General features: G+C 37.5%; 2 protein-coding genes across 4 annotated transcripts; both read left to right on the top strand.

The window, feature by feature from the left end:
• The first annotated feature begins 2,123 nt into the window (after positions 1–2,123).
• On the top strand, positions 2,124–27,182 carry LOC112575835. 3 transcript variants are annotated; one of them, XM_025257893.1, is made up of 10 exons: positions 2,124–2,495; positions 21,161–21,553; positions 22,795–22,905; positions 23,473–23,518; positions 23,935–23,958; positions 24,621–24,650; positions 25,226–25,255; positions 25,689–25,718; positions 26,185–26,211; positions 26,767–27,182. In XM_025257893.1, the coding sequence occupies exons 1-9, from the start codon at positions 2,405–2,407 to the stop codon at positions 26,192–26,194; spliced, it is 765 nt and encodes a 254-aa protein (XP_025113678.1). In that variant the 5' UTR covers positions 2,124–2,404; the 3' UTR covers positions 26,195–26,211; positions 26,767–27,182. The 3 variants fall into 3 exon arrangements, with proteins under 3 accessions (XP_025113678.1, XP_025113677.1, XP_025113680.1); XM_025257892.1 differs by lacking the exon at positions 2,124–2,495 and adding an exon at positions 20,041–20,413; XM_025257895.1 differs by lacking the exon at positions 2,124–2,495 and adding an exon at positions 20,277–20,408.
• Positions 27,183–28,394: 1,212 nt separating this feature from the next.
• Positions 28,395–37,622, top strand: LOC112576339. Its single transcript, XM_025258706.1, has 11 exons — positions 28,395–29,553; positions 30,099–30,492; positions 31,122–31,226; positions 32,472–32,517; positions 32,867–32,890; positions 33,241–33,264; positions 33,876–33,911; positions 34,455–34,478; positions 35,119–35,145; positions 35,888–35,914; positions 36,477–37,622. Exons 2-11 carry the CDS (start codon positions 30,318–30,320, stop codon positions 36,478–36,480), a joined length of 492 nt encoding a protein of 163 aa, XP_025114491.1. The 5' UTR covers positions 28,395–29,553; positions 30,099–30,317; the 3' UTR covers positions 36,481–37,622.
• The last annotated feature ends 21,817 nt before the right edge of the window (positions 37,623–59,439 follow it).

The raw sequence follows: 59,439 nt of genomic DNA, 5'->3' as shown, positions 1-59,439 counted from the left end.
AGTCTTTGTATTTTGTAATCTTAATTCTATTGTAATAGTGGTTATTACAATTTGATAACTTTATAAAAGTTAAAAGAAGTGCATGAGATTGTAATATTTTGTCACAAAAATAATAAACAGCATGAAACCAAAAAGGCAGCTACTCGTGATTTAGTCTGAATTGTTTAGCCAGGTCTAGGTGACAAAGTCTCTGTTGTTTAGCTAGTATTTTTTGCTTGTAGTTCAAGTTATTTAAACCACTAACAATTTTGTGATCAAGTTACGACCGCTCTTGTTACGAATACCGACACGAACACAAATACTAATGGTTTATTTTGTTAGGTCTTTGGGTTTGAATAAAACATTAAAGAGGAATTATATACACAATAGATAAAAAAATATCTTTAAAGTAGCATTTCTTTTCTTTGTCGCTAAATATGAAAAGTTGCTAAGGTTAGATAGTATTATTTTAGTTTGGCAAAAATACATTTTCGAAATAAAACTTTTTGTTAGATCTATCAGACATGGACAGCATAAGATAAAGTTGAACTCATCCTCTTCATTGATGTGACACATAGAGAACATCTTACTTATATTATTGACAGAATATCTTAAAGCATGTGACTTAAGGTCTGAAAATCCAAATCGAAGTCACACTAATGCATTTCTAGTAAGTATCTTAATATTTTTCATGTGTGTCACAGATTTAACTGATATAAAAACTAAATCTGTCACTATTATATAATTCCATTTTTTCCAGTGACAATCAATTATTCATTGTTTAAAAACATTTAATAAAACTGTTTACTGCTTCCACTCCTTGATTTAACAAAATGGTCTAAGGCCACACCTAAATACAAGTAGCCTGATCTCAGACACCCATTAAAACATTGGTCTGACTTACATATCAGGTAACCTGGTAACTACGTTCACAGACTGGTACTCTATCTTGTATAATGTAAATAATAATGCAAAATACTGCTTTCTTGATCATGGCAATTTTCTCTTTCTAGAGACAGATAAAAGTCAAATACTTATCTGTTTGACTATATATATATTAACCACATTCTTTTGCAAATAAAAGGATAAATATTTCCATAAAATCATATGAAAAAGTTGCCTATGTTTTCCATTCTTCATAATTTCTAAAGATAGTTTATTAATAAAAGCGAACAAAGAATAAGGCTACACACAGCTGTTTTCATGGTTCAGGGTGGTCAGGATTTCACGCCTGTCGGAATATTTGAAATTTTGAGCTAACTTCACTTTGTCATAGATTGTGAATTATTGAAGGTTAATGGATGCGAAGATTAAATTTCAGACCAAAATGTGGACAGTTTTTGCCGATTTTGAGCTATTTTATGGACAAGCTGGCGAGGTCAAAGACCGCCCTGTACTTTAGAAAATTGGGTACGTGTTGCTTTAGATACGGACTACAAACCGGGCTTTCAAAGAAAACGACGTTTCACACTGGAGGGTTAACGTGTTGTCTTTTTCCGGAAATGATGGTTACTCGCGGGGATTCCCACTTCGGTCCCTTCAAAGGGCATCTCTTCCAAAACCCGCCGGGTTCCAAAACTGGTTTTCCGAAAGGGTCCCAGCTCTTGTATTACAAGAGTCCCTTAAGGGACCAATGAGTGCTTTAAGGTTGGGTCATGAGTGAGTATAGTGATCTCAATCTTTTTATATATATATATAATTAAGGAAGACCGCTCGGTCAAAATTCGTAGCTGTCGTATCCTAGAGAAATGACTATTTTATAGAGAGTCTAGGCAGAAGACCTTGACCCTGTGTGAGTGGGGAGATAGAAACTTAGAAACAGAGAGACGAAAGGTTTCATGCCAATGGTAAGTGTATTTAAAGAAACACAGACGCACACACACATAAACACAGACGCACACTGTAAAAAGATCTCTGTTTTGGTTGTCACTGTGCAGAAGAAAGTTCTCCAGTCAGAACTCATAATGGTCTACACAGTATAATCGGCACAGTCATAGTGGAATCAAATGTTTAATTCAAATGAACTACAACACGATAGGATCTGTGAAAATATTTTTTGACATGTTTCTCAGATCTATGTGAGAAAAATAGCATCGCGCAGTGATCTGACATAGGGCAAAGTTCACATCCGTTAGTTGTCGCTTTTGGGAGAATATCTGAGTCATATTTGCGTAGAATGAATTTAAATACTGTACATTTGCACCTGACTGACAATAACTTTATATTTAAACAGTAATCGTAACATTGTTCTCCCTTTTAGATTTTGATTTTCTACGAAAATGTGGGATCTACTGCAAGTACGAGCGGTCACTACACTTCCGCCGTGATAACAGAAAAGATCGACAACAGACAAGTCTGTGAATTTAACCTCTCAAATGGAAGATTCGAATCCGAATTCATTTTAGCCTGTAAGCAAGTCACTGAGATGGAAGCTACAGCAACATCCAGCCCCTCATCTTTCAAACTTGCGCTGGTCAGCTGCTTGATATTCCTTGGTCTGCTCGCTTGCTGCTCTGGTATGGTCACAAGGCTTTGCATGGTCTGACTTGGTGTAATTATTATGTATACAGAAGTTGTACAACTGTAGGCGTCTTGCTACTCATGTTGACATTTCTTTTATTGCAGTGTCGTTTGAATCCTAGTATTAATACTATGATTATTATGTGTGACTGGTTTTGGTTTTAGATCTAAATCTAACGGTTTTGATCTCAAATTATCAGGTTTTCCTAATTTACAAGATTTTGTTACTCAAGACAATTTATTATTTTTACTTACTGTGTTACTGAAGATATAATATATTGTTTATTTTCCTGTATCACAACATCACTAAATGTATTTTGTAGCCTTCCAAGCTTATTCACGACACTAGACCTCAAATATAAACAGAAAAACGTTAGTCTGCTCCTCTTAACACCTCCCGGGACAGAGCGGAGAACCCCAAACAATTTAAACATTTTGATTTGAGTCCTGCAATGCTGGACATGCAGCCGTTGCGTCCGTTATACTTTAACATTCAAATGTTGGCTGCCCTTCTTGACCTTCATTACCAACTTTTCACTCTCCTGCCTTCTCGTCAATTTTTTTTCCTCCAAGCTTCCCTCAGTCGCATTGGCTATTGTCTGGTAAAAATTGCCCTTTCTTTCTCTTGTTTTATATTTTCTAATACTAGACTTTCTTTCCTTTTCTCTCTTCTAGCTTTTCTTTCATCTCTCCCTCCTTTTCATCTTCTTCTCTCTCCTACTGCTATAGCAATTTTGTCTGTAGCTTCTCTCTTCCTACCTTTCCTCATTAGCTAACCAAATGACTAATTCTTCCTTTACGAACTTCTCTAGGATCTTACCTTTTTTACCTGACTCAGTTCCTACTTTTCTGAGTTCTCTACTCTTCACCCTAGGAATCGTCTTCGCCATTTACCGCAGCCATCGAGGTCTTCCTTACGACTACAGTGGTCCTCCTTGTCATTACAAACATGACAACAATGGCGCCATCACCATGTACACCTACCAAGCTCTTACACAATCACCATGACACTTCAGTAACTCGATGAAACAACATGCATCATTAAAAATAAAGTTTTGAAAGCAAACATTATCAAGCGTGATAATGCTGCTTCAGAAAGCAGCGTCCTCAAAACAACTCAGTTATGTAGATGCTTTTCGTGAGTTTTCTGTTTTCTGTATGTTTTTGTAACAGTTAGTTTTGGGTTCAATCACAGATCCAGCGGGCCATAGATTGATTGAGATCTCTTTGAAATCCATAAAAATGTCGTTGCTTGCCTAGGTATTCCTTTATCTTTGGTATGGCACGTGCCCCTAAAGTATGCAATTTCAAATGAATGGGGAGATTCGGGCAAAGAATAGATTAATTTCAAAAAACCTTGCCCTCATTTGTGAGATTTAGCCTAAATATTCAGTAGAGTTTAAGGTTTACTGTGAATATAGTAAGTTAACATACCATTTGTATGATGTTGAACTTGAACATGAAAAAGTTGCAGATAATGTTTTGATTTAAAAATCACGTGATTCTTAAAGCGTTGGAATGACGAATGAAGAAATCCCTTACAAAAACAGAAACCAATAAAACAGCAAATAAAGAATCCGCCACTTCAATACACTCATAAAGCATTCTATTTTTTAATGTTAGAATTTTTAATGGCTCTTCAGGTCAATGTTGACAAGAAGTGTTGAAGTGTTAATACCTACTAATAAGTAAATACATAGCACGTTATGTTTGCTCATTGTAGCTTTTTTATTTGGAAATATATGAGATATAAACTGTTCTTACTGATGATGATGATGATGATGATGATGATGATGATGATGATGATGATGATGATGATGATTTCAGGTCAAATGAAAAACAAGGAATTTAAAGTCTCATGTCAGAGCTCTTATGTAAAAGACACATTAGGAGCTATAACATGTGAGGTGAACTGGGATAAATTAAAATACCAGTGCCAACATACTACCCAACGTCTTCTTCAAGCTAAAGTAACTAATGACTTCATCAGTAAATGCTACAAGACATCTTTGGGTGACGTAGATGAATGCAAAGGAAAGGAACCAGCAAACGCAGTTTTCAACTGTGAAGTAAAGGGAAACGTAGTGAAATATCACTGCCATTTTACTCCAACTGAAAGAGACGAAGAAAAAAATGCAAGCTGTGTCCTTGAATGCCACAATAGTAGCACGGGAATATTCTATAAAAGTCTCATTACCGAGAACTGCCTTTTGAAGTTTGGTAAGTTCATTTTACTATTTCATTATTTTTTTGTGCGTTTTCACTCTTGCCCAATGTGTCAGAGATCACTACATTGTTTGGCTGTCGTCAGTAAATGTCGGATACTAAGCATGATGTTTACTGTCAGCGACTGTCACTGTGCATCGTGTCTTATGGCAGCAACAGCTCGACAGTACACATTGTCCTGATTAAGTTTTCAGCTGGAAAGATGTTGAGCATTTCACGAAAATGTAGAGATCTTCTGTCGTAGGAAAAAAAACCTTCAAACATTCCACCATTTAACTTCCATCCTCTTGTATCCATCCTATGAGACGCGATCAGACAAAACCTATTTACTCCCCGCCATCAGCTCTTATTGTTTATGGACTTGTTGCCTTTGATCCACTTCTTGCACAACTGATTGCAGTCTGTCCTCTCGTCCTACGTTCTGCCTATTATGACTTGTGTGCGGTTGATGTTCACTGATGATTAAGTTTCTTTCCTTCATATTTACTGTGTGCATGCATTTCAGGACCAGAAACCTTATATCTGTAGATAGCTTTCTTGTTGTTTCGGAAACATTGGGTTAGTGGTATGTTGGGTCACCTACATTTTACGCGCTTTGCCGGTCACGTGATCTAGTAAAGGATGGAGAGCTGTGGAGAAAAGAAAATGTGAGCACTTGAGTTTAATACTTTACGAAAAGAGTTTAGACACTTTACAAAAATCTTACAATTGTAAATGGGTGACCTGAATGTTTTCTCGTGTTCTCGTAGACGCGGAACGAGACATCACAGACACGGAACTAAGTATCTTCTTGATATCATAGACACGGACGTATCTATCCGGTCCAGGGATTTTGGTGTTTCATTGCTTTCATTCATAGGCCCTGGAATCAATAGTAAATTGTCTTTAGAATGGCTTTAGCTATGTCACCTTCACACAGGCGGTGAATAAAGAGCTATATAGAGGTAGAGTCGCGATATACAGCTTCAGTATGATGATAAGCTACGTCTGATGTTTAATGTAGAAAAAATATAGCTGCATGTATAAAAAAAATGTAAAAGATTAAGATTTTGTAAATAAAGGTGGAGAGAATACTACACGTTAAATTTAAAATGAAAATCTTAATATCTAGAAAATAAAAGTGTACCGAATGGTTAATAGAACTTAAATATCAATATTTTCTTAGAAAAAAATTTGACGGAAATCATTAAGCTCGAAAATGCGAATGTACGGAATATTATTTAATGAAGTTGATTAAAGCTCAATCTTTAAAGGGACACCACCAAAAAAAGAACCACAACCAACTCTAAAACCACCAGTACCACCATCGCAACCAACTGAAGCACCCCCAGGACCACCATCACAACCAACTGAAGCACCACCAGGACCACCATCACAACCAACTAAAGCACCACCAGGTCCATCAACTCGACGACCACCGAAAAAACGACCATCACCGCAAAAACGGAAAAAATTTCCAGTAATGTCATTCATTATAGCTTGTGCCATTGCTGGTGTCATTGGTGAGTAATATCATGCATGTTTAATATCGCTTGAACATCAGAGGGAATGTAACAACGTGCTGTCTTTGAAATATTTATGTGTGTGTTTAAATGAACGTAAGTAATTAATATAAAACTCTTGAGGAAAGTGTATCCACCGCCACCAAGTTCTTCTTGTCTGGGTTTTCTTAAAACTGTGGACGGGATGCCATAGAACTCACACACACGCACGTACGAGGTCGTTGGAGAGAACAGAAAGATCTCGGGGTTGGAAATTGTAATGGTAAAATCTCAAGGATGCTATTGGATTACCAAATGAGATATTTCTTTCACATTTGCATGACAGATGGTGTCAGTCTATAAGTGCAACCCTAGCAATCTAGTGTCTGGTGAGCTAGACTGTACCCTATAGTTATGAATTCAGTTTTTATATGTATTAGTTGTGGGTTAAAAATTACTAGGATGAACAATGATAGACATTTACTATTTGTAACATTTTGTGTCATGGCTTTGTTCTCTCCACTTCATTAGGGCAATGAAATACACAACTCAAACAACATCAGTCGTGATAGATTGTTCTTTTACTGTACATTTCGCTTTTAACAAAGTGTTCACATATATTGTTCCATGTACTTAGATTTTCATTGGTAGAGTGTAATGAAAGAATGGTTTACTTTGAATTTTGCTGTGAAGCTTATCTGCGTCTTAAAGACAGATAAATAGAAATGTGTATACTTTGTCAGACTTATTTAAACAGTAAGCTTGTCATCAGTAGATAGTGATAGTCATTATTCTATAGTGAAGTCATTGTTATTATGTTTTTACTCACTGAAACTTTGTAAAAGGATTGTTAGCTTTGACTGATTAAATTTTTTTCCTTATCAGTGTATATCGAAAGCTTGAATTATAATATTGCCATAGTTGTTGTCTCTCCCGTTTCTCTGACGACAATAACACTGAAATAAATAACAACAGCAGCCCCCCATACAACTGGCTACATTGCATATTTAAGACAAGCAATTGCTAAACACTGTTGACGGTTTGTGTAGGGTAGAACAGGTTTGTGAGATTGAAATATCTCTAACAATCAGTATAGACTGGGGGTAGGAGCGGGGCTGTACTAAATAGTAGGACTGTGTGGTAGTTGTTTACCCAGCGATTGTGTTCACTGACATCACGTACAGACTGGACTGAGTATTCTCTATTGCCATGTTAATATTGGAGAAATATAATGATGAAAATGATGAGAGCGTATCAAACTACTTTGTAGATTTCAGCTGAATGTCAGCAGGTCAAGACATACTACAACGACACTTATTATCAGACATCAAGTGTCATCGCCCAGGTCAACAAACGTAGTGCTGCCCTTTGTCCACAGTGTAATGAAAGTCATTAGTGATCTTACAACTAAAATAATATTATAATTGTAAATGTATTCGCCCTTTCAAGACTTTATGACCAGAGAGAAGAAATGTTAACTAAGATGGATTCCGTGACATCGAAAAATCTCCAGGCTGTACGAAGACAATACTGCAGGCACAGATCTACATAGATATTTTGTAAATAGCTGTTTGTAGGTAAGAAAACAACAAAAAGAGAGGACAACGAAAGTCCGACAATAGCAGAGAGTAATCAGACCTGTCCCTCATTCCACAGACAAAAGGGAGGAGTACTGAGTGTCCCCCTCTATCCTCTATGATAATGAGCTTTACAGGACATGTTGCTGCTTCTGCTGAGTAGGATGATAATGATGAAGGTTTTACTATTTAAGCTCACTTAAGGATAAAACTGGAAAACAAATTTTGAATCTGAGACACGAAAGTTCCCCGAACGTATCATTAACATTTAAACTTTGGTCTCTTGCAGTATTTGTGGTGTGCCTGTCGTGCACAAGTCTTCACGAGGACGAATGGTAAATATTTTCCAAATAAGTTATCTGTCAGAAATAAAATAATGATTTGGACATGAGGTGGAGAGAGCATCACAAGGCCCAATGGTACATATCTTCGTAATAGCTTATTAGTGAGAAAAAAGAGACAGAATGATTTGGACATGTTTAAGTGACTTTTAACAGATTATTACTCTTCTTATAAACAACAACGTATTCCTTAGGAGTGGAATCTTTCAAAATTGAGAGAGAAAGATAATCAAACACGTTAAATTTACAAGTATTCTGGAAAACTCGTGCACACAATTTCTCACTAACGAGTCCGGATGTGTTTTGCATTATTTCTTCCCCACAAACACAAACTAAAACTCGCTCCGCTCGCTAAATAAACTTTATAAATCATTTTGATAACTGTAAAATTCTTTTACCTTATTTATACCCTTTGCTTTTACAGTGACTCAGAGGGTCGAGAAAGGTAAGTGAATTCTTACTAAATACTTTTAACAGTATATGACATCGTCTAACCACAGACAGACATGCAAACATGCATGAAAGTACAGAAGTACTGTAGTACTAATACACGCGACTGACAGTCAGTGTTGGAGAAATGTATTTTACAAAAATATCTTAATGTCTTATGGCACTTTTGTCACACTTCACAAAGCGTTGTATAACTGCTAAAACTATTTCAACAATGAGGCAGGGCTTCTGCTTACGCAAAATATTGCGTACAGTACGCATTAAAAGTTCGGAGGACCCCTTCAGTTTTCGTCAATGGGGTCCCATTCAAATTTGGACGAAGAACAGGGACCCCTTAAAAATCTGAAGAAGGGGTCCCTGGGACCCAAAAGAATTTAGCCTTAGCAGAAGCCCTGATGAGGAACACTTATTTCATCATATTCATTGACGTTTTTGCTTAAGAATGCAGTAGATTATTTTTAAACAAATGTGGTCTCATTCATGGTAAAATGCTTTGAAAGTGACCTTAATTTACAAGAGTGATATTGTTGCCTGAAATGTGGCTCCAACAAACACGCGCCATGGTACCCCAGCCCATGACGAGCTGAGAGGATGTGGTGAAGGTCTGAGTTGACTGTCCATAAACAGATGCTAAAAGTCATCCACCTTGTATATTTGGCCAAAACTGAATTCCTTCGTGCTGACATCAGTACTTGTTACTCGAGTAGGAGCCTGGTTAGGAGCTACAACGACCTGTATTGCCGCACAAAAACAAACAACAACTGCCCACTTGCTTTAGTGCCAGAGGCCTTCAGTGAGATTTTTGTCCACAAGATTCTTGACATCCAGGCTAAACTTGATCAACTACCTGTGCATCCTTCAGCTCCCTGCTAACAACTTCGACGATCTGGAAAGTCCAAAGTGCTCCTTCGCTTCCTTTCAGCCGATACCGGAAAGTGAGCTTAGGACCATCACACGCCAGTCAAAATCCACAACTTGTCCACTGGATCCAGTTCCCACCCCATTACTGGTAGAGTGTCTCGGCACCCTTCTCCAAGCCCTCACAGAAATAGTAAATGATGTATTGTCCTCTGGCATCTTCCCAACTACCTTCGAAACAACCTTAGTACTATTAAAAAACTCTACCCTTGACATCAACGTGCTAAACAATTACCACCCAGCTTGAAACTTGCCAAATCCTGTACAAAATCATTGATAAAGTAGTTCTCAATCAAATTCTGTCCTATCTTAACCCTGAAAAGTTGATTTCACCATCACAATCAGCTTATCGCCCTTTTCACAGCACGGAAACTGACCTGTTGATGGTGACAAACGACATTTTGTCAGCTCTGGACAATGATGACATCTCATTCCTCACCGTGTGAACCTTTCTGCTGCCTTTGATACTATAGACCCTCTACTCTCATTCATAGACTCAGTACTCTCTATGGCATATCAGGTTCCACACTCCAATGTTTTTCATATCTCTCAGCTACGACTCAGTCAGTGATAGTGGAGGGCTAAGTGTCTCCACCAGTCTGTATACACTCATAGGCCACCCGAGGTTCTGTACTTGATCCCTACCTCTTTATCTTGTACATGAAGTCGCTTATTATTCTAATCTCATTCTGTATCAGATCTGTCCTTTGTTGACGACACTCAGCTGTCTACCACCTGTTCTCCTTCTCAGGCACACACTGTTTTTCACAGCATCCAAGATCGTATTTCCGATATTAGAATATGGATGACCTACAACAATGTAAAACTAAATGACGAAAAAACAGAAGCTTTGATTTTGTAAACGAAGAGGGCACAGGACCTCATTGATAAACTTCAGAAAGTCCAGAACTCAGCTGCTCGTCTCGTTTTCCGGACTCGCAAATGTGAACATGTCACACTACTTCTACATTCTCTTCATTGGCTACCAGTTAAAGCTACAATAGACTGAAAGCTCACTACTCTATGCTATGGATTCTTTGAAGGTTTCCCCCCCCCCACCCACTACTCTACTGGAAACTTGTCTGTCCACATCCTGCCCAAAACCTTGGCTCCTCACCAGACTTCTCATTCTATCCTCCTTCCCACAAAGACACTGTTGATAGTATCTACATACCGTTCATACCTTCATCCACTGCCTTCCTTCTACTCTTGTGCCTCATCTTTATGTTGTTCATTGTTTCTATACGTACCTCACTGTCTCCTGGATGTTCTGTTTCATTTATCATTATTAATCTGCAAAGAGAGAGTGATCTATCTTGGTCGTGATCCTTCTCGTTATAAGTTCCCATTATTATTCTTATTCTTATTATTCTTATTCTTATTCTTCTTATTATTATTATTATCATCATCATCGTCATCGTCTTCGCTGTTGTCTTCTTAACATCGCATTAATTTTTCTCCGGCAGTGGAATGATGGATAGACTTACTGTATACCTTGAACAGTTAATGACATATTATAACGGCAGACAGCCATGCTTACAAACATGAAAAAAAGAAATATTGGAGAACTAATACTTCTATATAGCAAAGCAAAAGAAAGAATACCTTGTCTTGGAAAAATGTATTTCACTGGCGACTTTCAGTACATGTAAGACATTTCTGACACACCTCTCAAGGAAAACTGCTGAAGACAGAGTACATGATATAGTGGAAAAGTAGCAACATGAGCGCCCCCTGTACCAATAAGGCACATTTTTTTCAGAAAAAAAGATTAACAGGTCAACCTCAGTTTTTGTAGTCATAGCACTTGACACTAGTGACGGTGGGTGTGACTGTGTGAGTGTAGTTGTGTGGGTGACTGTAGTTAACTTGTTGCTTTCATCTTTGTAGTTTATTTATTGTTAGAGCTTTTAATTAAATCCATCTCTCTTGAAGGCAGAAATAAAAAATAGATTTTATTGTATTTTCACAGTATTATTAGAGTTGTTGGCAAATGTATATTCCCATAATAAAAAGTGCATCTACTGTGCTGTGCTCCTTCCTTCATAAGAAGCTAAGCCACTTTACTTAATAATACAACTTAAATGTTTTAAAAGTAAGCTGAATTTTTTTCATATTTGTCGTTACAGGACAGAGCTACAGACGGATGCATCAAGATGGTAAGTGAGAATTACTTCTTAGACAAGAAAAAAACGACAAGAAAACGGACTTGTCATTGCAAACAGAGACAAGAAGTTGCCTTTAACACAAATGCACGGTTTTAATGATATTCAGACAATTGTGAAACAAAACTCTGGTTTTATAAATGTTAGGTCCTGCACAACTGAGGTACACTCGTAGAATCTTCACATATCACAGACCCTATATTTCCAAGTGCTACCCTTTGCCCGTAGAAATCTTTCCCCAAGTCCTTCTTATCAGTTGCGATGTCTGTCCGTATCACGTGACACTGATGATGCTGAGCCTGACAACGGTGGCTGTGTGGTGACTGTGTGAGTGTTGTTGTGTGGGTGACTGTGGTTGACTTTGTTGTATACAGATATTTTTAACAAAAGTACAGATGCGTTCTGTTGTATTCTCACAGTATTATCGGAGTTGTAGACTTCAGTTTATGTACCTAATAAAAGTTGCATCTACAGGGCTTCTTTCTTCATCAGAAGCTAAGCAATTCCACTTACTATTACAAGTTTAATAGTTTGGAAGTAGGCGTAATTATTTTTATTTGTTGTTGCAGGACAGAGACAACTACAGCAACAACAGGATTGTAAGTGGACATTACTAGTCAGACGAGAAAATGAAAACAAAAAAAACAGACATAAACTCTTTCTTTAACACTAATACACAGTTAAGGTGATATTTAGATCATTGTGAAACCAAAATTAGGGAAGACTGACAGACGGAAAGACACCAAAGACATTCAAAACAGACGTGAATACACAGACAGAGGTTTGACAGATGTGCATAGATACAGACAGACATCATGTTACAAGAATTATTAGTTTCTAGCGCAGATTTTTTTTAACCGTTTTGGCACACAACTTAAAAATAAGGTAGCTACTTAAAAGGTTTGAAATCACAAGGCAATAAACTAGATTTCTTGTGTACATGACTAATAAATCCTGCGATCAAAAGAAACACATTGTCAAATCAAGGCAGTTAATGTTTTCACATTAGACTTACATTGTGCTGCATTGTTTTTTTAACGTTAATTGTCCTTCTGAAGAAATAAATAAAATGTGTATAATTTATACGTTACAAACTGTTTAAAACCTGATAGAAGTTTTTTCTCTTTCCTGCAGTTGAGAAGAAGCATCTGAGGGGAGTAAAGAACCGGAACTACAACAAAACATCACAACAAATGCAGTGACCAGAAGTAGAGAGAGAAACTCGATCATCACAAGAGAACAGAATACTGAATTTTGATGATTACTGATTTGATTTTACATAAATTTATTATGATTAACCGGCATGTGGCAATGATGATAGTACGGGAAGCAGCGAAATCTAGTGTGTAGAGATCGAAGGAGTAGGTTTAAAATATAGATACTGAGTTTTTTGTAACTTTTAATCATCAGTAGCATCAAAAGTTACCAAAATGACAAAACAAACAAACAAACAAAAAAAAACAAACAAACAACAACAACAACAACAAAAAAACCCACTGCGATCAATTGAATATTAATTTGTTATTCTTTTTCGACAATTTCTTTGCTTTTATGCTTTAACATTCTTCGACGAATTTTTTCGTCTGTTATAAACAAAAGTATAAAAAAATGGGAAACCAAACACATCTAATTGTAATTATATTAGTTATAGATATATCCTTTACCTTAACAAACAAATATAAACAGTCTTTCTATTTTGTAATCTTCATTCTATTGTAATGGCGGTTATTACAATTTAATAATTTTATAAAAGTGAAAATAAGTGCATGAGATTGTAATATTTTGTCACAAAAATAATAAACAGCATGAAACCAAAAACACAGCTACTCGTGATTTATTCTGAATTGTTTAGCCAGGTCCAGGTGACAAAGTCTCTTTTGTTTAGCTAGTATTTTTTGCTTGTAGTTCAAGTTATTTAAACCACTAACAATTCTGTGGTTACAACCGCTCTTGTTACGAATACCGACACGAACACAAATACTAATGGTTTATTGTGTTAGGTCTTTGGGTTTGAATAAAACATTAAAGGGGAATTATATACACAATAGATTAAAAAAATATCTTTAAAGTAGCATTTCTTTTCTTTGTCGCTAAATATGAAAAGTTGCTAAGGTTAGATAGTATTATTTTAGTTTGGCAAAAATACATTTTCGAAATAAAACTTTTTCTTAGATCTATGAGATATGGACAGCATCAGATAAAGTGGAACTCATCCTCTTCATTGATGTGACACATAGAGAACATCTTACTTACATTATTGACAGAATATCTAAAACAGCCTGTAAACCATATATTTTTCCATGTTTGAGAAGTAATGCCAACTGCCAAAGAAAGCGTGGCCAGATCCTCACCAGACAAGATAATTTACGGCAGCTTCTAAACAGGAACCTATTTTGTATGATGTGATAAATTTCTTAAAAGACCTAAAAGTATGAAAACGTAAACTCTGTTAGCGCTGGCATTGTAATCCTTGAAGATAAGTGAAAGATAGTATGATCGAAATGAAGACTCTCAAAGAAGAAAACGTGGAGCTGAGAGAAGAAAATGCTGGAGCTCAAGAGGAGACTAGAAGAACTAAAGCATAAAGTTGACGATTTGGAAGGATGATCACTGAGAAACAATTTTATCATAATACGGTCTTCCGAAAACTGGTGACGAACGAAAATGTGGGAACAAAACAAATCCACAATGATAGATATGTTCTCTGAACAACTAAAGAACGATAATGACATCATTGACAGGACACATAGATTGCACCCGGAAATTCTAATTCTTCGATTTGGGTACGTTTTGCTTTCTTCAAGGATAAAAAGTTCTTAAAGCAAAACGGAATTTTAATGGCATCAATACCTATAATTGAGAGGACTTGACAAAGCAAGTGATGGATATACGAAATAGACTTTACCCACCATCCAAGAAGGCGAAAGAAGAAAACAAAAAGGTTTGTGATTATATGTTTATTAATGAGGGTAAAAGAAACATTACAGCACGGGTTTGTAGGGGTGGGGGGGTAGGTGAGTGATGGTCATACCAGAGGAAGGACGTGTGCGTGACTTTGTCCGATAAAAAATGTGGTTTTTTTTGGACCCAAAATGAATGTGCAGCCTAGAAACGACAGAGGATAGTAACTGATGGATATAAATATATTATAACCTTGCTTCAGACTTGTTTTTCCAAAAAAAAATGTGATTCGAGAGATTTCTGCGGTGGGAAAGTGCGGGATCCGTGCAACGTGGGAGGTGTTAAAAGAAGAAATTTACAAACTAACAGTTCACTCGGATCAGCGTAAAGAAGAGTTAAATCTTCTAGAACAATACTCTCGGAGAGAGTCAGTAAGAATTTACGGAATTCTGGACGACAATAGAAATGAAAAGGCGGAGAAGTGTGAAAAGAAAGTGCTTCATGTTGTCCAGTCAGGACTTGGTCTGTCGGACATCGACACTCATAAAATCTCAGCCTTACACAGAGTAGGACAAATAAACAAAGACAGACCGAGACCAAGACCAGTGATAGTGAAGTTCATCTCCCGTAAAAACAGAGACCGAGTGCTGAAAGAAAGAAGTCGACTCAAGGGGTCAGGATGTCTGTCACAGAAGACCTTACACATTTAAATGTGCAAAGACTAAATCGTTTAAAGCAGCATGAAGGTGTCCTAGACACATGGTTGGCGGCTGGCGGCAAAGTATTTGTGAAATTATTGGATCTGTCTGTGAGGGAGGTAAAAGATGGTGATGTCATTTATGTCAACAAAATGCTGATAGGAATGAGCCACGAGGTAATAGTTCGACAACAAAGGGAGGGAGCGAAAGGAAATTCCAACAAAATCGGGAAGGGACGACCTGACAGCAACAACAACAGAGTGAGAGAAAACCTCATCATCAACAACCTGCAGAGAGGGGCATCGTTGGACTTCTTTCTCCACCTTTGACCCCACTACTCATTCCACGCCTTCAGTAACTAAGACGCCATCACTGGACCCGGGAGCATGCTCGTTTCGCCCAGCACAAGAGCAGAACACCACACAGCCAAATACAACACAGGACCTGCTACAAGAACTGAATCAAGACACTCAACAGTTGACGAAGATGGTAGCAATCATGGGATAAACATTACACAAGAGATATCTTATCAGTGACCTCCCTTATGTCGACTCGTAATCTGGATACCCTACACCTACTTGAAAATGTTTGTGAGTAGACATGTTTCTCCTTCCCCTAATTAACATTTATATCCGTGAAGATAATATGTAGGTGAGTTATATACCTATACCTACTTGAAAATGTTTGTGAGTAGACATGTTTCTCCTTCCCCTAATTAACATTTATATCCGTGAAGATAATATGTAGGTGAGCTATACCTCAAATATAACAAATGTCATATGTTTCTAAATAAGTATAAGCTCTGTGTAAGGTTGAAATGTGCGAAGAGCCTGAAATATGTGTTATTTATTGAAGTGCTTTGAAAGTTATCTGTATTTGTCTAAGTTACAACTCAAAGTTAAAGACAAACCACTACAACCTATGTTGTTTCTTGTGTTTCCAGTGTCTGCTGGTCTTCACATAGGGTAGGGTATGTTAAGTTGGAGGAAAACTTTGTGTAGATTGTCAAGGATATCTTTGTTGATCTATTTATGTAAATTGATGTATTCGGTAGGTTTTTTTCTCTCTGGAGGGGGAGGGGGTCTGGATAAGAGGCTAAAAACATTAGATCATCACTCAGGGCAGTAATGGTGACTGTTTTATGTCACCCTGCCAATCTTGTTAAAAAATTCATGTTTGTTCATCTTCTTTTGTTTGTCATGTGTCATGTTTTATAAATTTTCCATCTGTTCATTTGCCACCAAATAATTACACAACAGTTCATGATCATAAAATGAAGGCTCATCTATGGAATGCATGTATTAACTACAGTGCTCTTCATTGCTATTCAAAAGTTCTATCAATTAATGTTCTGTCCTCTTTACTGTTCCATTAAAATTATTTCAATATGAGCATAAACTCACCAATTATTTTAGCATCAATGAACTGTCAGGGCCTAGGTGACATGCGTAAGAGGAGAGATGTTTTTCATTATTTACATAATAAGGCCTTTTCAGTTTATCTGTTACAAGATACACATTTTGAACATAAACAGGAAATAATGATATCTGCAGAATGGGGTTACTCTTGCCTTTTTGCATCCTACAGTTCTTCCTCACGTGGGGTGGCAATCCTATTTAATAACAATTTTGAATTTTCAGCTAAAAAGATTTATAGAGACAACGGAGGAAACTACATTATAGCATAGATAAAAACAATAGAAAACGATATTCTAATTTGTAATGTCTATGGGCCAAACAAGGATAACCCAAAATTCTATTCGCAACTAGAAGAGTGTGTGAGGCAATTAAGTATAGATAACATTGTGATTGGGGGTGATTGGAATGTTGTTTTGAACTTTCAGCTGGACTGTCATAATTATAAGCATAATAACAATACAAGAGGGCAAAAAACAAATTGATAAGATGATTACAAATTTGAAGCTGGTAGATATATGGCGTGAATTAAATCCAGAAGTACTAAGATACACTTGTTGCACTTGATTTAATTTTATTGCTGGCAAAAGCATACATGTATTCTTGTAGATTTAAAAAAAGTCATCCCCAGTTAGAACCCTTTATCCAAATATTGAAACACAGATATTCAATTGAAAAATTTCATGCATGCTTAGAATTAACCGAAGAAAAGTTTGCTAAACACTGGCTATCCTATGAACAACTTGTTAACTAAAGTAAATACTGATTATATCCATATATATAATCTTGTCTTATCTTATCTTATCTTGTCATATGTCTTGATATACATTAATATTGTGACACATGGGCTCCAGGGTGCCTTCTATGATGATTGCTTTGTTTGTGTGGCTTCTCTGGGTAGATGGATGTATTCTTAAAATGTTTGTTAATTTATATGTATATTTTGTTTTTTATGTTGCTATATTGCAAAATATTGCTTGTTTGTTATGCATACTTATGTTATGTATCTGTGAAAAATCATGTATCCCTTATGTCTCCTCGTAGTCTGGATACCCTATACCTACTTGAAAATGTTTGTGAATAGACATGTTTTCCTTCCCAGATTTGGTATTTCTATAAATGAAGATAATATATGAGTGAGCTATGCCTCAGATGTAGCTAATGTCATAAGTTTATAGATAAGTAGAAGTTCAGTTTACAGTTGAAATGTGCGAACTGCCTGAAATATGTGTTATTTCTTGATGTATGTTGAAAACTATCAAAATTTGTGTAGGCTACAACTAAAAGTTAAAGACAAACCACTACATCCTATGCTGTTACTAGCATCAGCTGGTCCTTTCATAGGGTAGGGTATGATGAGATGGAGGAAAGATTTGTGTAGATTGTGTAGATTTGTGTAGATATGTGTTGATCTATTTATGTAAATTGGTGTGTGCAGTAGTTTTTGTTATGTTTTGCACATGTATTGTTTAATAATAAAAAAAAGCAAAAAACATTACAACACGCATGCAAGAAGCCAAATAGACCCAAACTAGGAAACCAACCAGGCTATACGGACTTCGTTCGACACTCAAGACATCAACGAAAATATCGCGCGGGTCACTACAAACTGTGTACCATCGGATCTGCATGAATACGAACCACACAAGCAAGTCACCCGTGACCTGATAACCTCGTGCTGACGTGCTGATTGACTTTCCTGGCTGTGACCCCAGCACGTCGGAAAAACAAATATTTCAAAAAATAATTTCATGCTGCAAATAATTAATGACTTATTTTTAAGTAAATTATTTGATTAAAGTTTGTTGTAATACTTTGTTCAATGACAACTTATGCTATAAATAATTTAAACTGTTTAACATTACAGTTTTTCTTGTGAATAATAAAATTGTTATTGTATCTTTTGCATGATAGTTGTATGTAACTGAAGGTGAGGAAACGAAGAGATTTTGAAAAGCTGTTCAATGTTTTCTTCATGGTGTGCTAGACTGTTTACTAGGGGCGGTAAAGGACTGTGAGATTGAGGAAGGATGCAAGTTGGGTGTTTGAAGTATTAGATACGGGCTACAAACCGGGCTTTCAAAGGAAACGACGGTTTTACACTGGAGGGTTCACGTGTTGTCTTTTGCCGGAAATGATGGTTACTCGCGGGGATTCCCACTTTGGTTTCTTTATGGCATCGCTTCCAAAATCCGCCGGGTTCCAAATTCTGGATTCCCAAAAGAGTCCCATCTCTAGCCCATCAAGAGGCCCTTAAGGGACCAATGAGTTCTTTAAGGTTGGGTCATGAGTGAGTATTGTGATCTCAATCTTTTTTTATATCATTAAGCAAGACCGCTTGGTCGAAATTCGTTGCTGTCGTATCCTAGAGTAATGACTATTTTATAGAGAGTCTAGGCAGAACACCTTGACCCTGTGTGAGTGGGGAGATGTACCTAGAAAGGCAGGATAGGCAGGATACAGATATTAGGAATTAGATGTTGATCATAGAGAGCAAGGACTTGTCGAGCCGTTGAGCAGACAATGAAACTCATATGTGTAAATAAATATATGTATAAACGCTTAACTAGAGTCGAATTTTAGCATTTAAAGATAGAAAATATAACAGTAGCACTGAAACAATTCTGACTGTTCAGTTTCATCATAATCTCTAGCATGCGTGTAAACAGCCTGAGATATATAAAAAAGTTTTATTAACAGCTTATAAATTGAATTTTCGTATTTTCACAATATCGGTATACGATACGAAAAATGTGCATGACTAAGCGTCTCTGCTCATTTTTGCACGATTTCAGAAAGAAGCAAAAATAAACTGGAGACAAAAAAATCAGTATGCTTACTTAATTTGCTCACCATAAAAGACAAGAAACACAACAATTAAAAAGTGGTAGATAATTTCCTTCAAAGTAATTATCACTTTTAAAGTCGAAGCAAAACAAAATAAATTTAAAATATTACTGGTTTAAGAGAGAGGAAACATTTTGTCGTTCTACTTCAGTCCAAGCAGAAATTTGTGTGCCAAACACTTAGAAACAGAGAGACTAAAGGTTTCATGCCGATGGTAAGCGTGTTTAAAGAAAAACAGACGCGCGCACGCACACACACAGACGCAGACTGTAAAAAGATCTCTGTGACGTTTGTCACTGTGCAGAAGAAAGTACTCCAGTCAGAAGTTTTAATGGCCGTACACCATCCTATAGACTCAGTCATAGTGGAGACAAATGTCTGACGAATTAAAAACGACTCGGTAAGATCTGCGGAAATGTTGTTTTTTGATATGTTTCTGTGATCTATGTGAGAAAAATAGCATCGCGCAGTGATCTGACATAGGGCAAAGTTCACATCCGTTAGTTGTCGCTTTAGGGAGAATATCGGAGTCATCTTTGCGTACAATGAATTTAAATACTGTACATTTGCACCTGACTGACAATAACTTTATATTTAAACAGTAATCGTAACATTGTGCTTCCTTTTAGATTTTGATTTTCTACGAAAATGTGGGATCTACTGCAAGTACGAGCGGTCACTACACTTCCGCTGTGATAACGGAAAAGATCGACAACAGACAAGTCTGTAAAATTTAACCTCTCATTGTGAATATTATAATCAGCATTCGTTTTAGCCTGTAAGCAAGTCACTGAGATGGCATCTACAACAACATCCAGCTCCTCATCTTTCAAACTTGCGCTGGTCAGCTGCTTGATATTCCTTGGTCTGCTCCCTTGCTGCTACTCACGGTCTGGTATGGTCACAACACTTTGCATGGTCTGACTTGGTGTAATTATTATGTATACAGAAGTTGTACAACTGTAGGCGTCTTGCTACTCATGTTGACATTTCTTTTAGTGCAGCGTGGCTTCAATCATAACTTTGAACTTCTTTTCTATAATATTACTAATATGATTAATATTTATGACTGGTTTTTATGTTAGATCTAAATCTAACGGTTTTGATCTCAAATTATCAGGTTTTCCTAATTTACAAGATTTTGTTACTCAAGACAATTTATTTATTTTTACTTACTGTGTTACTGAAGATATAATATATTGTTTAGTTTACTGTATCACAACATCACTAAATGTATTTTGTATTTTCCAAGCTTATTCACGACACCAGACCTCAAATATAAACAGAAAAACGTTAGTCTGCTCCTCTTAACACATCCCGGGACGGAGCGGAGACGAATGAAGAAATCCACTACCAAAACACAAACCAATAAAACAGCAAATAAAGAATCCGCCACTTCGATACACTCATACAGTATTATATGTTTTAATGTTAGAATTTTTAATTTCTCTTCAGGTCAATGTTGAAAAGACGCGTGTGTTTCATATTAGGTGAAGCGTTAGTTAGGAAGGTGTTAATACCTGCTAACAAGTAAATACATAGCACATTATGTTTGCTCATTGTAGCTTTTTTATTTGGAAATATATGAGATATAAACTGTTCTTACTGATGATGATGATGATGATGATGATGATGATTTCAGGTCAAATGAAAAACAAGGATTTTAATATCTCATGTCAGAGCTCTTATGTAAAAGACACATTGGGAACTGTAACATGTGCGATGGACTTAGGGATCTTTGAATCCCAGTGCAGCCCTCAACCAGGTCTTCTTCAATTTTATATGGGTAGTAGCAATCTTCCTAAATGCGACGTTCTCTATTTTACGAAATTTGACAATTGCCTAGGAAGGGAACCAGCAGATGGAGTCGTCGACTGTGTGGGAGAATTTCCACATAAAATAAACTATAGCTGCCATTTTATAGCAACTAGCACATTCAAAGGAAAAAGTGCACAGTGTGTCGTTCATTGCAAAAATGCTAGCACGGGAGTAAAGTATGGAACGCTCGTTACCGAGAAATGCCATTTGAAGTTTGGTAAGTTCCTTTCACTATTTCATTTTTTTTTGTGCGTTTTCACTCTTGCCCATTGTGTCGGAGATCACTTCATTGTTTTGCTGTCGTCAGTAAATGTCGGATGCTAAGCATGATGTTTACTGTCAGCGACTGTCACTGTGCATCGTGTCTATGGCAGCAACAGCTCGACACTACGCATTGTCCTGATTAAGTTAAACAAACATTATCAACGACCTTTTTCAGCTGGAAAGATGTTGAGCATTTCACGAAAATGTAGAGATCTTCTGTCGTAGGAAAAAAAACCTTCAAACATTCCACTTCATTTAACTTCCATCCTCTTGTATCCATCCTATGAGACGCGATCAGACAAAACCTATTTACTCCCCGCCATCAGCTCTTATTGTTTATGGACTTGTTGCCTTTGATCCACTTCTTGCACAACTGATTGCAGTCTGTCCTCTCGTCCTACGTTCTGCCTTTTATGACTTGTGTGCGGTTGATGTTCACTGATGATTAAGTTTCTTTCCTTCATATTTACTGTGTGCATGCATTTCAGGACCAGAAACCTTATATCTGTAGATAGCTTTCTTGTTGTTTGGGAAACATTGGGTTAGTGGTATGTTGGGTCACCTACATTTTACGCGCTTTGGTCACGTGATCTAGTAAAGGATGGAGAGCTGCGGAAAAAAGAAAATGTGAGCACTTGAGTTTAATACTTTACGAGACGTGTTGAGACACTTTACAAAAATCTTACAATTGTAAATGGGTGACCTGAGTGTTTTCTCGTGTTCTTGGTTTGGAGTAAAAAAATGTATCTATCTGGTCATGGGCTTTTGGTGTTTCTTTCTTTCATTCATAGGCCCTGGGCTCAATAGTAAATTGTCTTTAGAATGACTTTAGCTACGCCACCTTCACACAGGCGGTGGATAAAGAGCTAGAGGTAGAGTCGCGATATGCAGCTTCAGTATGATGATAAGCTGCATCTGATGTTTAATGTAGAAGAAAGGTAGAGATTTGTAGAAAAAATGTAGCTGCATGTATAAAAAAAGTAAAAGATTAATATTTTGTAAGTGGAGAGAATAATACACGTTAAATTTACAATAAATATCGTAATATCTAGAAAATAAAAGTTTACCAAATGGTTAATGCTATTAAAACTTAAATATCAATATTTTTTGCCAAAAAAATCGTTAAGCTGGATTAAAGTGTGAATGTACGGAATATTATTTAATGAAGTTGATTATTAATCTCAATCTTTAAAGGGAAATCACCAAAAGGACCATCAACTCGAAGACCAAAGAAAAAACCCCAACAAGTGAAAAAATTTCCGCTAATGGCATTACTTATTGCTTGTGCCATTGCTGGTGTCATTGGTGAGTAATATCATGCATGTTTAATATCGCTGGAACATCATAGGGAATGTAACAACGTGCTTTTTGTGCAATATTTATGTGTGTGTTTAAATGAACGTAAGTAATTAATATAAAATCCTTGAGGAAAGTGTATCCACCGCCACCAAGTTGCTTCTTGTCTCATTTTTTTAAAACTGTGGACGGGATGCCATAGAACTCACACACACGCACGTACGATGTCGTTGGAGAAAACGGAAATATCTCGGGGTTGGAAATGGTAATATTTTGTAAATAGCTGTCTGTAGGTAAGAAAACAACAAAAAGAGAAGACAAACGAAAGTCCGACAATAGCAGAGAGTAATCAGACCTGTCCCTCATTCCACAGACAAAAGGGCGGAGTACTGAGTGTCCCACTCTACGATAATGAGGATTACAGAACTTGTTGCTGCTTCTGCTGAGTATGATGATAATGATGAAGGTTTTACTATTTAAGCTAAATTAAGGATAAAACTGGAAAAGAAATTTTGAATCTGAGACACAAAAGTGTCCCGAGCGTATCAATTACATTTAAACTTTGGTCTCTTGCAGTATTAGTGGCGTGCCTGACGTGGAGAAATTGTCACGAGGTCGAACGGTAAATATTTTCCTAATAAGTTATCTATCAGAAATAAAATAATGATTTGGACATGAGGTGAAGAGAGCATCACAAGGCCCAACGCTAAATATCATCGTAATAGCTTATTAGTGAGAAAAAAGAGACAGAATAATTTGGACATGTATAAGTGACTTTTAACAGATTATTACTCTTCTTATAAACAACAACGTATTCCTTAGGAGGGGAATCTTTCAAAATTAAGAGAGAAAGATAATCAAACACGTTAAATTTACAAGTATTATGGGAAACTAGTGCACGCAATTTCTCACTGACGAGTCCGGAGATGTTTTGTATTATTTCTTCCCCACAAACACAAACTTAACCTGGCTAAGCTCGCTAAATAAACTTTATAACTTTAAATTTTTTTACATTATTTATACCCTTTGCTTCTACAGTGACTCAGTGCCAAATGCAGAAGGGTAAGTGAATTCTTACTAAATACTTTGAACAGTTTATAACATCATCTAACCACAGACAGACATGCAAACAAGCATGAAAGTACAGAAGTACTGTAGTACTAATACACGGGACTGACAAAGAGACAGACAGTGTTGGAGAAATGTATTTTACTAATATCTTAATGTCTGATGGCACTTTTGTCAAACTTCACAAAGCGTTGTATAATTGCTAAAACTATTTAAAACAATGAGGATCACTTGTTTTATCATATTCATTAACGTTTTTGCTTAAAAATGCAAACTATTTTTAAACAAATGGGTCTCATTCCTGGTAAAATGCTTTGAAAATGACCTTAATTTACAAGAGTGATATTATTGACTGAAATGTGGCTCCAACAAACACGCACCATGGTACCCCAGCCCATGACGAGCTGAGAGGATGTGGTGAAGGTTTGAGTTGACTGTCCATAAACAGATGCTAAATACTGCCAAATGTGAAGTCATCCACCTTGTATATTTGGCCAAACTTGAATTCCTTCGTGCTGAAATCAGTACTTGTTACTCGAGTAGGAGCCTGGTTAGGACCTGCAACCACCTGTTAGAGAAGCTAAGCCACTTTACTAAATAAAACAACTTAAATGTTTTAAAAGTAGGCTGAATTTTTTTCATATTTGTCGTTACAGGACAGAGCTACAGACAGACGCATCAGGATGGTAAGTGAGAATTACTTCTTAGACAAAAAAACGACAAGAAAACGGACTTGTCATTGACAACAGAGACAAGAAGTTGCCTTTAACACAAATGCACGGATTTAATGATATTCAGACAATTGTGAAACAAAACTCTGGTTTTATAAATGTTATGTCCTGCACAACTGAGGTACACTCGTAGAATCTTCACATATCACAGACCCTATATTTCCAAGTGCTACCCTTTGCCCGAAGAAATCTTTCCCCAAGTCCTTCTTATCAGTTGCGATGTCTGTCCGTATCACGTGACACTGATGATGCTGAGCCTTACAACGGTGGCTGTGTGGTTGTGACTGTGTGAGTGTTGTTGTGTGGGTGACTGTGGTTGACTTTGTTGTATACAGATATTTTAAACAAAAGTACAGATGCGTTCTGTTGTATTCTCACAGTATTATCGGAGTTGTAGACTTCAGTTTATGTACCTAATAAAAGGTGCTTCTACAGGGCTTCTTTCTTCATTAGAAGCTAAGCAATTCCACTTACAATTACAAGTTTAATAGTTTGGAAGTAGGCGTAATTATTTTTATTTGTTGTTGCAGGACAGAGACAACTACAGCAACAACAGAATTGTAAGTGGACATTACTAGTCGGACGAGAAAATGAAAACAAAAAAAAACCCAGACGCAATTGAAACCAGACATAAACTCTTTCTTTAACACTAATACACAGTTAAGGTGATATTTAGACCATTTTGAAACCAAAATTCGGTTTTTATGTCTATCCATAGCACGTGACACTAGTGATGGTGAGCCTGACAACAGTGGTTGTGTGGCTGGGTGTGACTTTGAGTGATGCTGTGTGGGTGGCTGTGGTTGACTTTGTTGTTCCCTCTTTGTGGTTTATTAGTTATGATAGCTTAACAAAAGAAAGATTTTCCATCTCTGTTGTAGACAGAAATAAAATAAAAAGGAATGGTATTGTATTTTCACAGTATTACTGGAGTAGTTGACTTAAATATATGTACCTATATATAGGGGTACATTTTTATATTTGTTGTTGCAGGACAGAGCAACCTACAACAATATCAGGAATGTGAGTATAAATTACTAGTCAGACGAGAAAATTGAAAAAAAAACAGACGCAATTGAAAACAGACATTAAAGCTTTCTTTAACACTAATACACAGTTAAGGTGATATTTAGACAATTGTGAAACCAAAATTCGGTTTTATGTCTATCCGTAGCACGTGACACTAATGATGGTGAGCCTGAGTAGTTGACTAAAATGTATGTACCTATTTAAATATGCATCTACTATTACTTATGAGAGCTTTTAACAAAGAAAAAGTTTCTTTCTGTTGTGAACAGAAATACAAAAAAGAGACGCTTTGTATATTATCCTCGCCGTATCATCGTAGTTGTAGACAAATTTAAATTCCTTTTAAAATGTTCTGAACTGTACTGTGCTTGTCCCTTCAAAAGAAGCTAAGACATTCTACTTAATATTACAACTTTAATGTTTTGGAAGTAGGTGTGAATATCTATATTTGCTGTTGCAGGACCGAGTAACAGTCAGAAATATTACCGTAAGTCGCAATTACTAGCCAGATGGAAAAAATGACAAGCAGACCTACATGTAATTGAAAACAGACAGATGGTGGGACTGATGGATATGTAAAGAGATTTAACGTCAAACGTATACCTGACCAGCTTGTGATGTCGTTCGACTGACAGACGAAAAGACACCAAAGACATTCAAAACAGACGTGAATACACAGACAGAGGTTTGACAGATGTGCATAGATACAGACAGACATCATGTTATAGGAATTATTAATTTCTAGCGCAGATTTCCTTTTTTTTAACCGTTTTGGCACACATCTTAAAAATAAGGTAGCTACTTAAAAGGTTTGAAATCACAAGGCAATAAACTAGATTTCTTGTGTACATGACTAATAAATCCTGCGATCAAAAGAAACATATTGTCAAATCAAGGCAGTTAATGCTTTCACATTAGACTAACATTGTGCTGCATTGTTTTTTAACGTTAATTGTCCTTCTGAAGAAATAAATAAAATGTGTATAATTTATACGTTACAAACTGTTTGAAACCTGATAGAAGTTTGTTCTTTTTCCTGCAGTTGAGAAGAAGCAGCTGAGGGGGAGTAAACAACCGGAACTACAACAAAACATCACAACAAATGCAGTGACCAGAAATAGAGAGAGCAACTCGTTCATCACAAGACAACAGAATACTGAATTTTGATGATTACTGATTTTATTTTACATAAATTTATGAGTTACCGGCATGTGGCAATGTAGATAGCACACAAAGCAACGAAATCTAGTGTGTAGAGATCGAAGGAGTAGGTTTAAAATATAAATACTGAGTTTTTTGTAACTTTTAATCATCAGTAGCATCAAAAGTAACCAAAAGGACAAAAAAGAACACTGCGATCAATTAAGTATTAATTTGTTATTATTTTTAGACATTTTCTTTTCTTTTACGCTTTAACATTCTTCGACGAATTTGTTTCGTCTGTTATAAACAAAAGTAAAAAAGATAGGAAACCAATCACATCTAAATTTAAGTATATTAGTAATAGATATATCCTTTACCTTAGCAAACAAATATAAACAGTCTTTGTATTTTGTAATCTTCATTCTATTGTAATGGCGGTTATTACAATTTGATAATTTTATAAAAGTTAAAATAAGTGCATGAGAAACAGTGATTTATTTGTAATATTTCATCACAAAAATAATAAACAGCATGAAACCAAAAAAGCAGCTACTCGTTATTTAGTCTGAATTGTTTAGCCAGGTCTAGGTGACAAAGTCTCTGTTGTTTAGCTAGTATTTTTTGCTTGTAGTTCATGTTATTTAAACCACTAACAAATCTCTGGTCAAGTTACAACCGCTCTTGTTACGAATACCGATACGAACACAAATACTAATGGTTTATTTTGTTAGGTCTTTGGGTTTGGATAAAACATTACAGGGGAATTATATACACAATAGATAAAAGGGATGGGGATGCTGAGATAGGAGCTGTGGATTTCGAGAGAAACCCAAGCTCCGATCTAAAACAGCCTGTAAGCCATATATTTTGCCATGGTTGAGAAGTAATGCAACCATTGAAGATAAGTGAAAGATTGTATGATCGAAATGAAGACTCTCAAAGACGAAAACGAGGAGCAGAGAGAAGAAAATGATGGACCTCAAGAGGAGACTAGAAGAACTAAAGCATAAAGTTGACGATTTGGAAGGATGATCACTGAGAAACAGTTTTATCATAATATAGTCTTCCGAAGACTGGTGACGAACGAAAATGTGGGATACAATAATAAATTTATTATTCACAAGAAAAACTGTAAGGTTAAGCAGTTTAAATTATTTATACCATAAGTTGTTATTAAACAAATTATTACAACAAACATTAATCAAATAATTTACATAAAAATTAGTCATTAATTATTTACAGCATGAAAGTTATCTTTTGAAATATTTGTTTCACCATCGTGCTGGGGTCACAGCCAGGAAAGCCAATCAGCACGTCAGCACGAGGTTTATCAGATTTTTTTTCCGTCGGAATTCTTCACCATGTTCTGTGTGTGTGTCATCCATGACAAGGAGTGGAAATTGTTTCTGCTTTTAAATACCTGGGCACATCTTCGATAGGCGACTTTGCTGGGATGTCAACACTCAACATGTCGTGAAGAAGGCTCAACAAAGCCTCGTCCTTCTCCGGAAGCTGAAGTCTTTCTCTGTCTCCCACCAATTTCTTCAGCTTTTTTACAGATCACATATAGAGAGCATACTGTCCTTCTCGTATATTTGTTTTTACAACAGTTTGTCGGTGAAGGACAAGAGCAGCCTACATCGTGTGGTATCCACCTGCTCCAAAGTCATTGGGTCAACTCAGAGTTCTCTACAGACTCTGTATAATAGGCGGGCTCTTCTGAAGGTGTCTGCCATCCTCCGTGATGACAGGCATGCTCTGTCGACAGAAATTGTCCAGCTCCCGTCGGGCCGCCGATGTTGTGTGCCTGCATGCAGGACAAACAGACTGCGGCTGTCTTTTGTTGTTTCAGCCGTGCGACTTTTGAATGGGTTATGAATGAGATATGAATAGTTTTGTGCATGCAGTTGTGTATGAATTTTTTTTTTTTTTTTTTTTTTTTTGATCGAGCTGCACCAGAATTGCCCTCTGGGACAAATAAAGTTTTATCTTATCTTATCTTACCTTATCTTATCTCATCAACCACGTTTCGTTAAAGACTGAAGACCCATCCGTTTCTTTCAAAACAGTCTTAAACAACCAAGAAACACTTCTGTCTAAATTTTTTACTTTCCTGGTGTTTTACATATTTGTTCACTTTACTTTTTCTTCTTTTGTTTTTTTTCTGCACAATGAGCATTCTTCTGAATGGATACCTGCGCATTACAAATCGACATCATCATATCTTAACTAGATCTATGTGAGAAAATAGCATCGCGCAGTGATCTGACATAGGGCAAAGTTCACATCCGTTAGTTGTCGCTTTTGGGAGAATATCTGAGTCATCAAGGCGTAGAATGAGTTTAAATGCTGTACATTTGCACCTGACTGACAATAACTTTATATTTAAACAGTAATCTTAACATTGTTCTCCCTTTTAGATTTAGACTTTCTACGAAAATGTGGGATCTACTGCAAGTACGAGCGGTCACTACACTTCCGCTGTGATAACGGAAAAGATCGACAACAGACAAGTCTGTGAAATTTAACCTCTCATTGCGAAGATTCCAATCCGCATTCATTTTAGCCTGTAAGCAAGTCACTGAGATGGCATCTACAGCAACATCCAGCCCCTCATCTTTCAAACTTGCGCTGGTCAGCTGCTTGATATTCCTTGGTCTGCTCCTTTGCTGCAACTCAAAATCTGGTATGGTCACAAGGCTTTGCATGGTCTGACTTGGTGTAATTATTATGTATACAGAAGTTGTACAACTGTAGACGTATTGCTACTCATGTTGACATTTCTTTTATTGCAGTGTCGTTTGAATCATAACTTTGATTTCCTTCTCAGCTTGTATAATAGTAATATTATAATTATTATTTGTGGTTGATCTTGGCTTCAGGTCTAAATCTAACGATTTTGATCTCATAAATTATCAGTTAACAGATTTCGTTACTCAAGTCAATTCTTTTGTGTTTACTTACTGTAGATGTCAAATATTGTTTAGTTTCCTGTAGTTGAGCACCACTAAGTCTATTTTGTAACCTGACCAAAGCTATTCACGGCACCAGACCTCAACTATAGACCAACAAGTTCACTGCTCTTGATACCTCTTTGGAACGAGCGGAAAACCCAAACATTTAGATTTAATATCTGTAGCACCACGAACATGCAATGATGATGATGATGATGATGATGATGATGATGATGAAGATGATTTTTTAATTTATTATTATTTTATTTTATTACAGATACAACAACTCAAAAGGACTTTATCATCTCATGTCAGGGGGACTATTTGAAAGACACATTAGGAATTATAACATGTGTGTTTGATTTCCCAAAAGTAGGCGACATGTGCAACCGGCCCCGGAATGTCTTAAGTTTTTAGTCGATAACGACCCTAACCCTAAATGCCTAATTCCAGAATTGTCTAAACTAAATGAATTGCAAAGGTAAGGCTAGAGGAGATGGAATCGTTGTTTGTGAAGATAATGGTAACACTGGTCACATTTCATTGCAATTTTAATGCAACTGAAAAATTTCAAGGAAGAAAAGTACACTGTGAGATACCATGCACTAGTCCTGCCAACGAAACCAAAAAATATACGAAGCTCGTTACCTCAACATGCGATATGAACATTGGTAAGTTGATATTGTTGTTATTAGTAGTAGTAGTAGAAGAACGGAGAGGGACTGGGTAGCAAGGTGAGTGTTGAGACACTTTATGAAAATCCTACAATTGTAGATGGGTGACCTGAGGGTTTTCTCGTGTTCTTGGTTTGGAGCAAAAGAATATGCCTGCTTGATATCATAGACATGGGACGTGGTATCTACTTGATATCATAGGCGCGGGAGTATCTATCTGGTCATGGACTTCTAGTGCTTCTCTCTTTCATTCAAAAGCCCTGGGCTCAATATTAGTTTTTAGCATAACTTTAGCTTCGCCACATTTATACAGTTTTAATGGATGAAGAGCTAGTGGTTAAGTCGAGATATACAGCTTTAGTACGATGACAAAATGGTCATGTAGAAAAAAAAGAGAAAGGCATGTGGTAAAAAGGTAAAAGAATTTTGTAAATAAAAAAAGATAACGCTCGTTATATTTACAATATGTATTTAATATCCATAAAATAAAAGTGTACCAAATGTGTAATGTTATTTAATCTTAAATATCAATATTTTTACAATATTAGAAATCATTACTCTGGATCAAAATGTAAATGTTTGAATTATCATCTAATGAAATTTATCATTGATCTCAATCTTCAAAGTGTCAACAACACTGCCACCAAAACTGCCACCAACACCCCAGGCAAAGAAATCATTTCCCACACTATTGGCAATCCTCATTGCCACTTCCTTGGCTGGTATAATTGGTGAGTAATATCATATATCTTTTATCTTTAATAATGCTTGAACATCAAAGTGAATGCAACAACGTGATATTTCTATAATATTTGTGTGTTTTTGTGTGTGTGTTGAAAACGAAAGTACGTAATTAATATAAAACCCTTGAGAAAATGTATCCATCGCCAGCAAGTTGCTTCTTGTCTCATTTTTTGAACGGTGGACGGGATGCCATAGAACTCACACACGCACGTACTTTGTCGTCGGAGAAAACAGAAAGATCTATGGGGTAGAAATGCTCACCACGTGCCTGTCAAATAACATATATTTGTTCATAAACTTCGATTTTCATTTGTAGACTATAAAGGCTAAATGGTTCCTTTTATATTATTCTCTGAATGCTATCTGCATCTAAGATACATTCGTATGAATTAATATACTTTGCCAGACTGAGTTAAACTTAGTAAGCTTTACATCAGTAGATAAAAAAAAAGTAAAATCCCTTGTTATATGATTTTACGCACTGAAAGTTTAAATATCATTGTTGCGATAAATTGACAGCTTGTTAATAATGTAAGATTTTCAAAAATATTTTAGTGTATGAAAAAGCATTGTGCCAGCGGACATAAAACTAAAAGAGCTTGGTGAACATGTGGAACAGACAGACAATTCGTCTTTTATAGACTCTCCCTCTTAGTATCACTCCATCGTTGGAAGTCTACCCAGTCTTTGATGATTACAATGAATCTGAAGACTTTATTAACGTGTCTGCAACAAACCAAACCATCCTGGTTGTGCAGGGTGATTGGAACGTCCAGGTGAGCCCAGTGCTCGCCATCTTCTGATTGACATGCAAGACTTGACTTGGTGACAACCAACTTAGAAAGACAGAGTCACAAAAGAGCGAGAAGAAATTATTGGAAGAATCTTATTAGAAAATGTGTTAGCCCTCCAAGGCCAGAGAAAAGAAATGGGATCAGGCACATTTATAAATCTCTAGAGTTTACCAAAAAAAAATATTACAGGCATGGATCTACATAGTTTGTCTGTTGTCTGTAAAATAAAAGAAAGGGCAAACAAAAGTCGGAATACTGAGATCCCTCCCCCCGAATAATGAGAATTACAGGACATGTTGCTGCTTCTGCTGCTTCTCATGACGATAATAATGAAGTTTTGAATATTTAATCTCATTTAAGGATAAAACTGAAAAAAATCTATGAGACAGAAAATTGTCCCAATTTATCAACTATATGTTAAACTTTGGTGTCTTGCAGGATTAATGTTGTGCTGCGTGTGTAGAAAGCGTCGCAAGGACAAACGGTAAATATTTTCCTAATAGCTTATCTGTCAGAAATAAAATAATGATTTTGACATGCCTAGGTCAGTTTTAACAAATTATGACTTTTGTTATAAACAGCTGAGTATTCCTAAGGAACTGGATCTCCGGAAATTAAGAGAGAAAGATAATCAAACACGTTGAATTTACAAGTATTGTGGGACAAGTATTTTCTTACTCGTCCGGAGGTGTTTTGTATTATTTCTTCCACACAAACACAAATTAAACCTTGCTCCACTCGGAAAGTAAACTTTATAAATGACTTATAACTTTTAAAATTTATTACCTTATTATTGTTGTTGTTTATACTGGTCATACCTTTTGCCTCTGCAGTGAGGCCGAGCAAAATCGAGAAAGGTAAGTGAATTCTTACTGAATACCTTGAATAGTTTATGACATCGTCTAATTACAGACATACATGCAAACAAGCATGAAAGTACAGAAGTACTGTAGTACTAATACACCGGACTGACAAAGAGACAGTCAGTGTTGGAGAAATGTATTTTACTAATGTTTGAATGTCTTGAGGCACTTTTGTCACACTTCACAAAGAGTTGTATACCTGCTAAAAAATTTTCAACAATGATCTGTGAAAATTTTTTTCTTTTAAAACGATAAAATTTATAAAGAAATCTCGTCTTATTCCGTGGTAAAATGTTTTCAATTTACAAGACTAATGTTATTGTCTTAACCTTTTTCTACTTCAGTAAAAGGCCGGGAACTCGAGGAAAGTAAGTAAATGCTTACTGTATACCTTGAACAGTTTATGACCCATTCTTAAGGCAGACAGACATGCTAACAAACTCGAAAGTAAAGAATTTTTAAGGAACTAATACATCTCGATAAAGTAACAGAAAGAATACCTCGTGTTGGAAAAATGTATTTCACTGGAGAGTTTACTTTTAGTACATTAAGACATTTCTGACATACCTCTCAAGGAAACCTTCCGAAGACAGAGTATATGTGACATAAACACTCTATTTATCAATAAGGCACAGTTTTTTTTTTAAATAAAAAAGGCTATCAAGTAAACCTCAGTTTTTCTTATCCATAGCACGTGACACTAGTGATTGTGTGCCTGATAAAGGTCGTGTGACTTTGTGAGTTTTGTTATTTCTTGTGAGAGCTTCCAAAAATGAAAGATTTTCCATCTCTGTTGAGGACAGAAATATAAATAGAGATGTCTTTCTATTGTATTCTCACAGTATTATCAAATGCAGTTGACTGAAATGTGCTTCCACTGAACTTATCCCTTCATAAGTAACTAAGCCATTTTACCTATTATTACAACTTTGATGTTTTGGAAGTAGAGGTGAAGATTTTTTTTTATTTGCTATTACAGGACAGACCTACCGACACAAACAGAGCTATCGCAATGGTAAGTAGAAATTACTAGTTTAAAAAAACTGACAGAAAAATAGATTTGTAATTAAAAACAGACGCACATAAACGTTCCCTTTAACGCAAATGCATGATCTTAATGATCTTCAGTCCATTGTCAAAACTAACTCTTGTTTTAAAAATATCAGACGCCATAATCTGTAATCATTTCCAAGTGCTACCCCTTGTCCGTAGAAGTCTTTCCCCAAGTCCTTCTTATCAGTCGCGATGTCTGTCCGTATCACGTGACACTGATGATGCTGAGCCTGACAACGGTGGCTGTGTGGTTATGACTGTGTGAGTGTTGTTGTGTGGGTGACTGTGGTTGACTTTGTTGTATACAGATATTTTTAACAAAAGTACAGATGTGTTCTGTTGTATTCTCACAGTATTATCGGAGTTGTAGACTTCAGTTTATGTACCTAATAAAAGATGCATCTACAGGGCTTCTTCCTTCATCAGAAGCTAAGCAATTCCACTTACTATTACAAGTTTAATAATTTAAAAGTAGGCTTACATTTTTTTTTATTTTGTGTTTCAGGACATCGACAGACGCAACAGAATCGTAAGTGGAAACTATTAGACGACAAAATGGACAGAAACCAGACATTAAAGCTCTCTTTAACACTAATACACAGTTATGGTGATTTTTAGACAATTGTGAAACCAAACTCTGGTTTTAAATACATCAAGTGCTGCACAACTGAGGTACACTCTTAGCAAAGACTTGAAAACAGAAAATAATCATCACATATCACAGACCTGCTATCATTTCCAAATGCTACCCTCTAACTCCAAATGAATAGAGCTAGGCTCTAGGTAAAAATCTTTTCCCAAGTCCTTCTTATCAGTTGCGATTCCAGACTTGAAAATGATTGGCAAAACAATTTTAGTTTTTCCTTTCGGTATCACGTGACACTAATGATGGTGTGCCTGACAACGGTCGCTGTGTGGGTGACTGTGGTTGACTTTTTATCTTTGTAGTTAATTACTTATGAGAGCTTTCAACACAGAAAAATCTGTATCTCTGTTGTGAACAGGAAGAAAATTAGAGATGCATTTATTCTCACATTAGCATAGTATGTTGTTGACAATTTATCTCTTAAAATATTTTCAACTGTGCTGTGATAGTTCCTTCCTAAGAAGCTAAGATTGTACTTGAATGTTTTGGAAGTAGGTGTCAATTTCTATATTTGCTGTTGCAGGACGGGCATAACGTCAGAAACATCAGTGTAAGTGGAAATTGCTAGTCAGAAGAGAAAATGACAAACAAACCGACATGTAGTTCAAAACAGAGAGTTGGTGGGACTGACAGATTGAAAAAGATGCAACGTCAAACGTGTACCTGACCAGTTCATGATGTCGACTGACAGAATGGCATATTATAGACTTTAAATACAGTATTTAGGTATACAAAACAGATATGTGTACACAGACAGAGGATATATGAAAAATGTGTTTAGATACAGAGAGACATCATGTTACATATTAGTTTCATTTGCAGAGTTTCTTTTTTGATCGTTTAGGCACACATCTTAAAAATTAGGTAGCTGCTTAAAAGCTTTTAAATTACGAGACAACAAACTAGTTTTCACGTGTAAATGACTAATAAATCCTGATCAAAAGAAACATTGTCAAATGCAGGCAACTGTTGATGTTTTCGCTTTTGATTGTAACTGTAATGAACTGTACTTACGGTAATTGTCCTTCTGAAGAAATAATTTGAAAATTATTAATTTATGTCTAAATTTATACGTAAAATGTTTAAAATATGTTCTGGACAGAAATAAAAAAAGATACATTATGTTGTATTATTAGAGAATTATCGGAGTTATTGGCTTATATTTATATACCTATTAAAATGTTCTTAACTGTACCGTGCTTGTCTAGTTATGAGAAGCTAAGCAATTTTATTTCATGTTATATCTTGAATAGTTTTGAAGTAGGCCTGAATGTTTATTTTTGCTGTTGCAGGACAGATATAGAGGGAGAAACAGCAGTGTAAGTAAAAATTACTACTCTGAAAACATGACAAGCAGACCTACATGTAACTAAAAACAGACAGATGGTGGGACTGATGGATGCATAAAGAGATGGAAATTCAAACGTATACATGACCAGTTTATGATGTCGATTCGACTGACAGATGGAAAGACAGACTAAAGACATTAAATACTGTATTTGGGTATACAAAACAGATGTGTATATACAGACAGAGGATGATGTTTGACAGATGTGCATAGTGACAGGGAGACACCGTGTTACAAAAATCTTTTGAGTTCTAGTGCATAATTTTTAAAACCTGTTGGCACTCATCTTAAAAGTTGGGTACCTTAGTGACAGATTTCAAATCACAAAGCAACAAATTAAGTTTTCCTGTACATAACTAATATCTCCAGCGATCAAAAGAAAAACATTGTCAAATGAAATCAACTGTTGATGTTTTCTTAGACAATGCTGGATTTCTTTATATGAATGGTCCTTTTCAAGAAATGAATAAAATTTATGAATATTTTTTCCGTTCAACAGCTGTTCTAACCATAACTTTTTTCCTTTCCTGTAGTTAAGAAGAAGCAGAGGGGGAGAAAAGAATCAGAGCTATAAAAAAAAATCACCAGAAGAGAGGAAGAAACTTGATCACATGAGAACAGAATACTGAATTTTGATGGTTACTGATTTGATTTTACACAAATTTTTATGAGTTCTCGGCATGTGGTAATGAGGATAGCACACAAAGCAACGAAATCTAGTGTGCATAGATCGTTTTAAAATGTTAAAACATAGTTTTTTTGGAACTTTTAACCATCAGTAGCAATGACAGTGTCCAAAATGACAAAAAGAAACACTGCAACCATATTTAGTCGCATTAATTTGTTAGTTGTTCTTTAGACAATACCTTTGCTTTTACGCTTTAACAGACTCCCAAAGTTTTTCTACGAATTTTTTTCTTTTAAAAACAAAATTAAAAAAAATAGCGAATCAATCTCTTCTAAATGTAAATATTTCAGATATAGTTATATGAGTTATCTTAACAAATATTAACAGCTTCGGGTGTTGTTTTTTTTTTTTGTAATATTTATCACCTTGTGTTGGTGGTTGTTACAATTTGATAATTGCATAATGGTTAAAGTAAAGAAATGAGAAATGGTGATTTATTCGTAACATTTGGTCACACAAATAATAAAAAGTCTTATTTCAGTTTTTGTAAACATACATTTTCGGAATGAAAATTTTTGGTAGATCTATCAGACATGGACAGTATACTATCAACTCATCTTCATCTATGTAACACATAGAGTACATCTTACTTATATTATTGACAGAATATCTTAAAGCATGTGACTTAAGGTCTGAAAGTCCAAATCAAAGTCGCACTAATGCTTTTCTAGTGAATCTATTAATATTTAAATTAAAATACATCTCCCTGTGTGTCACAGATTTAACTGATATAAAAACTAAATCTGTCACTATCATATAATTCCATTCTTGCCAGTGACAATCAATTATCTTTTGTTTAAAAACATTTAATAAAATTGTTTACTGCTTTCACTCTATTTAGCCAAACATGTCTAAAACAACACCTAAATACAAGTAGCCTGATCTCAGACATCCAGGTTTTGCTTCCCATTATTGTCCCCTCGTTCTAAAATTTGATAGTCCTCCATGGAAGTCTGTGTTGCTCCATACTTTTTTGTTCAATATCTTACACAGCTTACAAAATCGCCGTATATCATCATGTTAGGAGTACCTGCACCCACACACACAAATCTTTTCAAAGCATATGTGTACACTTTCCAAATTTCAATACAATTATTTCCAGGAAGGCCCCAACTTCCGCTCCATAACATTACATTGGTCTGATTTGTATATCAAAAGTCCTGGTAAACATTCAAAGAATGATTGCCTATGTTGTATAATGTATTAATAATGCAAAATACTGCTTTCTTGATCTTGACAGTTAGATCTTTAGATGCACGGAAAAATAGTCTTGTGGAGAAATAAAGACTAAATATTTATCTTTATACGTCTATGTATTAACCACATTCATTTGTATGCTCCCATACAGCCATCTTTCATTCGCTGGTACGAATCCCCCTTTTCTAAAAGCAATAATATTACTCTTATTTAGACATTGAGACTAAGTCTTACCGATTCTCTATGTAATGTTTGTAGTTGGTGCTGTAGTCCTGTTACAGTTTCTGACATCAATACCATATCATGTGCAAATAAAGGAATAAATCTTTTCATAAAATCATGTGAAAAATTTGTTTACTATTTCTAAAGCTAGCTCGTGAATAAAAAACAACAAAGTTTGCGATTATTGCGAGCATCAGTAGAAGTAGCCCCATCAGGAGCAGATACTCTGTGCTCATCTTTCTTAGTCAGCATTGTCAGAGTAACTGGGGCAGCTTGATGAGAAAGTGCAAAAAATACTATAACATGTTACCACCATATATTCATGTACACCAACCAGACATACATTCATGGCTAAGACAGCTCCATCAATTCACCCTCAGGAACATTCAGAAGCCGCTCAGTCGAGACCTCAAAGGACAGCCTCGGTTTGTCAACCCTCCATACAGGTACACACAATCGGCGGACCGACTGGAGTTGGAAAAATTCTATCAACAGGACATGACTGTCATCACAACGATTTCTGACATTTTCAGAAGTGACTGTCTAAAGAGGCTGAAGAACACTCTGGGCTGTCCCAATGACTGATTGTTATAGCCACCCCTACAAGCAGCTTTGACCTGATTTTTGAAGGACTGTTTGCTGTAGACGTCACACTGACTTGTCGGTGGTTAGAGGTTATCAGTTAGTGGCGAGAGTTACTTGTGTATGTGGTCTCCTAATCTACACAGGTGTTGTACATACATCTTCTGTAATATTACAGGTCGATTTAAAGTGTAAATAATCATCTATTCTATATAAATTATTATCGCACACATTAGACAGCTTCAGCTGTGAAAAGCGTCCTACACTGAGTGGAGAAGACATCGCTTCCAAGTCAGACACGGATGTTTCGAGGTTTCCTCTTCTAAGGAGCGCAGATGACGGACGATGACATCAACAGACTTGGTCCTGCTCAGGGGAAGCAACTGTTAGCAATGTCTGATCATTTGACTTCTGCTTCACAGCAGGTGAGACAAGTAAGTAACGCAAGTTACGCTGGTAACCAACCGCTAATGACTATTTCACAATCACAACCTAAAGTTGTATACCGACTGTGATACGAATGCTGCAAATACCGTCTCAACAAAATAAAGACAGCAATTATATATATATATATATATTGTAATGTACAAAAATTATGATTTTTTTTTACAGAAAACATTATCACAACAAGCTCAGAAATTCTGGCTCCAGTGGGTTGAGGCCGCCTTCCCTGATCTCGACTCACGCGCCTACTTCCTGCCTCCTGTCTACTTCAACCGCGTGCCCATGGTCAGACATTAATTGCTAATCAAGATGTTCTAATCCTTCAGTTGGCACCTGGACAGGCCGGTCAGTCAAACCAGTTGGCAATGACTCCATCCACAGCTGCTCGAACCTCTCAGCCCCCCACCGTTCAGGACAGTGACGTCAGAGATGATACAGCCATGCAACGGTTGTTCTATTGTCTCCAAAAAATGTCTGAAGATTACAGACAAGTCCTGGTTGGTCTGAGTCAGCTTCAGTTCAGACAGTACCTGGGGGAACCTTGTTACGCTGCTGCGGCTGCCCAGCTCCCCCTACCCGCCAACCTTCCTCCTGCTCTCCCACGAAACTGGAAACATGGAGACTTTGATGTGCTTCTAATTCACCGACATTATGGTCTTGTCGTCTGTGAGGTCAAGGCTTTTGGTGACAATCTAAAGACCCTGAACATGTCACAGCAGGATATAGACAACAACATCAGAAAGAAACTGAGAGACGCCGTGTCACAGCTGGACAAGGCGGAGGCCATGTTGTCTCACCTGGTGTCCGACATCGCTCCCGGTCTGCGCATCACTAAGACCATCGCTTTCCCCAACCTCACGGCTCTTCAAGTACAATCGGCCATCTCCGGCGACACCCAGCTAACTCAGGTTACAATTCTCTTCTGTCTCCTTTTCACATATTTTTAAAGACTGTAAAAGTAAGCAATTGGGGTAGAATGGTAAGGCAAAGACATCGATACCAAGGGTGGGACAAGATTCTGTTGATAATCTTTCACCTCACTTTCATCTTTTTTAACTGACTACGCTAGACGCCAAGCACGTTTGCAGTCTTTCTCCCAGATATACATATCTTTGTCTAGCGTGCGCAGATATCAAAACACTTAGCTGTACAGCAAAATAAGATTTATTATTTAGGATTGAATTTGAGGTCAGAACACTATAACACAACGGTGTACATATACTTATGACAGAAAGGAAGCATTTATGGAGTTCACTTCGGGCTTTTTATAAAAATCATCATTTATAAATCATCTTAAGATCTGTTACACTCAACCGTTTAACTTTTTTCTGCAGTCCACCCTGTTTGGTTGAAGTAAAGGGAGATAACCTCCTTCAAACGCAGATCATATCTCAGACCTCGGCAATAAGAGAGTAGTGACAGTTGTTTACAAACATCTACTCTGTTCTTGTTGACTACTGACCAGTATCGGTTGTACCTGGTTGCCTCCGTTTGTCTGTCGTCTGTCACAAACGGCAGTAAAACTTGTTTCCCTCTAAACAATAAAGTCGGTTGTTATTGTTGTTATTGTTAAACTGTATCGTCTTCAAGTGTCAGTAAGTAGTGTTTAGACAATCAGGTCTACCTCCTACAGACTGCCTACAACTGTCAGCACCTTCACAGACGGTGGTCACTGCTAGAGTAAGGAAAGGACAAGGATCGTTATACTGATCTCTATTTAATACTCAACTTGTAATGCAAACTGTTTGATCTTTATAACAACAATATCATCATTCAATTTGACATTAATTGTTTCTGCATATACACGAGTTTTTAAAACCTCGTTTGTTACAGGACCTGTGTCAGTGTCTGGTAACATCAGACCCCGCCGACATCACTAGTCTGTGTCTGTGCTGTGATCAGTTGTCTGACCCCAAGACCCCGTGTGACGTCAGTAGTCACGTGCTGAGGGAACTGGGACACTGGTGGCAGCGAAATGTGGCTGGGGCTGGACATGACAGTTACATGACAACTGGGGTGTACAAGACACTGGTAGCCAGGTAAATATTAAATATATTACATGACACCTGAGGTGTACAAGACACTGGTAGCTAGGTAAATATTAAATAGACTATTAAATGACACCTGGGGTGTACATGACACCGGTAGCTAGGTAAATATTAAATTTATTACACGAAACCTGTGGTGTACAAGACACGAGTAGCTAAGTAAACATTAATTTATTATTACATAACACCTGACATCTACTCACTGCTAGCCAGGTGAGTCCCTGAAAGTGTTCATATTGTCAACATGTATAATTTTTCACGCATAAACTATCCATGCATGTGAAAATGTAGAAACCTGTAATAAATGTGTCTGTATTGTTAACATTTACAATAATTATTTCACTGCATGTGAAGATTAAAGTAACCATATTATTTATATATTTATATCAACTGTAATGTAACTACAAAATGTATTTTTTGAAGTAATTAACAGTGAAATAAAGCAGATGTAGCTGAGCTACATCTGTAGTCTGCTCTTGTTCCTTACTGAAAACTAAGAGTTATTTTGTACTGAGGACAGCTTATAACAAACACATCTCCCCACATTCACAAAACAGTAATAAATACAGAGTATACTTCTCTGTCTTAATCTTATTTCCTTCACACATCTCTCTGTCCAGTGACGATGACCCATGGGTACCGCTCACAGATGCCATTTAAAAGCAAACAGCTCAGTTTTTTAGGAAGCAAAGTTACTCTTAAAACAGAAAGTTGACTAATGACAACCATTTAATTTTTACAGGCAAACATAATATGGGGAAAGTGTGATTAATTTTAAAACAAGAACCAAACAGAATGAATGCCAGCTACAGCATTAGACTAGCTTTGCATTATAACAAGTTCATAACATAAAACAATAAAAAGGTTAGGCTTCTCACTCAGTGCTTTAAATAGTTTGTTTCTTATTTTTGACAGTGTTTTCAGAAAAAGTAGCTCCTATTCTCAAGCACAGTTATTGGAAATAGGTCTAGGATTTGATGTGTTACACATTCAATGTTTTGTTGTTGTAGATTATAAATAAAAACCTTGTTTTTCTCTTCTGCCGCTCACTGCGGTTTTATCTGCCGCAGTTATTCTCTCTTGTTTTAAATTTCTAAATGCAAATCAAAGGGATTTCAATCATTCCTTAATAACAGGAAACGGTTAGGCTTAGAACCAGACCAAAAAAGATTAGTTAATCATAAATCCTACTGATTACTCACTTATACTTTAAAGTAAATTTGCTGATGGGTATTTTTCTTTGTAAAGTGTATTCTTAAGTGTATTGAAAGTGTATTGGCACATTAGAAAAACCAATTTATTATAGAATAAGAAGAGCATGTTGAGTATAGCTCATGAATAAAGCTGATGTAACTGTAGATGTTAACTGATATTAACAGACTCTTTGTACTATCACTTTCTCTTGTCTGTCATCTGTGAATGATAATCATGTAATGATTAATTGGTAAGATGTAGCAGTCCATTAAAAAATATAGCCACATTTCTTGAAGAAAATTTTTGATCTTTAACAGGGATATCAAATAATTTGCCTAACGTCCGAGAAAAATAAGAGAAAAAAAAAAGAAGTTTATCATAGTTTTTTTGGATGGTCTCTGCACATCTTGCGTTTGCAAGAACTCTTAATTGAATATATATTTATTTGATTGACCAGGTTCTGCGGTCCGGCGACAACAGTGAGTGTGCCCTGCACATGTCCTCCACGTGTGAGTGTCAAGACCCTGGGTCAGGCCGTGTGGTGGACAGGAGAGTGCTATACTGCTGTAATCACACTCTTCCCGGAGCAAGTTCACCTGCTACACACGGCGCCTCCCACACTCTTTGTCACCGGACCGCCCGGTACAGGTAAAACTGTGGTGCTGCTGCTGATGGCCATACAGTGGCTGCGGTGTGGTCACCACGTCTACGTTGTCAGTACGTGGAGTGAGAGTCGTGCAGCGTGCATCATGATGTATTACCTGTTGCTGAAGACAGTAAACACACAACAGTCAGCAGGTGTGTCACCCGGTCAGCCTCACCTCCTGCAGTGTCGTCTTGATGACGGTAAAGACGTGGAGAAGGCCGTCAACGACTTGTCACAGGCGGCGAGCGGAGGGTCGTTGTACGTCATCGCTGATGAAGTAGTGTGTGATTACAGGTGAGTTGTACAGCGTGTGATGTGATGATAAACAGGTAGACGGCGATGTCTTAATGTTCTCCCGGCTACGAATCCTTTGTTGTTGTTACATCTAATGTTGGTGTTCTGATGTGAAGATGGATTGTGGATGAAGATTGTGTAGCAACGCGTGTTATTCTTCATTTACAGAACGTGTAATATCATCAAGTTATGACGTTACTAACGATACACAAACATAAACAGACATAATAATGACAGTAGACAGTGTGACATGTGTATTCATTCTTATGTCCGGTGAAGGGGACACTTCCAGACTTTCTGTAACAAGCTGCTGACACAAGTTTCTCGTCTCCATCTGTGGGCGGCAAATTGTTACCATGGACACGCACCCGCCGGCTGGCAAGTAGAATATTTAACCAGACCCCTCCGCTCTCCACCGGCCGTCGTCAGGGAAGTCGAGCGAAATGAGTATTTCACCGACCGTGATGTCCACCCGTACAGTGAGCGAGAAGTGCCCGACCACACAGACGGCCCGCCAGTCAGACGACTGTATCATAGAGGTCAGGGTCACTCAGGTCGCTGGTCAGTTGATTGTGTCACGTGCGGTCGTGAGGTGGCCAGCTTCCTACACAGTCTCCGTGTTGGTGTTACAGGTAGGTAGGTGTATGTGTAGTGCAACGTCTTTTTACAGGTGAACAGTATTATACGTAACAGATAGGTGAGAAACAGTCTTGTGAAGTATGTTAGTCGCGAGTGTCTGTCCTGTCAGGTCATATTATGACGTCATTGCTTATATCCATGTGTCTGTCAGTGTGTACGCTTTATCGTTGTCATGTGACTCACAGGAGAAACTTTGAATGTCAACAGAGAATGTGACGGTAACATCCACTTCCATTACCTCCACCAGCGGAGGCCCAACACCACCCTGTCTACAGTGGAGAGACGTGCTGGTGTTGTACTGGCGTTACTATAGTGACAACTTGGGTGTGGTGAGGGGACGGCAAGAAGCGGGTATCCCAGTGAGGGTGATGAAGGACGAGGACATCGAGGACGTGGCCACGGCCAGCAGTGACGTGGTGTGGGTGACGGGAGGACATCATGTTCGCGGTCTGGAGAGAAAAGTCGTCGTGTGTGTGGATGATTTTGACTATATTCGATCTGAGCTGTCCCCCAGCAGATCTGTCCGACTTCACTCCATGTCACGTTGTACGTCACAACTTGTGATTGTCTCCCCTGATGAATAGCCGGCTGATCATCACACCTCACAACTGTCGTGGTTGGTTGGTTGGTTGGTTGGTTGGTTGGTTGGTTTGGTTTGGTTTGGTTTGGTTCGGTTCGGTTCGGTTTGGTTTGGTTTGGTTTGGTTTGGTTTGGTTTGGTTTGGTTTGGTTTGGTTTGGTTTGGTTTGGTTTGGTTTGGTTTGGTTTGGTTTGGTTTGGTTTGGTTTGTTTGGTAGGAAAGTGCGTGAACCTTGAGATGATTGTGCGCTATATGGAAGGGAGGTGGAGAAAAAACCAAACTGATAAAACCCTTGTTGACCAGCCCTCGATCAGATGTCACAGATTGTATCCCGACGGGAGATCTGATTGAAAGCTTCTTAACTACAGGGTGACAAGCGAGTGTTTTAACCACTATTTTAGAGGACGCTTTCAGTCTGTCTGTTTTCCGGTTGATTTTGTAGAAACAAATACTTTTATCTTTAGACGATTTCGCACTATAATGGAAGAAAGGGTAGAAACCTGGGGTATCCAGAGAAATCTCCCGATGTCCATTCCTGTTAACATCGTCAGATCTCTCCTCCACACTACAGTAACTTGCATTTAAGTTGGTTTAAAGTGTTATACAGCAATGCCAGAACCTTACATATTAAATGTGAAAAAAAATCACTAGTTAATGAACAGCTTGTTGTTCTTTCTTTAGTCGTGATGTGATGATAAGGACATACAAGGAGTGAAGACTTTTAATTGCTTCAGTGGGCTTGCAAACAGAGAACAACAATCTCTTGAGTGAAATATTGCTTGAAGGCAGTATAACACAAAAGTTTAAAGTCTGCTGGACGATTTTTTTGTTATACAAAGCTTGGCAATGGTTGTTATACCACCTATTCACTCGTGCTCCACATTTGCTAGTTGAGAAGGTCGGGTACAGGAGAGGTGGCAGTAAATCTGTCAACGTTATCCACCCTGTAGATGTGTCACAACCGTCCAGACCTCGGGTACAGGAGGTGTTGTACTAAGGACATGTCAATGTTGTCGAATGTGATCGTGGACAGACGGATCTTGTAGCCAGTGTTTGTAGGGAGACTGATGTCACGTGGCCCTGCTCTGGACATTGGTCTGAGTCACGTGAAGGGTATACAGTCGCTAACGATCAGGTAGTGTGGTTAATATTGTGAACGATATTGTCATTTTGGGGCTTAATATGTGTGTATAAGTTGTGGAAATAAAAGGCTAGTATCAACAGTGATGTCAGTACTTACACGTTGTATTAAAAGAGGAAAGTATTATCATACAGCTCAGCCCATTATATTCAGTAAAGCTTCACTTTCCTGCAGAAGGGAGCAGGTGACTAGACATGGCAGTGGCGGTGGGTAGACATGGGAATGGGTGTGAGTAGTTTTCTTGACAAACTTTTGGACAGGCGACCTTCTGCTTTGCAGTAATGTGGACTGCTTCCTGTAAACGGTCAGTAATGCAGGCCTACGTCCTTACAACACAATAACTTGTACACCCGGGGTAGATACCTCAAAGCGACTAGTACAGAGTGACAGACAGATTTATAACCCTCAGTGTCAACAGACTGGCTATAAATATTTGTGACGATAAACAATACATGGACACTGTGTATATGTCACAGGCGGCGAGCGGAGGATCGTTGTACGTCATCGCAGATGAAGTAGTGAGTGACTTCAGGTGAGTTGTACAGCGTGTGATGTGATGATAAACAAACATGTAGATGGCTAGTTCCTTTCTGAAAATTACCACCAGATGTTTAATACATGATCAGGGGCGGCCCTAGGCATGTGTAAACTGTGTCAAATTCCAGTGACTTTCATGCCAATACATACTGAGTATAAAACAAAATGCGGACGAAGGGTCCACCGATTCTTTCTCTGCCCCAGCCCGTCACGAGCCACCCCTGGGGTTATAATGTTTGTGATAATATCACATAGTATGTGATGGAGGTGACGTGATGTGAAAGTAAACAGTCTAGCATGTTAAGTAACATCCTCTGTAGCACTCGTCTGTGACAGGCCACGATACTTCCAGACTTTGTGTGACAAGCTGCTGGCACATGTTCCTCGTCTCCATCTGTGGGCGGCAAGTTGTTTCCATGGACACGCACCCGCCGGCTGGCCAGTGGAATATCTAACCAGACCCCTCCGCTCTCCCCCGGTCATCGTCAGGGAAGTGGAGCTGGACATAAATGTCACTGGACGTGCTGTCCTGCCTTACTGTGACCGTGGTGTACCCGTCGTCAGGGAAGTGGAGCAGGGCACAGATATCACAAAGTGGTGGACTGTCCACCCGTACAGTGAGCGAGGTGTACCCGACCACACAAAAATCAAAAAACAAAAATCTGAATAATTTTAAGGAAAGTGTGATGCTTTAAATAGCTACTTGATAAATAAGTTGCAGAGTGTATGGAGTAGTATGCAAGCAAGGTTGATCTCAAATTAACTGAACAAGTTTTATGTAGTTACTTTAATTACAAACTTTTGTTAGTATACAATATAATTATATCGTTGTATTTGTTCACAGATACTATGTTGTGTGCTTGTACAATAGAAAAAGTGCGGAACGGCATTAGTGAGAAGTTTGTGTAATCTCTCTTACTCTTACCCACACACACACACAATTTATAATTGTTGAGAGTTAAATACACTTACAAATTATTATTGCAAACGTTTTATTCAATGTCTTTAAATTTTTTGCAGTGGTAGTCTGTAAAATAATGGTAATGTTCGGGAAAAGTATGTAAGATAAACGAAACTATTTTTTACTCAGTCCTGTGTCTGTATGCCATAGTCTTGAAAAAAACATACAAACTTGATTCGAAGTTTCCCAAATTAATAAGAAAAATAATTGCAATACAAAGGTCAAGAGTATATATATATATATTTATTTTACTGCGGTCTTGAAATGGTATACAAAGCCATGTAATAATTGTGCTTATCATCAAAATGTCTGTCACAATCTTATTAAATAAAATTAAACTTAACCAAACATATTTATTAATGTTTATAGCTTTCATTTTACGGATGAGAGACACTTTTCTTCGAAGGTGGTGTCATCTCGCAAGAAGCAGATTTCTTCTTTTTTTATTCGTTCTATATTTAATATATTTTGTAACCATCTATCCAAGCGATCTGTCCTTCCATTGTCTAATAAGATAAAATGTAGAACTATTCCCACAAAAACTGACAATGGAGATCATCATCATCATAATCCATCATCCATCAAGCATCAAGCATTAACCATCATCATCAATCACAATACAAGACAAAGGATTGCATGACAATGTCAGTCGGAAGTCGCTGATCCGTGTCATGGTGTCATGGTGTCATCATGTCCCGCACATTAGTTTTCTGGGGAGAAAATACTAGAAATTAGCTGCTTTTCCATCGCTTTACCTGCGAAATTTTTTCAGCAATTCTAAACTGAGCCCCGACTGTAATCTTCAATGAGTTTAACATTCACATCACGATGTAATTACTTTTGAAAGAAGGGAGAGCTTCTTCGTTGAACTCTGACCTTTGATTGTAAAACACTTGTAAGCAGTAAGAACGGCAGTAATAAACAAACATTAGTATGTCAACTCTCATTATGAGTTAGTTTTATGATGCAAATACAAGCATTTCGAGGTATGTTTGTTTGCTCAAGTGTGAGCTAGATATATCAATTGTTTTGAGTTAAATCTTTGGCTTTAGGCTCTTGCTTCATTTCTGCGTTTTAATTCCAATCTTTGTCCATCAATCAGCAATCTTTTGCTGCATATTTCTTTTTAAAAAATAAGCTTTTTATATATTTAGACTTTTTTGACTCGCGTTTTATAAATCATTAGCCAATCAACATGAACTATTATTTAACTATAAATTATTATCATTTATATAGTAATTAGCCATCTATTATCTTTAAGGGTAGCTTCTTCTGCATTCTTATTTTTCTTGTGTATAATTCTATGAAGTTCTGTTGCGTACCTCGCTATGTGCGCGCTTTGAATAAAAGCAACAACAGTTTTCAAATGTCTAGCGAAACAAAAGTTTTAAACTTTTAAGATTAAAATACCTGCAAATACCTGAGAAAACAGGACATAAAAATGAACTCCCGCTTCTTTCTTTATAAACATTTCGACTGTACAAGGTTGAGCATTGTCTAACACCCACGATGGTTAGGGTAGCAACACTGTCGTTGTAGATGGTTGCTCACCGGTGTGTTTGACCAATGATGGAGTCTATTACAAAATAAGAACTTATGTAAAAGAAAGTGGAGAACAACGCGTATAACTTAATTACCGGCAGTTCTGTATATAAGAAATGAAAGAAAATGATAATACACCTGGCTATAAAGAGCCTCACACTCAGTACAACCTCACTTTAAAGACTAGTTTCAGTAGGTACTGAGGTCAATGACCATTGCTTCCAAAGAAACACGACACTGATCCAACCAAATATCACTTGGAACTGACTGTGTCCTGCAAATAACTGGCCTCTATATTCATCCCATAGAAAATTCTAGACTACACGAACCCTAGGAATCATTCTTGAAACCAAACATCCTCAGAAAAGCAGCGAGAATCTTGAAAAAATGTGTTTCATGATGAAACTTCGTTGAACACGTTAACAGGTGGCTTGGGTTTTGTTTCCTGAAGTAGCCAGGTAATCATTCGTTTTGTCACAAATTTTTGTGACAGATGTAATTTCTTTATGTTTTTGTCAGAAAATAATGACAAGCTTTAGAAAATCTTACTATTTTAGTTAGAGGAGATGAACACCATCGATGACTCAAAATCGTCGAAGAACAAAGCAGTGTACACGTGAGGACTATGTCGGCGCTGCTAAATTCTTTCTCGACACTAGGGCAATAGAATTATGGGAATTGAAATGACAACATCAACTATTACCACTGTTCTCACTATTATTTTTGTGATATCTTTTAAGGACAAATAAACTAAGTTTTGTCTTTATTTTTATCAAGTCAAGATCGGTCAAAAACCTGCTTTTTTTACCATTAGGATTAGAAGGGAATGTTAAAAGAACAAAGGCGCTGGATGACGAGGGATTTGCCTGTGTAACTTATTCAAATGAAAACCTGTTTTGTTTTGGTTTTTTTTTTTGTTTGTTGTTTTAATTTGTTGTTGTTAATATGTTCTTTGTAGATTGGTGCGTCGGATCTTGTCGGGCTTCAGGATGGTAGCACCCAAGATCTGGCATCAATACTTCATTTTTCTTTAACAAGTCGGATTTTTCGAAATTCTCCAAATTTCTCTCTCTGATCTTTAGTCAACGAGTATTTATTCCTCAAAGCTTGAATTCGCCGCTCATAAGTATAATGTTGATTACATGTGTTGCACTTCATTGTACGAGAAAGTCTATTCTATCAAATTTCCATATTTTACAGAAGATGACAGCAAGTTTTTTGAAATGTGAATTCTCTCGCTCACAAATGTCGTTGTTTCGTGCGCAGATTTATTGTTCTGATTCTAAACAGGACGACTTCAAATGTCAAAGTTTCATATCCGACTGATTATTTCCTGACATGTTTATTTTTTAATAATCGTCGCGGGAGGATTATTCATTACACAGAGAACGCCGAATTCTCCATGACAGGAAGTGAAGACGTACTTACGCTGTACGTGAGAAGGACGTAGTTCGCGTGCCGTCAGATTTCATAGAAGTCTCTCTCCGTCTTCTTACGTGCAGAAGCCGTAGTACCGCCGTCCGGAACTGTCGACTAAGCACCATGCTGACTATCAAGAAACACGGTTCAATGAAATAGGAGATCCACGCTGCCAGGTAAGTTACCACCAGAGATAAATAGAAATTTCTGGAATAAACTCCGTAGTCGTCAACAAAGCTGTCCACCGTCGCGTTTAGAGTGCTTGGAAGCGTCATGAGAAAGAAGATGAGAGTGAGAACGAAAACGAGGCGAGACGTGGCCATGACGGCCTGCGCCTGCGCGCTCTTCTCGCTCGATCCGTGAAGCTGCGAGACTTTCTGGTTGTCGCTCTTGGCCGTTCCTCTGGTTGCCCGGATGTCCTGTTGTTTACGAGCATGCAGCCTGAGAGCTGCGACTAAAGCCAGGTTGATGACGAGCAGGTAGATGAGCGGAAGGTAGATGAGAACTACTCGGCTGACATTTCTCAGCGCCAAAAACAGACCGGGGTTGTCCACAGCAAGTTTTGTTGTACTCAGCATCCAGAAATCTTTCTTTAACTCTCTGATTTCAAACTCTGCAAGTAAAGGTGCATTCAGGAGTAAACAAAGAAGAAAGACGCAAGCAATAACCACTCGTGGAAAGCGGTTCAAAACATTTGTCGAGATAAAAAACGGAAAGGACAGCTTCAGGAATCTCTCAGAAGATGCCAGACAATTCAGAATGACCGCACTACGCTGAACTACGGTGCCCCCATAAACAGTTAAATACTGGTTGTAAATCTGGAAGGTTCGAGATGAAAAAGGAAAAATCAGGTACAGAACAAGCCCGATCCAGTCAGAAAGGAACCAGACGTGGTCTGCAATATTTATTCCTCTCAGATACAACACGTATGCATCCTTCCTGAGTGAAGAGTTGACCGCAATGTTGAGACAGCTGGCCAATATTCCTACCGTACAAAGCATCAGAGCCAGGGGCCTGTAATCTAAAAACATGTTGAACTGTTGTAGTGACAGTAACCCTTGATCGAAGATGTTCACCCACTTGCTGCTTCCAGAGGTCTTAAGACCATTACTGGAGTTCAGACGGTTCGCTACGGTTGTGAAATTGTACTTACGAGTTTCTTGAGTGATGTTGTACATTTTACGAATTATTATTTATCAAAGTAAATTTTTGTGAAGGATATAAACACCAGGTTTTAAATGATGCAGCTCGGAATTTCTTTTAGATGGATGTTTAGAGAGGTAATATACAAATTATGTTTTCATCTGCTCAGATGTTCTCATATCAATCCCACGGACTGGGACTAAGTAGAGCAAAAAAAGTGTCAACAGTTCAATAATCATGCACCAAGTCAACCTGAAACATGTCCGACTACCTTTCCTTTCAAAAACAAATCCACAAAATTGTCGAAATGATGAAATTATGTTGCTATACACAATTTTTATGCTCCCCTAACACAGAATCAGTCGAGAGTATCATTCACACCCAGAGTAGAATCAAGAAAGGGGGGAGCACAAGCTGTCCCCTTCCTGACAGTGAGAAAATAATGTCACAAGTAAATGTTCTGTCTTTATATAGCCTCTCCACAAGAGAGTAATAATTGGTTTTTAAACAAGAAGATATTCTCTCTGCTTAGCAAATTACAGAAATACTGTGTACCAATGGCGACAGATAATTTTTCTCTCCCTCTGAGGAAAAGGCGTTTTCTCTTCATGTTAATAGTCAAGTAAACTAATTCTGTGTGTGGACATACTTCAGTTCGTGTGTGCGTGTGTTGAAGACTAACTGAATGAGTCGTCCTGATAAAATTACACTACTTATGTATATTCTCTAAATGCAAATATTTCTCTTGTAGTTATCATCCTTCGCTTTCTAATTTCTCTAGGGAAATCTGCACTTCTTTTTATTTTTTTCAAGTGTAATTTTAAAGGAAAGTACACAGTCGAGAACACCACACAGAAATTAATACGGGTGTAGGGGGTATTCAGCATTTTTCAGGTGCTTCTAAGACCAATCTTCCTCCGGTGTTGACACACGAAACTGTGATAATTTTTGTAATGAGGCTTCTACTTTTATTTAATTTTGAGAAATTGGTCTGAATTAGTATTTGTTATTAGCAAATAGGAAAGAAACTTTCTGAGAAACATTATTTATTGGGACTTCGTTTCCTTTCTTTGAGATTGATAAATAACATCGCATACAGTAGATGCTTTCTTTAAAAAGTTTTGAAAATATTGCAGTAAAGTGAACTGCTAAACTTCTGTCAGAAATGAACAAACACATACGATGTGAGCAGAAAAAGAACATCAAGTAGTGACCAACAACAGGATGCTGTGGGTTTGACAGTGTAAACACTTTACAACCTAATTGCAGTTTTATCTGCAAAACATTAATCTAACCGAAAAATATAAATATATTTTCCTCGATCTTTTTTTCCGAGACTTGAAACTCGAATTTGGTTTGGTGTAGTAATTTTCTACAGATGACTGTCGTTAACACCTGCTTTTAAAGCAACTCTGTATCGTGAGGGTAGAACAACATCAACATGGATACAAAAGTTACTTACACTTATCATTGTGAGATAATACAGCGTGGAGTGAGCTTACAGTTGAATGTTTCACACCAGAGAATATAAGTGTCATGGTTAAATATGTATCCTGGAAGATTTCGCTAGTTGTACAAAACCGTGAAGGCATGTGAGCATCTAGTGTAAGGGAGATAACTGTCTTTTAAAAAAAACAAGGGAGATAAGGGAGAAAACCCGACGATTTCATCCTACAGAAGCAAACGTTGAGAAACAAACTTCGCAGTTAAGTGAATTGCAGCTAATTTCACAAATATATTCAATTAGCTGAAATGATGAAACAGAACGTATTCTCTAAAAAAAAGATTAGAGAAATGTTCATCGGTTCACGTTCTCCAACCGCCTCCCTCGCTGTTTCTTCAAGTCGACAGAACTAAGTAACAGTCGTCCCAGCCTTGTGATTTTCCTTTGAACCATTATGTTGAAGGTAAGTAATAATGGCTGATTATTATTATTATTATTATTATTTTAAATAATAATATTATTATTCACCGGATTCCGACAAGAGAGAGAACTAGCAGCTCAACAATGGCGTTGCCCGTCCCCAGTAAAATCAGGATCGTTGAGGTTCTCGGTTCACTTCCCATCAGGGGCATGCTCACACAATCACTGCAAGGTGAAGCTCTTTCTTATAAACAAACAAACTGCGCGTCAGGTCAGGGTGTGAGTTTGAAAGCGGCCGCTCAGAACCTCCGGTGTTAGTTGGTTTGACTGGTAGAGCACATGGAATGTGAGAGAACACCGACACCCTGGTACCTCTGTTAAGACACAGGATTGTGCTCGGGTCCGGGTAGGAGCAACGGGTGACCAGGCTGACCAGTGGAGCGCGAAAGAACACGTTAGGAACACACACACACACACTGAAACACACAAAATTTACTTTCGACTACACATAGAAATACATTTCCAGCTATCTCGCAATGCTTTATTGTCATATAACCACTCAGTACTAATAATAACAAATCATAGCCAAGACCAATGCTCAGTCTGGCAAATAGTTGAGCGAAGGCAAGACACAATTCATTCATGTCCATCACAAAAACCACGAGCAGCTGTTCGTGCGTCCGTGTATGTGTTATTATTCTTTATATGTATTTATATTTTGTGTCGACCGTTTTGAGATAACTTCTATGGTAGAATAAAGCGCTCTATAAATTTATTTATTATCCTCAACATCATCATTGCTCTTATTATTAATTTTATTTAATTTCGTATTTAAGAAGCTCGTTCCCCACTGGCAAGATCAGCAAGAAAATTGTTGTGATAGTGTAACAAAGTGTAATAACACAGTCTGGTCAACACAACACACACTTACAGTTTTATTTCACCGTAAGCAACTTATTTGTCTTGTTGTAGAACCACCTTTGATCAACCATGCATGGCTTCTACATTTACATCTTCACATCAAGTACACAGAGGTGCAGGCAAACAACTATACTGTGTCTTCCGAAAGTTTTTTTCCAGTATTGTAACTGGCCACACCCTCTCTATGTTTATTTTTCTCACTCTTTCATTTCTCCTTATATCTTTCTGTTCCTTATTTTCATTTTAATTTATTTTATTTGATAAAAAATGTTTTACTCCATTATTGATTGATCTGATTGAATAGTTTTTAAAAACTGTTATGAATCTCAATTGTCTTATTTATCTATTTATCCATTCATTCATTCATACGTTTATTAATTTCCTTGTATAATTAATGCTTTCCTTTGATCTTGTCCTGCCATCCCATGCATCTCCATGGTCAGAGTAACATTCGCTTCTCGAAATAATCATTCCCTAATCATTTTCCAAAGCTTCAAAGACAATTGTCTACCGATGAGAACAACTATATCACACTGGCCAATTAATCATTCGATGTGTTAATTGCTTGGCCTTCTCCTCGTATTTACACAGTCAGCATCGACGCCTGTCTGAAGGCATCTGAGTTCATTTGTTTGTAGTTATGGTAGTGTTACCATGGCAATCTCCGCTATTATTATTATTATTATTATTATTATTATTATTATTATTATTATTATTATTATTATTATTATTATTATTATTATTATTATTATAAAGCGAAGATTATGAATCTGAAACAATATTTTTTTATTTGCTATTGTTCTTATAGGTAGTATCTACCTACATTTTACATTATTTGTGGTATTACTTTTACTGAAATGGCATCCATTGAACTCAAACCACCACCGCTGTATTAAATGCTGGTGGGTGTTGTGTTTAAGGAAGCCACCACACAAATTTCACCTTAACCCAATAGAATGTAGTATTAGAAGATAATGTACAAACCACACCCAATGGTTCCGACACTTGTATATAATTAATTTTCACGCTGCCCAACAGATAAATATTAGATAAACATTAGTGCACAAAGACTTCACAGGTAGGCCCTGTCTTAGTTCATGTACCTGGAGTCTTTCATCATCAGTTCATCGGTGAGCTGCTATAGTTTCAAGTCTCTCCAACGATGTAAACATATAAACACCTGAGAGATAATCATCCGCATAGCTGACTTGAACAAAACAATAATATATATGGTCTATGTTTTATCCAGTTTTCAACTATCCATTTAGTTATATCAATTATAGTTTATCTGTATCCAAAAACTACTAGGGTCTCACTATTTGCGCTGGGAATGGTTATCTCCATAACTAAACAAAATTCACGGAAAAATTTATTCTTTTATGTAACATTTGTTGAAAAAGAATTGTGTTTATGGAAATCAACTTTGTGTTAATTTCGATTTCATAACCCTAACTTTGACCACTAAGCAGGTACAGGAGGAGGCTTTACATAAACTCATTCTTTAACGGAGAAGAATTTATTTACAAATGGATGATCACTAAATATTTTTTCGTTTCCAACGAAGTCTTTTATGCATGCTCAGCACTGATTTTCTAAACTGCTTGCTTAAAGCCATGCTCAGGATGAGCAGACACGGCTCGGTGAGAAAGACAACCCACTCCGCCAGGTAGGTGATCATGCGGAACAGGTACCGCTGTTTACCGAAAACCCCGTAGTCGGGGACCAGGCCGTCCAGACAGGCATTTAGAGTGCTGGGAAGTGCCAAGAGAAGAAACGTGACGGCCATAACGAGAACGTAACGTGACGTTCTGACGACGTTGTGAATCTGGCTGCCATTCTCCTGCCCCTGTTGAGACTTGGAAGCACAGTAATCTCCCCCTCCTCGTGTAGCCCGGATGTCCTGCTGCTTAGAAACATGCAATGTGAGGGCCACGACCAAAGCCAAGCTGCTGACTAGAAGATACGTGATGGGCACGTAAAAAAACGTAATTCGGCTTACGTACCGTAAAACGAAGAACAACTCTTTATTCGCTTGCTGCAGTCTTGTCGGTGACACGACCCAGAGGTCTGGCGCCACCTGCAGGACTTCAAACTCCACGAGCAGCGGAATATGCACGAGGAGAGAAATGAGGAAAACGCAGACGATGACACCCAAGGGGTAACGGCTCAGAACGTTCAATCGCGACGACGTGAACGGGAAGATCAGTTTCAGAAAACGCTCCGATGACGCCAGTCCGTTGAAAACAACGGCGCTGCGCCGGAAAGCAACGGAAGCAAAAGTGAACATTATTATAACGAACCATTGATATTCTTTAGACGTTAGTGGAAGGAAATACTGTAAAGAAAAACCTGAACTCAAGCCAATGAGGTAGAGGTTGTCCCCGACACACACTCCCGTGAGGAAGAGGACGTAGGAGTCTTGCTTTAACTGTAGGTTAGTCACGATGATGACGGCGCTGGAGAAAAGGCCGACCATGCTTAGAAATATCCCCAAGGCTGTGTACTTAAAGAACACGTTGAACAGTTGTTCAGAGATGATCCCCTCATCGGGAATATTTAGTCCCACGAAGTTAGTGAAGTTTGTGTTGTTCATATTGGCCGAGATGTTCAAACAAGCATGGCGCAGGGCCAGACTTCAAGTGTTTCCTCCTACAATTTAATATTAAGCATTCCAGAAATTATTCGCAGACGTCTGGTCTCAAAACAGAGCCCAAAGTACTAGCAGTAATCAACTTCTTCAGAATCTTCCTCGTTGTTCATTCTTTCATATTTCACAGAACATGGAAAGTCCAAAATAAAGAATTATATATATATACATCTAAATACTTAATCAATCGAACTTAAATCAGCTGCGTGTGTCTACGTGTCAACGACTTAAAAATACTCTTACAAAGTTGTTTAGAAGAATGTTATGACAAAGTAAATGTTTGAGTGAAATTCTTTTATTTTCCTTTCTGTATTTCTCCAGGCGGCCCCTTAATCGCTGTGAGAAGACTACTTGTTCTCTTTAGTGGCATCCGTTCAACGAGCCATCATTCTAAGATGCCTCTGGCAAGACATTTCTGGAATGTCTATTATCAATAATCACAGTTTACCAATTATTTTGTCGCAGTGAGTAGAACTCGACCTGAAGCATTTCCAGCTGAAAACAATCTGCGCGTCTCCACGAACTTCAGAAGTATTGTAATCGATGTTACATCATTTTATATGAAAAAATACAAAACAGTTGCTCGGAAGCTCCACTGGAATGTATGCAATCTGTCTCAATACATTTAGAAAGTCTGTCATGGAGTCACTTTATCAAATGATGGAATGAAACAAAGGACTGGATGTTGTCTTTATATAATGTCGCTGACAAAAATCTTAAAGAGAACGTTTCAGAAATTTCGTAATTACTCTGACTAAAAATAATTTATCTTATGAGAAGAGAAGATTATTTTTTAGTTAATTTGTACAAGTTTGATTTGAGTAGAATTTCACAGTTTTCTGTGATTCTTTTACTTCTTACCTGATTTTGTCCTTTTGGTGTTGGATGAGTCCTGTCGGACATGCGGGCACCTGTCTGTCCGAGAGAGCGAGGAAACCTGCAAGTTGACTAGGAGGTTGTGTGTTTTCTGATTTTACTTTCGGGTAAATTAAATCTTCCTTTGAAGCCTGAGTGTTGATTGAAAGAGCAATGTAAAAAAATCTCAACTTTATACAGAGAAAGGTAAATATTTTTAGGCGCTTTAGGGAACAATTCTCGACAACCCTAAAATAATTGTTTCAGTGGGTTTTTTTCCCATTTTCGCTAAGGTGTACACATCTTTATACAAAGGATTAATTTTTTAAACAAATAATGGTGGTCACGTGAGCTTAGTTTTCTTGGCTACTTTGTCAGAGGACACATTATGTCTGCGATCTCTTAATTAACTACAAATTCGTTTTTACAATTTGAACTTTGCGAACAGCTTTTATTTCTCCACCCTGCAGGGCTATCTCTTCGTTTTCTTTTCTTTTTCTTTTTTTTTTCATTCTACCCTTCCCTTTTTACTTTCGTTTTCCCATGATTCGTTTTACTTTATTTCCTTTTGTTTTGTTTAATTTGTTCCATCTTTGTTTCTCTTTTTAAAGTTCAGCAGTTAAAGGTTTCCCCGTTGCTTTTAATGGCATCGTAGGTTGTTTCTCTTGACAAACATTAAGTGGTGGGTTTCGTTCCGGCAGCAGTTCGCCTTGTGTCTTCATCTAGAGTGTAAACAATGGAGCCATTGATAGTCTCGTACAATCCATGGCAGTCCATGCAGTGCCTGTGTCGGGGAGAGATGGTGATGAGCTTATTCCAGGAGACGAGGCGGTGGGCAACAGATGCACAATTCATTTTCATGGATGTGCCGAGGTAACTTTAGACGATGCACAGCAATTTAAAACTTACCTACACAGCCAGAGAAACCTGAAATAGAAAGGGTCTTGAGCACAAGACATGATGCCACTGCAGGGTAGATGGCTTTCAGTGGGTAGAGCCAGCGGTACACCGAGGGTAGCGAACGACGAGGATGGAGCACCGCCACATTTGAGAATGAAGACTAGACAGACAGAAACATCAAGACTTGTTACACCTGATAGATGGTCTCCCTCTTCCCGAAGATGGATCAGAGACTGAGAACCGAGGATGTCCGCTGGCCGTTGGTGTCCGTTAATTGTAAGCTGCCGGGTACCTATCGTGGAACGATCACGCTCTGTTTTATTTCTAACAAGCAGGACACAGATGGTGAAAAACATACACACTAACAGGTTCACTGAACGGAGGACATTCTACAGGCATCTAGTGTACTGCACTAACCCTAACCCTGACATCTAATGCAAACATTTCCTTTAATACAGATGAAACTAAACGAATTTTACATGTTTTTATACATTGTTATTTTTGTTTTATTTCGCAGTGACTCTTGCTGCTTCCGTGCAAGGCTCAGTGATGGTGGTCTGGAAACCGTTGTGAGGGTTCATGGTGCAAGGGTCTGGAAACTTTTGTAAGATGGTGGCAGTGACGACAGGGTGCTAACCTCTGATGGCCGGGGCTGACTTTTCTTTTTAATTTCATTTCCGAGCCGTTCGTCAGGACTCATCAGAGACACTGAGACGATCTGTGGGTACATGGTTGCCCATCTGTCACCCTACAGTCCACACACCCCGAGCACCGGAAACCTTGGCTGCGTACTGACCACTTTATTTGTTCTTTCAGTCTTCTTGTCCCGCGGACTTCCCCTTCAACACAATGGCGTATGTGAGGTTCGTGTATTTGTGTTCATACGTGCGTGTGTGCGTGCGTGAGTTCATTAGCGTGCACAAATGCACGTGTGTCTGTGTAATTCATTATTCTGAGAATGCTTTTATGTGTATCTATGTACAAACTATATGCTTGTTGATGTATGCAAATTTGTATTCCATATTGCATGGAT

This window comes from Pomacea canaliculata, linkage group LG11, assembly GCF_003073045.1.
Source record: "Pomacea canaliculata isolate SZHN2017 linkage group LG11, ASM307304v1, whole genome shotgun sequence".
Taxonomy (NCBI): Eukaryota; Metazoa; Mollusca; class Gastropoda; order Architaenioglossa; family Ampullariidae; genus Pomacea; species Pomacea canaliculata.
The sequence above is the reverse complement of the archived record's forward strand: the minus strand, read 5'-3'. Positions and strand labels throughout refer to the sequence as shown.

Excerpts from the sequence above, each read along its gene's own strand:
- LOC112575835 (XM_025257892.1), top strand. The coding sequence starts at position 20,314 with ATGGCATCTACAACAACATCCAGCTCCTCATCTTTCAAACTTGCGCTG. Across the intron at positions 23,959-24,620 it reads TCAGTGCCAAATGCAGAAGG|GACAGAGCTACAGACAGACG; the intron begins GTAAGTGAATTC and ends TTGTCGTTACAG. Across the intron at positions 25,256-25,688 it reads ACTACAGCAACAACAGAATT|GACAGAGCAACCTACAACAA; the intron begins GTAAGTGGACAT and ends TTGTTGTTGCAG.
- LOC112576339 (XM_025258706.1), top strand. The coding sequence starts at position 30,318 with ATGGAATCGTTGTTTGTGAAGATAATGGTAACACTGGTCACATTTCAT. Across the intron at positions 34,479-35,118 it reads TCGACAGACGCAACAGAATC|GACGGGCATAACGTCAGAAA; the intron begins GTAAGTGGAAAC and ends TTGCTGTTGCAG. Across the intron at positions 35,146-35,887 it reads ATAACGTCAGAAACATCAGT|GACAGATATAGAGGGAGAAA; the intron begins GTAAGTGGAAAT and ends TTGCTGTTGCAG.